The sequence below is a fragment of the Humulus lupulus genome, chromosome 7, assembly GCF_963169125.1.
Source record: "Humulus lupulus chromosome 7, drHumLupu1.1, whole genome shotgun sequence".
NCBI classification, from domain to species: Eukaryota; Viridiplantae; Streptophyta; class Magnoliopsida; order Rosales; family Cannabaceae; genus Humulus; species Humulus lupulus.
The window spans coordinates 203,283,371-203,355,459 of record NC_084799.1 but is presented as its reverse complement, the minus strand read 5'-3'; the positions used below and the strand labels follow the sequence as shown (position 1 = coordinate 203,355,459).

The 72,089-nt window shown below is 38.5% G+C and overlaps 1 protein-coding gene and 1 pseudogene across 3 annotated transcripts; one reads left to right on the top strand and one right to left on the bottom strand.

Moving 5' to 3' along the window:
* Positions 1–3,603: 3,603 nt before the first annotated feature.
* LOC133790152 (uncharacterized) lies at positions 3,604–6,435 on the bottom strand (annotated as a pseudogene).
* Positions 6,436–43,267: 36,832 nt separating this feature from the next.
* On the top strand, positions 43,268–57,453 carry LOC133789147 (uncharacterized). 3 transcript variants are annotated; one of them, XM_062226893.1, is made up of 7 exons: positions 43,268–43,351; positions 44,287–44,486; positions 44,589–44,787; positions 45,183–45,269; positions 53,983–54,351; positions 55,675–55,813; positions 56,280–57,453. In XM_062226893.1, the coding sequence occupies exons 2-7, from the start codon at positions 44,416–44,418 to the stop codon at positions 57,323–57,325; spliced, it is 1,911 nt and encodes a 636-aa protein (XP_062082877.1). In that variant the 5' UTR covers positions 43,268–43,351; positions 44,287–44,415; the 3' UTR covers positions 57,326–57,453. The 3 variants fall into 3 exon arrangements, with proteins under 3 accessions (XP_062082877.1, XP_062082878.1, XP_062082876.1); XM_062226894.1 differs by lacking the exon at positions 43,268–43,351 and adding an exon at positions 43,386–43,610; XM_062226892.1 differs by lacking the exon at positions 43,268–43,351 and having other exon boundaries at positions 43,386–44,486.
* Positions 57,454–72,089: the final 14,636 nt, after the last annotated feature.

Sequence of the window (72,089 nt, the reverse complement as noted above, 5' to 3'; positions counted from 1 at the left end):
TATACGTCCCCTGGTCTTCAGGGGACGTTTCCTTTTATATCTGGTTATAGGCATTTAAAGCCATTAATTTTATTCACAAAAAGAGTAACTACCCAAAATATGTGGGATAGTACTCCGCGACCTTCTCTATAAATAAAGAGGTCATGCACCATTGTAAAGGACCGAAATTCTGAACCTTGAGAGAAAACTCTGAAGAATTCATGCTTGAGAATTTTCAGAGATAATCTTGAGTTTAATAACAGAGACTCGTGGACTAGGCAGATTTAACTGCTGAACCACGTAAAAACCGTGTGTTTGTGTTGTCATATTTAAATTGGCCATTATCAGTTATTGTTTACGTGCTCTTCTTTCACTGCTGACGAAAAACGGCGTCAACACATTTTTATGCTTTTATTGTTTTATGTTTTAATAAAAAAAATTTGAATAAAATTCATTTTTGTTTTTTTTCTTCCTTGGGGGATTGTCTGCTCTATTGATTAAATCAAAATTAAATTAATACATACATACATATATATATATAATGTAAGAGTGTATTGACATGCATGAAAACTTTTATATGTATATGTATGAAGAGTTATTATATATGATTACACATACATATGCAGAGGGATCGTGCACTGCTGGAGAAAAAGAGTGGTACTTCTTCTGCAAAAGAGGGAGAAAATACAAGAACAGTATAAGACCAAATCGAGTGACAGGGTCTGGATTTTGGAAGGCCGCTGGGATTGACAAGCCAGTATATAATTCTAATGGACAAGCCAGTATATAATTCCAATATATATTCATAATGATATATATATCTCAATCTCTATTTTAACGAAGCTGCATACCTCGTCCGTGAGTGAAGCAGTCGCCGGAGTGGGAAGGCACTGTGTCCGTGAATCAGTCGCCGGAGTGGGCTGGGCTGGGCAGTGCTGCCGCTCGATGTCGGTCCGTTCCGTTCGTTTCGCTTGGGCAGAGGGATAAGTGAAACAGAGAGGAAGAGGAGGAGATGAGGAGATGATGAGAGAGACAGAGAGGAAGAGGTTGGCTGTTCCGTTCCGTTCGTTTGGGCAGTCGCCGGAGGGAGGAGACAGAGAGGAAGGATCGCCGCGACACCGTAGGGGCTGAGCTGAGTATATGCGATGATAGAGATAGAGAAACCGAGCCGAGAGAAGAGATGCCGTAGTAAAAAAAATATCAGATTTTATTTATTTTTAATTAATAATTATATAATATTATATTATTATATATAATAGTGCTTGGTCGGTTTCGGTTCCGTTCGGTCGGTCCAGACAATATTTCCAAACTGATCGAACAGTGGCGGTTTGCGCCGTTGGCGGTTTTTTCGGTGTTCGGTTTAATAGGTTTCGGTTTTTTCGGTGTTCAGATGGTCGGTTTATCCGATTTTTTCAATTTTTCGGATTTTATGCTCAGCCCTGGTTTAAAGTACTCAATTTTAACCAACGGTTGAATTTCACGAGTTGAGGATGTACTTATTAAAAATAAAATTTTATAAATAAAATTAATTTTAAAATTATATATTTTAGTTATTTTATACAAGGATAAAACTGTATTTAAACTTTTTTTTTTTAAATTTTGGAGTGTACTTATAAAAATTAGGGCGTCGATATAACTATTATAAAATATAGGGATATTATATTTGTACTCCAAAATTTAACTATCCCATTTTTATTAAAAAATAATACATAATGTATATTTTTTCAACTTATGTTCACATATTTTTTTCTTTTTCACACTCTAAAAAATACACATAAATAATATGTATTTTAAATATTTAAATGAAATAAAAATTAAAACACAAAAAATATAAAAACTTGTTAAAGTAGAGTTTTTTTCTAAAAAATTTATGAAACCAAGATAAAATAAAATTATTAAAATTAACAAAAAAAATGTAAAAAATAATATTGAAAACAAGTGTTAAATTTTTTTTTTTTTTTCAATTAATGGGTGCCTTTTAACTATATATATATTTTTTTATTGTAGTTTTAAAAAGAGAATTTACCAAAATTACAAATTTACGGGTAAAGGGAGTTTTTTTTTTTCTTTTATACGGTTTGAATTAATTTGTTTCAACTTTTACAGTGCACCCAGTCATATCATGGTATGCTCAAATGGAGTTCTCTCTCGGATCTTGCTTATGCCGACACCGCCAGCAAAATTCGAACAACTTTGGTCCCTCGAGAGTCAACCAGATTTAGATCAATTTGATTTCATTTTACCAAATTGCTGGTGAGAAAAACTAGGTTACCATTCTCCAAGAGATTGAGGGATGTCCCAATTTCGAGATTCGTACGATCGAACTAACGGAATCCTTGACCGCCAATCTTCCAGTCTCAGTGATTTCCAAGGTCGAAGTCGATATATTCTTAATGGGTCTGTCTCAGTTTGCAACCCAAATCAAATGTAGGTCGGCGATGAAATTAAACGATAACAAACAAATACCCAGATAGTGCCGACTCCCATCCGGAGTGAAAAACCCAAGCTGAAACGTATTGTTCTTGCTGAAGATTGTTGTATTTGCTTCCATTAAGACCTTGGTCGAGACCAGTTCCTCAATTTGCCTCGTCGTTTCAGATGGGACTCAACTCTGAACACGCTTCCGAGGCTCGGAAATCTCGGAAGACCCATCTAAGGAATAATAACTTGTTCTTCTGTGTCTCTGTAATTCTGAACTGTAATCACTTACCTAGACATGGGTTTCGTACGTTTCAAAATTTTGAGTACAAGAAAGATCAAGGAAAGAAGAAAAACAATGGTGGGTGGGAAGTGGGGCTTTGGCAACATTTTTCTTTCAAGTGTTTGGGTAGCTAGAAAATCACTTTCCCAGAAAATTAATTGATTCCATGAATATTTATCTAAGTGGTTCATTAATTGAGAAAGAGCAGAAGATATTCTATAGAGATATTCATGGGGGTCTGAGAAAGCTATCTTTTTGATGTCTTATTGCTGTTTTTGTGCTATTTGGACTTTAATTGTAGTTGTTTTCATGTTAGTTTTTTGTTGTTTAAGTTTATTTATAGTTGTTTTGTTGTTGTGATGTTGTCTATTTGTTCTTTAGTTATTTTAAGATATATTTTAATTTTTTTAAAAGTAGAGTTAATATTTTGTTGTTGTTTAAATACAAAACCTTAAAAATATAATTTCTGAAAACTCAAATTAGTATTTATTTTAAAAAAAATCAAGAACTCAAAAAAAAATATTTTTTTGAAAAAATCTCTTTTAAAAATTGTGATGTGAAACATACTGATATTCTAATAATTTTAATGTTAAATTTAGACTAACAATTAAATACATATATTTAATTAACATATTATCATAAGATATTTTTAATATCTAATTGCTAATGAGAATTTTTTAATGAATTCATTTAAAATTTTAATTAACCATTTGTGATCTATACTTTCATTTCAAATAGCATTTTAAATAACATTATGCACAAAAATATTGCATCGAATTTGCTACTTTTTAGCCAAATTTAGCATTATTTTTATCAATTATATAAAAATAGTCTAAAACACAAATATCCTGAAATTATTTAAAATAATATATAGCAGGCATCATAAGCTAGAAAACAATGCCCTGAAAATTTGTTGTGGGTTTTAGAATAAAACCACTCATAGTTTGTCTTCCGACCCTAACCCAAATCCAAAATCCATTGAAACAAAATATTTCAACTTCAAATAAATACAGCAGAATCATTCTTAATAATTATATGTTTTTGAAAGTTTTGTATGATCAAATTACATTTCTCAATCGTATTTTTACTTTTTCAATTAATGATCTACATTCTTTTTTCTTTTTTAACCTTGTAAAATGGTGTACACAATATCAAAGTACAAAATTACCTCCAAACCCCAAAAAATAAAAATAAAAATAAAAACAGCCTCTTAAACAAAATAATTACCTAAAACATATATTTACATTTCATGTACTCCTTAAATAACAATGTAAATGAAAAAAAAAAAAAAAAAACTAACTGTCTCGCACATTATTCTCTTTTCAGTTCAGAAGGAGGTAAAAAGCAATCCATGGACAATCCACAAATATTAAAGCCAATTTCTTCAATCTTCCATGTTTCCTCAATCCTTCTCTTGTGATTATGAGCTTCTCCGTACCTATAAAGCATGGCTGAGGTTTTACCACTATGCGCTATGTTAATGCCATCCTCGTATCTGTAGTCCTCTATGGACGATATCATTGTCGTTTCCCAAAATACACTGTCGTTTCCCTTAACGGGCTTCATTCGAACTAGTTTGGTGTCTTCAAACTGTATGAGGAGCCCAGTGCGTTGACTGAAGTATCCCCACATTGTATGGCGAGATATCTCAGTTTGGGCCGTGCTTTGGGCCCTGAGTATGTTTGGGGCCGTCTCGAGCCTCAGTACGAAACAATCATCGTTGTTAATGGTTTTCTCTCCCACACATACAGCATCAAGAAACAAGCTGGCTATGCACCTGGGGTCCAATCCCTAATGAGATATGATTTTGGAGTTAATTAAGGAAAAGAATGTTCGATCAATCTGTTTTTTTTTCCTACTCGGTCTTAATTAAGTACTTAAATGTGTGTGACCAAAACCAAAAACAAAAAACTTAGAATAGGGTGACTTTAAAATTATTAACTAGTATATTTATTATAGGACATGATATTGCTCACCTAATTCATGAAATACCTAACCAAGACAAAAACAATGTATGTAGTCAAGTCATCATGTTTTGTCAAAAATCATTAGGCTTATTCTCATTTCTCTCGTCATCATGTTGTTTATTCATAGAGCAACAAATTTGTTTTGATGGAAATTCATAGAGCAACAAATTGGCGATTAATCATCACAATCAGAAAAATATGGTAAACTAAACACACACACACACACACACATATATGTATATTATCATGTCACAAAAATAATTAACTCGCAATAACAAGTTTAGTATAGAATGATTAATTGGTAATAAGTGAATAATACATGGAAGAAGCGACGGAGTGGTCTAGGGGCACCTTTGTTAGCATGAGAAGGTTGAGAAGAAGACTGATTCCAAGCTCGCTTGCCATCACTGCCGGCACTGACTTTGAAGCCCGAAACGACGAATTCTAAGTACCACAAGTCAGGATTCTTTTGCCAAAGCACAAACCCACCCACCTCACCCTTCCCTTTCATCCCTACACTGTCATCACCCTCTTTCATTTCTGACCCCGTCATCTTCACCTGTCCCACTGCGTACATGCTCTTGATCGAGTTCAATGCCCCTACTCCCCCTGTTGCTGCCAAATATTGTTGCACGATATACTTTGCCCACGAAGCTTCCTGCATTAATTAATTATTTATTTGTTTATTATTTTGTTCAATATGTGATCTCAATCAATCATAAGAATTATGTGTCATGTATTTATACTTAGTCAACAATGGTAAATACATTGACATGTCAAGATACACATATATAAATATATATATGTTGACCCAAGATTTAGCCAACTGACACGGAGTCAAAATATGCTTGATGTGAATGAAAGTACAAGAAGAACGTAATGACAAAAGGGAATAAGACACAGTATTTTATAGTGGTTCGGCCCCAAGATTTGTTAATGACCTACGTCCACTTAGAATGATATTGATATAAAAACCAGAAGAGTGATCAAAGAACTTGGGTTCAATGAGTTTCACCACTTTCTGTTGAACAATACAATATTCCTAGGATAATTCTTATAACCTCTCACGATTCAAAGGCCAAAAGTCCTCTCCCTTGACTTATCTCTTGCTATTTATAGGCTGAAGGGGTATTACAAAAAATTGTTACACATATTCTTTCCTGAATAATCAGATACTCAGGAGATTGTGTGAGATAAATGCGGGATTCATAAAGATCTTCCCATTAATGTCGCCTTGTACACGGACCTATCGACCAGACTGGTCGCAGGTAAGGAAGGCTTGCACTGCTTCAAATGTGTCTTCTGGTCGATACTCAAACAGAAACGTTTCCAGGTGTCAGCCACGTATCCAGGAATCATACCACGTCACAAATGTTAATTTTATGGATAACAATATATATATACCAAAAGAATAATAATAATAATAATATCGAGGAATAAAGACATTAATTTATTGAGGCTTACAATGGAACCAGTTTTAACGGGACGAATTAGAGCGTCGCCGGATTGGAGCTGAAGAGGAATAAGAGGAGAGCCAACGAGTTTCGTTATTGGATCCAGAAGAGAGATGTGATATATTACAAGATGGAAGCTTATTAATATTCTCAATGGATTGTGCTTTCATCAAAGACCGTAGATTTTGCCACCTTAGAAGGGCGTTGCTACCCATGCTGGTGAACATTTCTTCTGGGATAGGAACCTCCAACACCGTATCCAGCCCATTTTCTTTGTCAAAATTCGGACAAACCTTCCTCATAGAAACCAATGAAGACCCTTTCTGTGTTTTTTTTTTTCCAAGTCCTTGGTATAGGTAAGGGTATAGATAATTTTGTGGCACGATTTTGACGGCATTCTTCTTTTTATAGATACTAACCTCTCTATATATATTTTAGGACCCCTAAAATACATCTTTTAATAATAATAATGTCTATGATCAATAATCAGTCACATTAATTGGATTAGTTGGAAAATATTAATAAATATTAAAAGTTAGAATAATATAAGATAAAAATAACCACAAATTAGAAAGAAAAAAAATAGTCAATTAGAAAGATAGTGTATGTCACGTCATCATCTTAAAACATAGCATTATCTTTATACATTAAGTTTAATACAAATTTTAATAATTTTAATTATTTTAAGCATATTGATAGTACACATTGAGAATTAATTATTAAAAGAATATATGTGCTACATTTAGAATTTGAACGTTTAATGCGCTGAATTTTGTACTTTACATGCAATAATATAATGAATTTAGTTAACTTTATTATAAAATGTTACTCAATTAGAGATGGTCAAGTATAATTGTTAATGGATTAATTAATTAATTAAACAAGCTAGTTATAGCCTATATATACCAGCCATATGGTGACTCATATGAAAGAAAACAACATATTGCTGTTTGGTAACCATTAAAAAAAATAATTTTTTATTTAATTAAATAAAAATTTGACAATTAAACATAAAATAGTATTTGGTAACTTTATTTTTATTTATTATTTTTTTTAAATTTTAAACAAAATTTATTAAATTTTGAAAATAGAAAACTTTAACTTTCAAATTTTTTTTAAATTGTTTTCAATTTTTAGTTTTTTTTTATTCTCTTCTTCAAATCACCACCTCATTTTATATTGCTAAGCAAAACATAAAAATAAAAGTTATCAAAAGCATTTATTATTTTTTATTTTTAAAAACAAAAAACAAAAGTAGTTATCAAACATGTTTTTATTTTTTTAAAATAAAAAACAAAAACAAAAATAATATTTCTATTTTTGTGTTTAAAAACTTCAAAAACAAAAATTTTACCAAACACAACCATAATAATCACTTTTAATAGGCCGGAAGACCTGAAAAATTATCAAGTCACATCCCAAAAAATACATCCACTAAGAACAAGTTATGATAAGTTCATGAGGTTGATAAATAAATAAATAAAGATAGCATCGTATGAGTAAAAAAGAATCCACTAATTTTATTTAACTAAAGAATCCAATCATTAAGATATCATTAACTTGTTCTGGACATATTATTATGCCATTGATATTAGGAATATTCACGATTACTGTGGTTTTTTTACATTTTATTTACAATTACACATATACCGTTTATATATATTATGATTATTTTGCCTTATTTTTCCACCATCTTTTTCGTTTTTCTAGGCATGGGCTAAAAAATGTGAGAAGCATAAATCTTCTCACTATTATTAGAAAAGATGACCGAAATAAAATATAAAAGATCATTTTAGTTTTTTTTATTATTTTCTATTACGGTTAATTTTTTATTATTAGAAAAGATGACCGAAATAAAATATAAAGATAATGCTATGTTTTAAGATGATGACGTGACATACACTATCTTTCTAATTGACTATTTTCTTTTTCTAATTTGTGGTTATTTTTATCTTATATTATTCTAACTTTTAATATTTATTAATAATTTATATATAATCAATAATTTTAATTATTTCTAATAATGAGCATTATCTTCCAACTGTATTCCGTTACATAATTTTATATTCTTATTAATTCTCAAATATTCCAATTTTCAATATTTATTAAAATTCTATATATAACTAGTAACATATATGATTACCCAATTTCACATCTCATTCATCATATAAAATTAGATATATAGGAGAGGTGTGGTCACTCCCCTCAATCAAGAAAATGACTCATTTTGTCCAATAAATTTTGACCTCTTTGGGGGATCTTGTTGAGTTGTGCGTAAGCATGTTCTCTTCTATTCTCTACTCAATATATAGCTTTATAATAGTCCTAATAATTAAAGCATTTTCATTATCAGAGACTTCACCCACCCACAACTTAAATAACCTCACAATTTATCTTTTCCAACTAATCCAATTAATGTGACTGATTATTGATCATAGACATTATTATTATTATTAAAAGATGTATTTTAGGGGTCCTAAAATATATATAGAGGTTAGTATCTATGTACGCCTGGTTTTCCCACGGGCTGATTAGAAAGCCGGGCTGCTGACTAATCGTAGTTATCTCATGAACTCCCCTGAAACCGGAGCTTCTGTCATTAGCTCGAGGAAGCCCAAAGGGCTCGCCTCCATTGTCCAAGACTGGAGCAGGCCCCCTAAAGGCTGAAGGTCGAGTCCAGCATGAAGCTCGCGGTACGAGCTGGACATGGAGCTATGACCCCTTGAGAAGTAAACACACGCAAGGTAAACGTGCATATATCAGGCATCACGTGCCTGATATCCCCCTGACTTCTCGGACACGCAGCAGGAACGTGCGTGTTCAGACACCCACGGTGGGATTGGGCCGTGCGGCCCATTACTTCCTTATCTATTGATTTGACCACACTTATGTGTCAGGTTTAGGAATTAATCATGAATGTCACAGAATTGATACGACAAGTAAGAAGGTCACGGGATGACCTCCCTACCAACTTCCAGATGCCTTCTCCTATAAATATGGAGACCCTGGGAGTTGATAGGGGTTGGAAAACTTATTTCCTGTAAGAAATACTTTGTAACCAAATACTCAGTATAGATCAATAATATTGACTAATGGAGTAGGAGGATTTTAACCTTCGAACTACTTAAAAACCGTGTCTTGAGTCACCCCTTTTCTCCTCTAAGATCATATATCTATTTCGGTTCACATTTAGCACTAATCCTTTCTCTCATTCTCTTAATTACCTGTTGGCGAAGAACCGCGTCCACAGTTTGGTGCTTTCATTGAGAGCAGTTTCGATTAGTGCTGCTGCAAACATCCAACTATGGTGACTACTCGGTCTAGGCATATGGTAACGAGAGAGAACAGCATGATGGGCAGGAGGCTCATCATACTACCATCCCTGATGAACAAGTTCCTGAAGTCCAGCAGCGGCCAGGAAAACAACCGGTGGGCCAAGATGATACTGGTAGTTCGGCGCCCCGACCGCCTAATTCGAACCCATGTTACTATACTGCGGTGGAGATGGAGAACGCTCAACTGAGGAGCCAGTTAGCAACGGCCAGCCGGCAAATCCAGGATATGCTGGCCCGGCTACCCCCTCTCACAACCGACGTTAACGTCGAAGAGAGGCAAGGCGAGGCTCCTAAGTCTCGCCGGGGTAACCGGTCCAGGCATAGCCGTTCGGATAGACTTCCAACAGCCAACTCCACCCCTTCATCACACCGTCAAGAGGCAAACTTCGAGGAAGTGCCTAGGACCGGACAACAACAATACAGCCGTTCGGTCAGGACGTCGACTCCTAGCTCCCAACCATCCTCGAGAGCGCCCAGGGGAGCTCGAGGAAATTCCCGAAGAAGATCCGGGGAAGGCTCGCGACATCAGCCCGTCCCCGACGACCGTCCTGCGCCTCGTCCAGATCGCCCAGCGCGGGACCAGCAGGTTGGCAGGGCCGAAAGGCCCCCACCAAACTTGATCCGTCCAGACGGAACTAGGATCGCCTCCCCAGTCAGGCATCCTCCATCTCCGATCAGATATCCGTCTCCTCCTCAGCCCGTCCGAGACATCCCAGCCTATGGAAGTAGGAGAAATCCGCCATCAGCTGAACCTTCCCGGCGTAGCAGGGCGCCAGGGGAAAACTCAGGTCGTCACCACCAAAGGCGGACTCCAAGCCTATCCAGCAGGAGCCACTGGACCGGCAGTCGCCGGAGTGAACTCTCTGGGGGAGACCTGCGTCAGCGGTTAAGTTCGGCACAAAGTCACCAGAGCACCCAGGGAGGTGACCTGCGAGATCGCCTCAACTCTCACAGAGAAGACCGAGCTGGAAGTGCTGGCCAGGCTCGTTTAGGGAGGGTCCTGTCCGAAATACGCAGCGGGGGGAATGTCCCAAATAACCTATCTCAAGATAGGAGGGGCAATAACCCACCAAATGTATATAATGGATCCGGAGCTGTTGAACAGCCCCAGAATAACCACGGACATCAGGACCAAACCCTCGATCGCCTGACCCAGATGGAGGAGCTGATGAGGAAACTTCTATCAGAAAAAGAAAAAGATGAATATGATTCAGGGGACGAGATGGAACTCTTCGCCCCCAACATAGCAGCGACGACATACCAGTCTGGTTTCCGTATGCCTCACCTGTCAAAGTTCAACGGGGACAGAGACCCCTCGGACCATTTAGGGATGTTCAACACCCTAATGATGGCCCATAACATTGGCCCGGAGCTGAGATGCTTGATCTTCCCCTCCACGCTGACTGGACCCGCCAGACAGTGGTTCAAGCAAAGTAAAAGACAGTCAATCAGCTTCTGGAAGGCATTCTCAGCTGACTTCAAAAGGGCATTCCGAGCCTCTCAGGCCGCCCGTGTTCAGGCCGACTCCCTGGCCAACGTGAGACAGCAGCCCGGTGAGACTCTGAAGGCCTACCTGAGCAGATTCGCAAACGTCGCTGCTCGAGCTAGAGACGCGGATGATAGCTCTAGGCTCATGGCCATGAGAACCGGAATCCTTGTCGGAGGAGACCTATGGAAGGATATACAGAGGAAGGGAGTCAGCTCGGTCAACGAATTCCTTAACAGGGCCCAAGAGTGGATAAACTTGGAAGAAGCAGAGGCCTCAGCTACAGGAACCAACCAGGTTCCCGATCAGCCTGCGGGAATAGGGGCTAAGGTTGTGGCGACGATCCCGAACGTCGCGCAGAGCAACCAGCCCGGTGGTGGCAAGAGAAAGGGCAATGGCAAAAACAGTCAGCACGGCCAAAAGAAGAATAAGTCCGTAGATAAATTTAAGCCCGTTTTCACGACATATACCGAGCTCACCCAGTCCAGAGAGAGTATCTTCTTGGCCAACTCTACTCGGGTCCCCTGGAAGAGGCCGGAGCCATTGAAGCACCACAAAGGAAAGAGAGACAATTCCAAGTTTTGTCGTTTTCATAACGATGTGGGCCACAATACCGACGATTGCAGGCACCTAAAGGATGAGATCAAGACTCTCATCCGAGCCGATCCCTTGGCTCAATACTCGCGGAACAGGGTCCCAGCGAGTCGACCTACTCCAGAGGTTCCAGCCAGTCAGCCCGGGTTCCGAGTAGATCAGGACGTCCCTCCTCCCGTGGTCGGAGGAGAGATATCCACCATATCGGGAGGTCCACACATGGCTGGCACAAGCAGAGGCGCCCAGAAGAGATACGTGAATGAACTAAAGGCTCATAACGGAGTGGAGTTCGTCTCGGAGCAGCGCCAGTCAAAGCAGCAGCGATTGGAAAGGCAACCAATCATTTTTACGGAGGAAGATGTAGGCCATGTCCAGTTCCCTCACAATGACCCCTTGGTTGTAGCAGTCCAACTCGCCAACTGGAGAGTGAGAAGGGTGCTGATAGACAACGGAAGTTCGGTGAACCTTCTATTCCGATCCACCTTAGAGAAGATGGGTCTGACTGTCGCCGATCTAAAGGCAACCTCCATGATGCTGTATGGTTTTTCAGGAGAAGGATCAGCAGCGATAGGGACGATCGAGCTGGTGATCACCCTAGGAGAAGAATCTCGAACAGTATCCAAACTACTCGAGTTCATGGTCATAGACTGCTCCGCTGCTTACAACGTCATTTTGGGCCGACCTACGCTCATAGCTTTCGAGGCCATCACTTCCATCTGACACCTCGCCATGAAGTTCCCCACCTCGACAGGAATCTGCACGATCCAAGGCGATCAGCTCGCTGCCAGGGAATGCTACAGCATTTCCATGAAGGGAAAATCTAAACTCGGGCAGCTGGCTATGGCCATTATGAGTGAAGAGGAATCCCAGGAACCCTTGGTGGCTCCTAAGATTGAAAAACCTCAAAACGCCAAAGGGGAAAATGTCGCCTTGAGTGAGGACATTGACCCCCGGGAAGGCGAAGACAGTTCCGAGCTCCAGCCTATTGAGGAGCTCGAGGAGGTGAACCTTGATCCACAAAACCCATCACGGATGGTCAAGCTCGGGAAAAATCTCTGTAGCAAGAGGAAGACGGAGCTGATTACGTTTCTGCGGGCTGACTTAGATGTATTTTCCTGGTCCCACGAGGACATGGTGGGAATTAGCCCAAGTGTCATCATGCACACGCTCCATCTGGATAAAAGTGTTCCTGCCAAGTCTCAGAAGCAAAGACGTTTAGGAACAACCCGAGCTGAAGCCCTAGAAGAAGAAGTGGCCCGACTCAAAAAATGTGGCTTTATCCGTGAAGCCAAGTTTCCAATTTGGGTCACCAACCCCGTTCTAGTTCCAAAGCCCAACGGGAAGTGGCGAACCTGCATTGACTTCTCCGATCTGAATAAAGCCTGCCCCAAGGATTGTTTTCCATTACCAAGGATCGATCAGCTGGTAGATACCACGGCGGGGCACGAGCTCATGTCCTTTATGGACGCATACTCGGGCTACAATCAGATCGCGATGAATCCGGCGGACCAAGAACACACCAGCTTCATGACCCCGACTAATGTCTATTGCTACAAGTTCATGCCCTTCGGTCTGAAGAACGCCGAAGCTACCTACCAAAGATTGGTAAACAGAATGTTCGCGGACCAGATCGGAAAAAACATGGAAGTGTACGTTGATGACATGCTAGTCAAGTCAAAGACTGCCGACAACCATGTTTTCGACCTGGAAGAATGTTTAAAAATATTACGAGAATACGGCATGAGGCTCAATCCCCAGAAATGCACTTTTGGAGTCGCGTCAGGAAAATTCCTGGGGTTCATAGTCAATACCCGAGAAATCGAGAAAAACCCCAACAAGATCAGGTCACTGCTCGAGCTTCCTTCGCCTAGGTCGTCATGGAAAGATGTCCAGGGCTTAACAGGAAGGGTTGTGGCGCTGAACCGGTTTATTTCCAAGTCAACCAATAAGTGTTTGCCCTTCTACAACCTGCTCCGAGGAAACAAGAAGTTTGAGTGGACAGTAGAGTGCGAAAGCGCATTCCTCGACTTGAAGGCGCATCTGGCTGAACCACCTGTGCTATCCAAGCCCAAGGCAGGCGAGCCTCTTTTTCTCTACCTAGCTGTCACTAAGGATGCAGCTAGCGCCGTACTGGTACGAGAAGAGGACCAAGCTCAGAAGCCAGTCTACTACATCAGCAAGAGACTTCTCGGGGCAGAATCACAATACCCACTGATGGAAAAATTGGCGTTCTGCCTGATCACGGCCTCGTGAAATCTCAGGCCGTACTTCCAATCCCACTCAGTACACGTCATGACCGATTAGCCTCTAAGGCAGGTTTTGCAAAAACCTGAAGCATCGGGACACTTGTTAAAATGGGCGGTTGAACTCAGCCAGTTCGAGATTTTCTACAATCCCCGAACTGCCATAAAAAGTCAGGCCCTCGCCGATTTCGTGGCAGAGTGCACGGGATTCCAGGAGAATCCCGCAGAGGGCTCATCTCAGCTCACCTCGCCCCAATCGTTGTGGAAAATCTTTGTAGACGGATCATCCAACGAGAACGGCTCCGGGGCCGGAATCATTCTGATATCCCCCGAGGGACATAGATTCCACTCGGCGCTGAGGTTCGGGTTCAAGGCCTCCAACAACGAGGCGGAATACGAAGCTTTGCTGGCCGGTCTAAGGATAGCCAGGGAATTAAAGACGAGCTCCGTCCAGTGCTTCAGTGACTCCCAGCTGGTGGTGAACTAGGTCCTGGGTGAGTATCAGGCACGGGGACCCAAGATGGCCGCCTAACTGGCAAAGGTAAAAGCTGAGCTGTCCGCATTTGAGCGAGGATCGATCGAACAGATACCTCGAGAGCAGAACACTAATGCAGATGCTCTTGCCAAGCTCGCCACTTCGGGAAAGACGGAAACCTTGGGATTGGTGCCGATAGAATTCTTGGAACAACCAAGTGTAGAAGGAGATCGGGCGGAGGTCGAAATGATTGACGCTGGGCCGACCTGGATGACCCCCATTCTTGAGTATCTCGTCGAGGGCACGCTGCCTGAAGGACGTAACGACACACGACGAATCTTGTATCAAGATCCGAGATATACGCTGGTCGATGGGGTGTTGTACCGACGTGGACATTCCCTACCTCTCCTCCGGTGCGTTCACCCGAATGAAGCAAAGGCCATCCTGCAGGAAGTTCACGAAGGATTCTGCGGAGACCACACTGGGGGGCAGAGCCTGGCCTTAAAAGTTCTCAGGCAAGGGTATTACTGGCTGACTCTGTCCAAAGACTCGATTTCATACGTGAAGAGGTGCGACAAGTGCCAGCGATTCGCTGCGGTTACCCGAGCTCCTCCAGTCGAGCTAAAAATGATCTCGGCCCCTTGTCCGTTTGCCGTTTGGGGAATAGACTTAGTAGGCGCCCTGCCCACTGGAAAGGGCGGGGTCCGTTACGCCGTGGTAGCCATCGACTACTTTACCAAGTGGGCTGAGGCAGAGCCGTTGGCAACGATAATGTCCAAAAAGGTGCTTGACTTCGTGGTTAAAAGCATCATCTGTCGCTTCGGCCTGCCCAAGAAGATCGTCTCCGATAACGGCACTCAGTTCGACAGCGACCTATTCACAGAGTTCTGTGAAAGACATGGGATTGTGAAAAGTTTCTCCTCAGTGGCCTATCCTCAGGCTAATGGCCAGGTCGAAGCTGTCAACAAGACTTTAAAGGCGAGCCTCAAGAAAAGATTAGATGAAGCGAAGGGGGTCTGGCCAGAACAGCTCCCCCAGGTCCTATGGGCATACCGGATCTCGCATCGGACTCCTACGGGTCATACTCCATTTTCTTTAACTTTTGGGAGTGAGGCAGTCCTCCCCGTGGAGATAAAGGTTCTTTCGCATAGAGTCCAATCTTACGACCAAGATCGAAACCACGAGCTCTTGTGGCATTCCCTCGATCTGATTGAGGAAAGGCGGGAGGATTCGCAACTTCAGCTCGCTCATTATCAGCAGAAAATCGCCCGCTACTTTAACACCAAGGTTAAAAAACGCACCTTTAGCGTAGGCGACTTGATCCTGAGAAGAGTTTTCCTCGCCGGAAAAGATCCCAAAGACGGAGTTTTGGGTCCGAACTGGGAAGGACCATACCAGGTCATCGAAGTCATCAAGGAGGGAACTTATAAGCTAGCTCGACTTGATGGAGGGGCGGTCCCGCGGACCTGGAATGCCATCCACTTGAAGAGATATTACCAATGATTTACTTGTAAGGCCTGGAAGGCCACTTCTTATGTATTAATGAAAATCAACTTTTTATGCATATTTGCAAGTGTAATGTAAAGTAACCACGAAAGACCTTTTCCCAGTTACTTGGGGGGCATATGGTACCTGAATATAACCATGTCTCCTTAACGACTTAGATGTTGATTCTTGTCGATTGTTGCTTCCTTTCCTAAAAAAAAAATAATTAACATTATCTTCTAAATATGGCCAACTGTATTCCGTTACATAATTCTATATTCTTATTAACTCTCAAATATTCCAATTTTCAATATTTATTAAAATTCTATATATAACTAGTAACATATATGATTACCCAATTTCACATCTCATTCATCATATAAAATTAGATATATAGGAGAGGTGTGGTCACTCCCCTCAATCAAGAAAATGACTCATTTTGTCCAATAAATTTTGACCTCTTTGGGGGATCTTGTTAAGTTGTGCGTAAGCATGTTCTCTTCTATTCTCTACTCAATATATAGCTTTATAATAGTCCTAATAATTAAAGCATTTTCATTATCAGAGACGTCACCCACCCACAACTTAAATAACCTCACAATTTATCTTTTCCAACTAATCCAATTAATGTGACTGATTATTGATCATAGACATTATTATTATTAAAAGATGTATTTTAGGGGTCCTAAAATATATATAGAGGTTAGTATCTATATAAAGAAGAATGCCGTCAAAATCGTGCCCACAAAATTATCTACACACAAGGAAAGCCTCTCTCTCTCTCTCTTTCTTTCTTTCTTTCTTTGTCTCTCAATTCTTCATCGACTCTCTTCTCTTCTTTTCTTTTTGGGCAAGAAATTTCCTTCAAGTTTTTTGAAAAACATGAAACAAAATACACACAACAAAAGTGAAATATAAAATGAAACATTAAAGTATGGATTGCGTCCCACAAAGCGCTTTAGTTTATAGTCTTTAGCTCGACTATAATTTATTTTTTTCTTTCAACCTACACCCAATCGGTGGTGTAAAATTTCATTAGTAGGGTGAGTTATGACTTTGATGCAAATGCCATATATAATAATTAATAACATCACACCTACAAGAAAATTATAAATATGCAATTTTGGTGGATTTTCAATAAAGTAAGAAAATTGCATATCTATATTAGACTCATTTTCAATTTGAGTAAATATACAAATTTGTTCATTTATAGGCTCTTGAGATATAATTATATCTTTTTCATTTTCCTCATGAGCCTCGAAAATTATTTCATCCAACTCTTTTGTTTCAGTTGGGGGTTGGATGCATATTACAAGTTCTTCAACAACTTCCTTCTCCTTTTCATTTTCAATTTGACTATTTGGATTATGAATGGGTTGGTTGGGATAAATTTGTTTTTCCGACTCTATAACAGTTGCAAGTTGTCCTACTATTGTCTCAATTTTTTAGATTGACTGAGATTGGACCAGTAAGATTTGGTAGGTTGATTGCATCATTGCATAAACTGTTGTAGGTATCCTCTAAAGATGGGCTCGTTTCTTGTTCAATGGGATATGATAGGTCAGATTGGGCATGACTTAGATTAGGCATGTTGAATTCATGCCCTTGATTCATTTGAGATTGGGTATGACTCCATGAAAATTTTGGATTATATGTGGGGTAAAATAGATATCAAAAGATTCATGCATCATATACATATCATTAGTTTCTCCATAATTTAAATTTGATTGCTCATAATAGTTGTACTCAGAATTCCAACTATAATTAAAATTATCCATATGGTAAAAACTAAATAACAAACTAATTTTTTTTTACAATTAAAAATAAACTAAAATTAAGAGAACAAAAAGAACAATTAAGGTAAAAAGAACAAGAAATTAAAATTAAGATAACAAAAACAATGTTAAGATATTAAACAAAATTTAGGAGGCACAAATGCCATCAACTAAAAATAAAAAGTTAGGAGGCACAAATGACATCGACTATCACAAAATAACAATAATAATAACACAAAAGCTAGGAGGCACAAGTGTCATCAACTATAAAAATAAAAATGATAGATAGGAGGCATAAGTGCCGTCAACTATAAAAATTAAAAAGATAGATAAGAGGCGCAAGTGCCGTCAACTAAAAAAAAAACAATAAATATAGAAATATAAGTATATTTTTTTATGGGTGGTAGAACCGTCCCAAATTTTCTTTTTATCTTTTTTTTTTAGATTTTATATAAATATATATTTTTTATACATAGTTTTTTTTTATTTCTTTTTTTTAAGTGCAAATATTAAAATAACTAGTAGAAGAATTCACTAAACTTGAGATAAATTTCGTTTATTTTTTCTTGCAACTCCCCGGCAACGGCGCCAAAAACTTGATGGACCCAAAATGGGTGTGTTTTAAAAATTTATACTCGCAAGCGCACGAATCGTATATGGAATATAGTGTTCGTGTAAGCACGAGATCGAACCCAAAGGAGTTCTCTAAAATAAAAAAAGAAAACTATTTTAAATCAAAAGTAATAAATTTTAACCTAGCTCCAAAGATTGATGAGTTTTAATGTTATGAACATAAAATAAAAGATAATAATAAAGAAATTAAAGACAATATATAAAAATAAATTAAAAATAGAAATCAAGATAGTAAAAGTAAAATAAAGATTATTAAGATAATAGAATCCACAAAATATAAGTTGAATAATATTTATAAGTACATTGATTCCCAAGTTTTAGTGATAGTTAAAATAAATCAAACTATCATTTTCTAAATAGATTTATAAGTTTAAGCACAAATTACTTCTAAAAAATATAAGATTTTTCTTCACTTTTCAAAATTATAATTTCAAAGTATTTAGTGTAAATCAATCTAATGAAATAACAAATAAATCAATGAACATTATTTATAAGGCAAAACATAATATATTTTTTTTAAACATGGATGTGTACAATTTAATGACACATCTTACATAAAGAATATAATGTTTTTGCACTAATGAAGAACAAAGTGTAAATATGTGCTAACAATCCAAAATACATGATATTTAAGATAAAAGAAGACATTTGAACAAGAAAAATCCATAAACTTTGTTGCACAAAATGGGAAATCAATATAATAAATAAATACTATCTAGTTACATATTGTTTCATCATCACCTTAATAATCTTCAAAAGATTAGAAACACATAACTAGAATAGCAAATACAAACTAAAAATTACAAACATAAATAGGAAAATTTGGAGGATAAACCCCCAAGTTTTTCCTCTGAAACTACATAAAAAATAACCAAAAAGAATAAGAAGATGAAGAGAATAGAGAGGTTTTGAAATGTGTAGAATTTGTGGAATGGTAACCTCCCCTAAAATGAACACCAAATTCCCTTATTTATAGCCAAAAAAATGGTATTAAAATAATCAATTTAAATTGATTAAATTAATTGAATTAATTATGATATGGCAAATATGGGTAAATTATAAGGTGTAATGATGATGTTTTGGAGTAAAATGTGTAAAAAAGTTTGGATAAAAAGTTTGTATTTTGGAAAAAAAGAGACAAGGGAACATTGATGTTGGGCTCAAGGGAAAAGGCAGCTGCATGGGGGCTGGGCAGGTGGAAGAGGCTGGGGGCGTGGGTGAATTTGGTTGGAAGATGCATGGGAAGGCTGGAGGCATGGAGAGAAGCTGGCAGGTGGCGTGCTTGGCGTGAGAGCTTAGGCCCGTGGCTGGGAGAGCTGGAGGTCCAAGTGGGTTGTTGTGAGCCACGGCTGGAGCTGCTGGAGGCTGAGCCATTGGGGACTTCTGCATTGGTGTTGGGCTTGTTGGTAGATGAGGCGTTGAAGGGCAGCTGGTAAGGGATTGGGGTGTTGGGCCTGGCTGAAGGCTGGCGGCTCAGATGGCTGGCTGCTGGTGGGTGGCAGGCGTGGGCCTGGGTGCTGGGCTTGGGCCCGAAGAAGGTGGGAAGGCTGAAGGCCTTTCATAAATGCCAAGCTTGTCATTTATTTTCCTTAAAAATGCCATTTTTCCTTTCTTTTTTTAGCTTTCTATCATTGACTTTCAAGCACAAAAATGTACCAAATTCCCTAACAAAATAAACATAAAATAAATCATAATAAAATATTTCCAACTATAAAATAAATCAAATTAATTCTTTGAAAATATTAATTTTAACTTAATTTATATTTAACATTTAATTTCAATAATACAACACCTTTTTACCTCAAATTAAACAACAATAATTCTAATAATTAACTACAACATTTTACAACAAAATAACTATGAAAACACACAAAAATATATAAAATCAAAATAAACCTAATAAATTCAAAATTACTTAAAATCTTAATAAATTAATTAAAAACTCAAGAATTAAGAAACAATTAGCACATAAAAAGTGGTCAAATAACTCTATTTTGTAGAGTTATCATAGGGTTATTACTGCTAGGCATGCTTATTATGATTTGGTAACATGTTATTAACTGCTTGTGAGCATATTTAAGTTTTCTTGTTGAGCCTCGACTCACAGGTGCTTTGTGGTGCAGGTTAAGGGAAAAAAAAAGATGGACCATCCTTGAGTTGGAGAGCTTAGGTGACGATGTATACATATGTGGCTGGTCGACCACCACGACCGAGGGTTTGAAGAGGAACTAGGGTCAAACCTTATTTTGCCGCTTAGGTCTGCAAGTTGTAAATCTTTTATTGTAATTAACATTTTAAATGTATTTTTGGATCCCATGTATACAGTAAACGTTTGTATCTTTGACCAAATTTTCAACCCTAAATCGTTAATCACGTTTAGCTACACGACTATGGCCATATGACTCATTTAACGAGATTAGCACTATTTAAAATACACAGTCTAACTGTCCCTAGGTAGTAGAGCGTTACAAAAAGGGTATTTTGGTGTAGTGCCGACACCTCCACGAGAAAGATTTCAGACTATCTTGCCATGGATTAAAGTTGTCCGGAAAATTAGTGTGTTAACCCGCCAGCTCCAACAAAAGAATTTTAAATGATTTTTATTTATTTATTGATAAAGACTTTTATTTATTTATTATAATATAAATAATTTTATTGAATTTAAATATTTTTTTAATAACAAAAACTAAACTAGTAAGAGTATATATAAAGCAAATGTATTTTTATTATTTAAGCATTTATAATTAAGGGTATTTTGGGCATTGTTGTCTGTGTTTTCACCACTGGACATGTGGCAATCATTAGATGAATAATTAAGCTCCTCGAGCGCTAATGATGTTTTGTAGAGCTCGCGTAGAGCTCCTCGGAGTGTAAAACTCCTTCGAGTACTATGATCTGGACAGACGTGGATATCTCCAAGTGAGACCATGCCCTAAGATTCGTCCTCGAGGTGCGGATATCTCTAAGTGTGGCCACGTCCCATGGTCTGACTCCAAGGCCACACCCCGAGGACCATTCAGGTGGCCCTCTCACTTTCTTCATTCACCAATCCTCAGGTATAAGATTTTGTCCTCAGGACCTGGAGTAATTGCCAGGTGTTAATCACTGCAGCTGTGACCCACCAGAAGATCGTCTGACAACTTTTGGTGAGCCTCGAGTAGTGGTGTTGAGTTCGTACACTCGATAATTGACATTTCCCACAACGCCGCCTGGCATAGGCAAATGTGCAGTCGTATTCTGACATTGTCAGATACCTGTTCCCCGTAAGGTTGGAGGGAAACTTTCTACAAATGGGCCCCGTGCAATCTGCCTAGGCCCATAGTTTTTATTAGTGCATCCCAATGTAATTAATTGACATTTACTCCCCAAATAATTGGGGAATGTTGTATTAATTGTCCATTAAGGACAATAATGACCCAAGCCCCTATAAATAAGGTGGGGATATCTCCTTGAAGAGGGTTAAGAATTTTAGCTAGTTAAGCATTGTAAACTCAGAGCAATATATACACTGCCTGAGACTCCATTAAAGCTTGCTAGCAAGCTTCAAACTCACTAATACCAAAGACTCGTTGACTATGGCTCGTTTATAGCTTGAACCGCGTAAAACATTTGTGTTATTTTCTGTCAAGTTCTTAGATTAGGTTGATAGCATAAAAAAAAAAACAATCAACAAACATTATGCAAAAATTATTGACCAAATTAGAGTATAAGGTATCTTCTTTTGACTAATTTTACAAATAGAGGGTACTCTATAAGTATTTATCATATTAGAAAGTACAAAAACTATATTTAAAAAAACATAGGTTACCAAATAATTATATTAACAATAATAAAAAATGTAAAAATAAAAATAAATTTTATTATTCAAATGTTGATTATATTTTAAGACAAAATTTAATTTAAATGTTGTTATATTTTGGGCAAATATAAAATATAATGATTCAAATGTTGTTATATACAACATATATAATTTTTTTAAATAACTTAATATGATTACTAGAAAACATATATAAAGAGTATCACAAAGGTAGATTAAATTCATTCATATATTCACAATGAATTAGTCCAAAATTAAATAAATAAACAAAATCAATATCAATACAACGTAGGTATTAAATTATTTATATATTTTTTTAATTTTATTTATTTTTAATTCCATTTATATTTTATTTCGTATTTCTTCTATATAAAAAGTGTGTAGATAACGAAAATTATTGGTTTTAACGGTTTTTTATTTTTTTATGTTAATTTTAACATAATATTTTTATATTTAACAAAATATTTTTATATTTAACGGTAGATTATAAACATAACTTAAACTTAAATAATTAAACAAATTAAAATATGATATTTTTGAGATATTTTACAATGATAATTATTTAAAAATAATAAAACGAATAACTTAAATAAAATTTAATTTAACTTAAACTTAATATTATATTAAACTTATAATATATTTTTTTTGTCACTGCTAAATTAAGAAACTAGAACCAATATAAACTTAAACAAAAATAAATTAATTAATTAATCAAAATAGAATATTTTAAAGATATTTTATGATAATTTAAATAATTAAATCATATTTATTTAAAAATAATAATTGCATACATATTATTTTTTTATCTTATAAATTTGTGTGATAATTTATTTTTTATCAAGTGATTGAAGCTCTTTTTCTTCATCAAATTCACCAAATGACATTGTGAGATACATTAGAAACTAAAAATAATTGATGTATATATACTACTGTCTACACTATGACTTTTTCTATTATTATTTTATTTCTATTATTAATTTCTTTTTAAATATTATTGAATTTTATACATATATCATGTAGTCATGTAAATATATATTTATATTAATGTTATGTGTAGATATCTGTAGAGATTATTAATATAAATATTTATGTATACTATAAATGTAATGCCCCGAATTTCCTAATAGGGTTTAGGACATTGATTAGGAGGCCGGGAGGGCCATAATTGATTTATCATGGTATTAAATGATCATATGCATGTTAATGTGAATTATATTATTATATGATGATAAATGCATACATATGGGTGTATTTATAATCATAGGGGAATTTTGGTAATTTGGCCTGTTGATGGCATATTTGTAAATTGGGTGCATATCATAACTCGTGAATGAGATTTTATTATTATGGAGTTATATTCGAGTTATTCGGCATGAGACGGTCATATTTAGTGGATTAGCGGTTTTGTCATAACGGGGTTAATTTTGGGGTAATAGAAATGTTTATTTGATGATAAATTGGGAATATTTGAGATCAGGGTGAAATTTCAGAGGTTTTGGCTATAATGTCCCCGGGGGTATTTTTGGGACCCCAAGCATTAGGTTTTATTTGAGGTTACTTAAGCTTGAAGTAGTTGTCAGATAGAACGTACGATTAGAAAACCGCTCGTTCTCTCTTTCGACAGTCCGTTTTACCGTTTGAGCATTTTTTAAGAAATCTTGAGTTCTAGGAGTTGGAATCAAGTGAGGATCGAGGCATAGAGAACCTAGGAAAGATTAGAAGCTTCTTAACTGAAGGATTTGACGGAAAACAACCCAATCGAAGGTAATCGAAGTTTAAGTTTTGAGTTTTTCCGAGTTTCTAAGCTTTGAATTGATTTTGTGAATCGTTGAGTTTTCGGTTCATTTGAACCTTGGGTTTTGAGGGTTTTGGAGTATTGGGAAGCTTGGGAACTTTGTTTTGATGATTGAGGAATGTTTAGGTATGATTTTGGAGGCTGTGGAATGTTAAAAATACGTTTGGGAGTGGCCCAGAGTTGAGGGCCGCGACCCTGTTCTTGGGGTGCTGCGGCCCTGCTTTGAAGAAGCAGGTGTAGGTGTTGTTCCTGCTGGGCGCTGCGGCCCTAGATGAGGGGCACCGCAGCCCTTGCTTCAGGGAACTCTGGGGGCCGCGGCCCAAGGTGCTAGGGCCGCAGCCCTTGCCCAGTTTTCACCCCGTTTGCTCGTTTTGACCCCAGGAACCTAGTTTTAGGCCTCGGGAGTGTCCCTACTACTTGGATTAGTTTGGATTGATCTCTCGGAGGCTAGATATTGGTTTGGAAACCTATGTTGATAATTATTAGTAATGATGTCCCGTGTTTGGTTATGATTAGGTGACCGCTAAAGGACTAAAGGTTGATCGTTCTCACGGGTTGTTCTTTTAATCTTTCTAGCTCGAATCTGAGGTAAGAAAGCTGCACCCTGTGTATATGTGACATGCATGGCTATTATCGGTGCATGTTGGATTGTTAAATATAATGCATATGATGCACGAGAAACATGTGATTAGGACATGCTTTGTATATTGGGCACGTTATTATTCAGAGCTTGAGCCTCTGTGTTTATGCATGATCCTAATTGTATTAGTACTTGTTAAGTAAGCATGCTGAGTACCTGGTATATGGATATTGGACATGTGATATGTGTTTGGTGGCATGACTTACTTGTGTATGGCACTGTCTTATTAGTCAGAATCGGCAACGGTGTTAGATCCATCTGTGAAGCTGTGATTTATTAGTCAAGTTCACAATGAGTTAAACATTGGTCGTGTTTTACTGACCTAAGAGTCAGAAATGGCATAGCGTCACGAACGCAAGACCAAATGAAGATTAGATCTAATCGATATCAGCGTTGAATGACTCATATGGGGTATTAACGCTGGACCGACCCTAAGGTCGATGAACTTATAAGCGCTTGGCTAGTCTAAGACTAGTTATTCAGAGCCAGGGCATACGGCCCCGGTGACTACTTGTCACATGGCTAGGGAACGTTGTTCCATAGTTATGACTCTAAAGTCATGAGGAAGGTTATGTTGGTGACTAATCACCATGCACCTATCCTGCTAAAGTCAGTGAGATGCTCAGTTATCTGTTAAGCCCTGGTGATCCTATTGGCACATGGCTAAAGGGTGTTGTCCCCATATTAGTGACTTTTGCGACTGTCACCTATTTGTTTGGACTGAAAGTCCTGGATGATTATTATGATCATTGGTTGATGTGTGTTGACGCCGTTTCTCGTCAAACAGTAAAAGAAGAGCACGTAAACAATGAATGACAATGGCTAAACGAAATAAAACAAATCAAACACGCGATTTTTACGTGGTTCAGCAGTTAAATCTGCCTAGTCCACGAGTCTCTGTTATTAATCTTAAGATTATCTCTGAAAATTCCTTAGCATGAATTCTCCAGAGTTTTCTCTCAAGGATCAGAATTTCGGTCCTCTACAATGGTGCATGGCTTCTCTATTTATAGAGAAGGATGCAGAATACTATCCCACATATTTTGGGTAGTTACTCTTTTGTGAATAAAATAAATGGCTTTAAATGCCTATAATCAGATATAAAAGGAAACGTCCCTGAAGACCAGGAAACGCATAACTGACCAAATAATATCCCACGATTCTTGGGGATTTACATTAATAAATGAGGATTACATCTCATATTTATAATACTTGTAGATATTCAATGTGATTATCGCGTATCTCTAAGGCTTTAGCATCCTAGGTCTCACGTCATTGTTCGAGCTAATGGCATCTCCCGAGATCACGTTCTCTTTCGAGATCATACATACATCTAGCTCGAGACCCCCGATCCGAAGTCGTCCCCGAAGATGAGTGTGTTCTCGGAGCCACCTTTCGAGATCATATATTCGAGGTCATATATCGTACTTTGCAGGCTCGATATACAATCATGGAGCATACTTCAATCCTTACGAGACCATTTGTTGCGAATCCAACTTTCGAGGTCATATTTACCATGGCTCGAAATCTGGGTATAACATCTTGCCCCCTCAAAAGTATTTGTTCGAATCCTAAGAGAAGGAAACTTTTGAACTACTTTCCTTGAGAACTGTACCGTCACACCTTTGAAAATGGACACGCGTCAGCTGAGTATTGCTCATTTTAGGTACTTGAGTACCTTGAAAACACGCCCACGATCGTCCGTCTGACAACTTTTCGGCGCCTTCTTGTCATTGATCCCCACCCGTTCGATCTAGTGAGGATTTCATTCGACGCTCCTGATTAATTCCTTTTCCCCACCTATATATACAAGGCCCCACTCTTCATCTTCTTCACTTTCATCCTCATTCGCCATAAGCAAGAAAAGAAGAAAAACAAGCCCAGAGACCCCTTTGCAAAGTTCCTGTTCCGTGCATGTTTTCTCCAATCGACGATCTCTCTGCAATCGTCATTACTGTGTAAGTATACCGTTTTTGTTTTTCATTTGAAATGTTCTTGCTGTGTGTGCTAGTTTAGGTTCTTAGCATGATACGATAGGAGGTTTTGAACCGATAGGTTTTTATGCTTTCTAGATTTTCACTCTGAATGTTCGTCTCTGGTTTATACCCAGTTTTGACGTTTGAATGTGGTTCCCATTTTCTGGGTTTTGAAATTCTTAGGCAGCGTTTCTTGTACATTAAGCTTTCAGATAAAAACATGGGCTTTGACAAATGCACGAAATCCAAAAACGATTTTCCTGGCTAACCGCCACTCTTCTTTCCCTTAAATTTCGGGATTTTCAAAAAATTATCCACACTCCTTTTCTTTTTCGTGGAATACACGCCCCTGACTCTTCAATAAGGGTCTTAGTATTTAGTCTCGTTCCTAAATCTCCGAGCTCATTCCATCGAGCTCGTGACTCTTGCATGCATGGCCCTCACCATTTTTTCTTTCTCGCTAGATGTCACAGAATCTGGAAAGACGGTGGGGGTCATTGCTGGCAGTCCCCTACGAGCCGAAATCTCCGAGCCCGGAATCGCTCTTCGCCCGGAACCAACGTCGGATAAGAGAATACGAGCTTGCACGCGAGCAAGAAGACATTCGAGCTCACTATCGCCGCCAGATAGACGAGGTCATTGAAAAGAAGAGAAGAGTTCTTCGGGAGGCCCTTTATCCGGAGCCCAATTCAGGACCTAGGCCCATTCCCCTCGACCCTGCGCTAAAGGTCATTGTTGCGTATCATCCAGGGGAACTCCAGTTTTCATTAATGGGGGAAACTTCATCCTCGCAGCCGAGGAAGGAGATGTTCGAGGCCGAGCTCTACTGGAGCACGGTTACCACAGCAGCCAAATATCTGAAATCCTGACCTTCCATGGCCTCCATTTGTCAGGCACCTTGAAGTGTCGGGCTCCGACTGGTCAAGAACGGAGCTGTTTCGCCCCTGGCGACCGCGATGCCACAGTAAAATATGCGGCGTGGAGCCAAGAACATATGAGGGCGGGAGCACTGCTGCCCTTGAAGTATTTTTTCAAAGACTTTACTGATTTCGTTGGGTTGGCACCGTTCCAACTCAACACTAATTCGTACAGGGTGCTGTCTGCCCTGAGGTCCTTGTACCACGAGCTGAGGTGGGAAGGACCTTCACCTCAAGAGATTTTATATATCTTTTTTTTGAAAAGTAACCCCTCCCGAGCTCGGGGAGGGGATGGTTTTTACTATCTCTCGAGCTATCCCAAAGAGACGAAGGTTTTTGAGGATCTCCCCAATCACTCGCCTGATTTCAAGAGGGCCTTCTTCTGGACAGACGGTCTGTCCCCGTCTCGACATTACTCGTTCAGGCGGATTCGTAAGTATTCTCGTTACTTTTATTCCTGAGCTCGAGACTTTAGCTCTTAAATCCATATTTAGATGAAATGTGTTTCGCTTTTCAGCTAATTTTAAGCGTCCCACCCCCAATGAAGCAATGGCGAGGCACAGAAAGGCCTTGCTCCAACTTCCTTATGGCAGGAGGTCTCTCTCGTATCTATTACACGAGGACAAGCTCCGAGCTTGCGGGTTGTTGGGAGAGGGCCAGTCAACCTCTGACTGGTCCAGCAAAAAATATGAACGCTGGGAGGAGGTGCCACTGCCTACAGGCGCCCTTCCTCCGAGGAAATAAAGGAGGCCATCACTCCCAGTCCGTCTAAGGAGTCCGCGGTCCGGGAATGAGGCCAATGACGAAGCCTCGAGCTCGGACTCAGATGAAGGTAAAGTCCTCCCTACCTCGAGGATGTGGTCCCCTACACTACTAGAACACAGGCCCAATAGGTTAGTCTCGTGCCCACAGGATAGATACCACTTCTACATATGGAGTTGGGTAGACGACTGTGTCCATAGGTTCGATAGTGGGCTCGGGAAATATGATACCATGTACACCACGGACGAGGTGTGGAATGGGATAGCTGTGCAGTACGGGACCGATGATTATAGGGACCTCTCGAGGTTATCCCCTACTTATAGGGAAGGCACTCCCCCCGCCTCCTCTGAAGACGGGGGAATTTCATGGTCCCCAAGCTCGAGCTCGGGGGAGAGTTCCAGTTAGGTTTCTTCTATCATCACTCTATATGTCTGATACCAAAATTACTTGATGTACATTTCTTTTACTGACTCACTGTGTTGTGACTTGTGCAGGCGAGATGGACTCCGACCTCGACGCCCTTATCGACAATGCAGGCGCCAAGAGGAGCAAACGCCCTAGAGTGGGGTCACTGAAGACCGGCCAGCCGGGCAAAGGCTCCAAGAGGTCCAAAAAGACACCTCCCCTTGCCCCGCCGGTTTCGAGCTCTATTGATGCGTCGAATATCCAGGCTAGCGCCTCCACGACAATGCCATCCTCGCAGGCCGTCGTCTCCGCAGTCGCACCGACCTCGCTGATTGGTGCCCCTGCCATTGAGTCCCAACCTCCTGTGGTGGGCGAAACGTCTTCAGCTCAGCTTTCTAGAAGGCCTTCTGCTTCTCGAGTTCAGAAGCTAACAATCTCCACCCATATGGACTCGTATGTGGTGGATAATGCTGCTGGACCTCACGGATCTACGCTGATCTCGGATGTTATGTCCCGGATCGGCCAGAGCTATGGTAGTTTCGAAGCTCCTCAGTGGCAGTGCCTAACTGGCACCCGAGACCGCACTGTCCTTTACAAGAAGAGTATCGAGCACACTGCCGCGGTAAGTATCCTTCTATATTCCTTTTGCTTACATTCATACTGACCTGAGGCTAATGGTGGCTTCTTCCTTTTTTCAGGCTCTTGCCTTCACTGCCCAGCTCAATTACGAGCTGAACAACGAGATCCATTCGAGCAGGACTCATGCTCAAGAGGCGAAGGACCTCCACCTTAGAGCGAACGACGATCTGAAGGCGGCGAATGCTAAGCTCGAGGCAATGGCTAAGGAGCGTGAAGACATGGCCAAGGAGCTCGGAAAGCTGAGAGCTGAACTCGAGGAGCAAAAGAAAGATAACACCCATCTTCGAGAGACCAATAAGAAGCTCGAAGAGGACAAGGCCGCCACCTTCGACATCATAGAGGATGCCAAAACTCACCTTCTTGCCGAGTACAAAGAAAAGAAGGAAAAGGCGGTCGACTCAGCCATGTACCGGATGTGGGCTTATAACGAAGAGCTGGACACCAGCTTTTTAGGTCCCCACGAGGCGCCGCTTCTTGAACGATGGAATGCCCGGCTCGAGAAGGAAGAGGCTGAACGGCTTGAGAAGGAGAAGGTTGAACAGCTCGAGAAGGAAAAGGCTGCTCCGGGCACTGCTTCGGAGGAAGCTCAGGAGGATAGTCATGCTATTCGTCCGAAGGGGTCCGGTGCCACTGATGCTGAGAAGGCCAAGGAGACTCCTTTTCCTTGAATCTGACCTCGGGGAGATCAGTTATCGGGGATGCGTCCCCTTATTTCTGTAACTATTTTAATATATGCCCACGGGGCTGATACAATTTCTTTTACCATTCTTTTATATGCTTTACATTTCTTGGCTCGAAATATTTTGCATATTTTTATATTGATGAACCGGTTATGTTTATTTATTCATACAAACATAGTTTGGATTTGGGCTCGAAATTCGATGCATTCATGCATAGTTTATTCGAATTATCCGCTTCCGACCTCGTTACTCATCAAGGTCGGATATTACTTTAACCATGAACTCAAAAGTACTTATATGGTATGTAATGTGAATGATCTGGTTATATCTTTTTTTGTTTAGTCACTTTTCCTCATCCTCAGTTTTTGTTCCGAGGTTAAGAGTTTGAAACTATTTTTCTCTTAGATATTCCAGCCTCGATCTTGACTTGTCCCGTGATAGGTTTAGGCTCCTACTTATCATCGATCAATTTTTTGGCTGGTTTGTTCCAGACCTGTTAAGTTTGCACATCTGGTTAACTCCAAACGTTTTAGGATTTTGGTAGTTCGGTTTTGTCCGAACTATCTAAGCTCGCGTATTTGGTTATATCCAAATACTTCATGTTTTTGATAACTCAGTTATCTAGGCTCGCGTACTTGGTTATCTCCAAATACTTTTATCTTTTTGATAAGTCGGTTATGTCCGGACTATCTAAGCTCGCGTACTTGGTTATCTCCAAATACTTCATATAAATATTTATTTTTTATTTTTTAATCTGACGGTATATATACCAATGATTCCCCCTTAATATCCTATGAGTGTGACCATAGGTTATTAAATTAAGAGAGATTGCAAAAATAAAAAGAAATTACATATGGAACAAAATAGACCTTTTATTTGATGAAATTCAAAAACAAACAAACAAACAAACAAACAAATTCATGGTTACAGGCAACACTTCCTACACTATTGATAGTAAGGTCTAAGGTGTTCGCCATTCCATGCTCGCGGTATCAGGCTCCCATCTAATCTCGTAAGTTTGTATACGCCAGGTCGGATGACTGACTCTATCTGGTATGGTCCTTCCCAGTTCGGCCCGAGGACTCCAGCTGCTGGATCTCGGGTGGCTAAGAATACGCGTCTCAAAATCAGGTCTCCCACTCCGAACTTTCGATCTCGAACCCTCTTATTGAAATATCTTGTGGTTCGATGCTGGTAAACAGCATTTCTCAGCTGAGCCTCTTCTCTTTTTTCTTCGATCAAGTCTAGGGTTTCTTCGAGCTGAGTATGATTTGAATCATGATCGTAAATTTGAGTTCGGATCGTCGGGATTTCGACCTCGATGGGCAACATTGCCTCGCAGCCGTACGCTAGAGAGAACGGGGTATGTCCTGTTGATGTCCGAGCTGTAGTCCTATATCCCCAAAGGACTTGAGGCAATTCTTCGGGCCATCGTCCCTTTGCCTCTTCCAACTTTTTCTTTAGAGAGCTCTTGAGAGTATTATTAACGGCTTCGACCTGACCATTCGCTTGAGGGTGAGCCACTGATGAAAAACTCTTTATTATGCCGTTCTTGTCGCAAAAATTGGTGAATAAGTCGCAATCGAACTGGGTTCCGTTATCGGATACAATCTTTCTCGGCACTCCGTATCGGCATACGATGTTCTTTACCACGAAATCAAGGATCTTTTTCGAAGTTATAGTTGCCAATGGTTCAGCCTTCGTCCATTTTGTGAAGTAATCAATGGCGACTACCGCATATTTCACTCCGCCTTTTCCAGTTGGGAGAGAGCCTATGAGGTCGATGCCCCATACTGCGAAAGGCCATGGGGATGTCAACATGGTCAGTTTGGATGGTGGAGCTCGGGGTATCGTGGCGAATCTCTGGCATTTGTCGCATTTCTTCACATACATAAAAAAATTTGTTCTAATGGTTGGCCAGAAATATCCTTGACGTATGATCTTCTTGGACAGGCTATGCCCCCCGGCGTGGTCTCCGCAGAACCCTTCATGAATTTCTTCAATGATCTTCTTTGCTTCGGGAGGGGTTACACACCTAAGCAGCGGCATGGAATATCCTCTTCTGTATAGCTTTCCGTCCAAAATGATGTAACGAGGAAGTTGATACATCAATTTTCGAGCCTGGTTCCAATCTTTTGGAAGAATTCCATTTTCGAGATAATCAACTATTGGACTCATCCAGGTCGGTTCTGTTTCAATCATACATACATCTTCCTCATCTGGCTCAGTAATGCTGGGTGCTGATAGGTGTTCTACGGGTACAACATTCAGTTCTTCATTTTCGGCGGAAGTGGCGAGTCGAGCTAAGGCATCTGCATTTGAGTTTTGTTCCCGGGGAACCTGTTCGATTGCGTAAAACTCGAAATACTCCAATGCGGATTTTGCCTTCTCCAGATAAGCTGCCATTCTTGTGCCACGAGCCTGGTACTCTCCCAAGATTTTATTAACCACGAGCTGGGAATCGCTGTAGCAATGTATAGCTTTGGCCTTGAGCTCTTTTGCTATTCGCAGTCCTGCGAGTAGAGCCTCGTACTCAGCTTCATTATTAGATGCTTTAAAGCCAAATCTTAAAGCAGAGTGAAATTTTCTCCCTGCAGGAGTGATCAGAATAACTCCTGCCCCCGCTCCATTTTCATTCGACGAGTCGTCGACGTAAAGTTTCCACAGCTCGTGGGTCGTGGTTCTTACCTCGTCGTCGGCTATACCAGTGCACTCCACTATGAAGTCTGCCAAGGCTTGTGCCTTAATGGTCGTTCTGGGATGGTAAGTGATCTCGAACTGTCCGAGTTCAACAGCCCATTTAAGGAGTCGACCTGACGCCTCTGGTTTAGATAGGACTTGCCTAAGTGGCTGATCTGTCAGTACATGGATGGGATGTGCCTGAAAGTAAGGGCGGAGCTTGCGAGATGAGTGGATTAAACTGAGGGCGAGTTTCTCCATCAATGGATATCTTGACTCTGCCCCCAGTAATCTCTTACTGATGTAATAGACGGGTTTCTGCACCCTCTCTTCCTCTCGAATGAGCACCGCGCTTATCGCGTGTTCGGTGGTTGAGAGGTATAGGTACAATACTTCTCCCGTTTCGGGTTTTGACAGGATGGGTGGTTCAGCGAGGTGTCTTTTGAGCTCCTGAAAGGCCAGCTCACACTCTTCTGTCCATTCAAATTTCTTACTTCCTTTTAATAAGTTGAAGAATGGAAGGCCACGATCCGTTGACTTCGAGATGAATCTGCCCAGGGTGGCCATCCTGCCAGTCAAGCTTTGGACATCTTTATGCTTCCGAGGTGAAGGCATATCAATCAGGGCCTTTATTTTGTCGGGATTAGCCTCGATTCCACGAAAGTTGATAATGAAACCCAGAAATTTTCCCGAAGATACCCCAAAAGTGCACTTATGAGGATTTAGCTTCATGTTGTATTTTCTGAGCACGCCAAAGCACTCTTCGAGGTCATCAACATGGTTCTTGTTAAGTTGAGACTTTACAAGCATGTCATCAACATAAACTTCCATGTTGTTCCCTATTTGTTCTGAAAACATCATGTTAACGAGCCGCTGATATGTAGCTCCAGCGTTCTTGAGCCCAAACGGCATAACATTATAACAATATAGCCCTTTATCTGTAATGAAGCTCGTATGTTCTTGGTCGGGGGCATGCATGGGAATCTGGTTGTATCCAGAATATGCATCCATGAATGACATCAAGCCATGCCCCGCCGTGGCATCCACTAGCTGATCAATTCTTGGCAGCGGAAAACAATCTTTTGGGCAAGCCTTGTTGAGATCCGAGTAGTCAATATAGGTTCTCCATGTCCCATTGGGCTTTGGGACCAACACTGGATTGGCTACCCAGTTAGGGTAAAAAGCATCCCTAATGAAATGGTTTACTTTTAATCTGTCAACCTCCTCCTTTAATGCTTTCTTTCTGTCCTCGTTCAGTTGCCTTCGCTTTTGTTGCTTCGGGGGAAAGCTTTTGTCTATGTTTAATGCGTGGCTCGCAACATTTGGGCTTATCCCTACCATGTCCGAGTGTGACCATGCGAAGACATCCTGGTTTTTCTTCAGAAAGCAAATTAATTGCTATTTTGCTTCATCTTGGAGGTGTTTTCCGACCTTCACCTTCTTCGAGGGATCAGCTTCGTCGAGCTGAACTTCTTCGAGCTCTTCCAATGGTTCGAGGTCAACTTTCTCCTCAATCCTTGGATCGATTTCCTCGTCAATTTCTAAAACCGTTCCATCTTTACTTTGTATGATGACGAGTGCCTGAGCGCTCGTTTGTTTCTTTCCCCTCAAAGAAATGCTATAGCACTCCCTTCCTGCCAATTGATCTCCTTTTAATGTCCCGACCCCGCTTGGGGTTGGGAACTTAAGGGCCAGGTGCCTCACAGATGACACTGCCCCCAGCCCGACCAGGGCGGGTCTCCCGAGCAGTACATTGTAGGCAGATGGTAAATCTACCACTACGAACTCCATTATCTTGGTCACCGAGACTGGAGAGTCTCCCAAGGTCACAGGGAGTTCAATGGATCCCATACAAGCAGTCCCTTCTCCTTAAAAGCCGTACAAAGTAGTTGCACATGCCTTCAGGTCGCGAAGGGAGAGTCCCATTTTCTCAAGGGTCGCCTTATAAAGAATGTTGACCGAGCTCCCATTATCTATGAGAACTCGGCGGACTCTTTTGTTGGCAAGCTGAAGAGTAATAACCAATGGATCATGATGAGGGAACTGAACATGAGATGCGTCCTCCTCAGTGAAGGTTATCGGTTGCGTTTCAACCCTTTGGCTTTTTGGTGCCCTAGGTTCGGGTTCATAAGGAGACCCGTCCCCCGTCTTCAACTCGTTAACATATCGCTTTTGAGCATTTCTGCCCCCTCCCGCGAAATGAGGCCCTCCCGAGATGGTTATTACGTCATCTCCATCTATCGGCGGGGGCCTGTCTTCTTCTCGAGATCGGGAGTTATTATTTTGTGCCGTCAAAGGCGCGGCTACTCTCTGACTCGTAGTAGTCTGTCCAATACTCTGGTTTTTGACGTACTGCCGGAAATAACCTCTCGAGATCAACCCTTCGATCTCGTCCTTTAGCTGTCGACATTCATCAGTGGTGTGCCTGGTGTCTCTATGGAACCGACAATACTTACTGGAATCCCTTTTGGACTTTTGATTTCTCATTGGGTCCGGACGCCTGAAGGGGACCTGGTTTTCATTAGCCAGGTATATGTTTTCCTGAGACTCATTGAGTTCGGTGTGTACTTTATATACGGAGAAATACCTTTCTCCTTTCTTTTTCTTTCCTCCTTCAGCCTCGGGGTTATTTCCCTCGCTCTTTTTCCTCTTGGAGGGATTCTCCGAGGTAGGCTGTGAAGCTGCTGGGTCAGCCGAGGTTGAGGTGGAGTTAACGTTTATCGTTGTAGTTTCGGTCTGCGAGGTCGCCTTCAGCGTTGACCTCGCCTCCTCTACATTGACAAATCTCTGCGCCCGTTTGTTAAATTCGGTTATTGACCTCACCGGTTTCCCTTGCATGTCATCCCAAAGGGCACTTCCGGGTAAAACACCAGCTCGGATAGCCATCAGGTGCCCACTGTCATCCACATCTCGAGCTCGGGCGACCTCTAGATTAAATCTTGTCATATAGCTTTTCAGTGTTTCGCCCGGCTGTTGTCGGACGTTAGTCAAAGTGGATGCCTCTGGTCTGACTCCCATCATAGCTCGAAATTGCTTCTTGAAGTCTCTAGACAACTGATCCCATGAAGTTATCGAGTGCCTCTTGTACTTTTCGAACCAACTCTTAGCAGGTCCGGCCAATGATGTTGGAAACAACATACACCTGAGCTCGTAACCCACGTTACTAGCTCTCATAATAGTGTTGAATGTACTCAGGTGACTGCATGGGTTGGTTTTTCCTTCAAACGCTGGGACGTTAGGAATCCGGAACCCTTGAGGAAATTGAGTGTTAGAAATATTTGGAGCAAACGGCTCGAGCTCCTCGTCAGAGTCCTCATATCGACCGTTCCCTCGTTCATTCTTTAAAATCCTAAAGGCTTTTTCGAGCTGATCGATCCTTTCTTGGACTGGGTCCTTAGGTGGTGTCTGGAATTGACAGTCATTGATCATGATTCCAGGCTCGCGTCTCCGTGAAGGATCTCTACGCCCATTCAGGTGATTCCTTAGGTCCGGATTTGTCTGATCTCCCTTCCCCCTGCTCTGATTCAGATGATTCCGCAGGTCAGGACGGATCTTGCGGCTTCCAGTATTTTTACGACCTCGGTCGCGTTTACTGACGGACCTAGTCTCTCCGGACTCGTCACTGGTGAAACTCATTGATCGGTTGTTTCGAGATGGGTTCTTCCCATGTCGCCTCGTCTCCGCAGTGCGAGACCGGGACGTCTGACTTCTCTCAGATTGTGCGCCTCTCCGCTCCTGGAAAGTCTCCATGTGTCCTTGTCTATCCCCCATACGTCCTTGATCCTGATCCCGAACAGGTTGAGCGTTTCTGCGGGGAGGTGAAGGATATCTTATGGGAGACGGAGGGAACCGTATAGGCGACGGTGGCTGCCGTCCCTACCTCGGCCTAGAGGGTCCAGAATTTGCCCGAGATGGGCCAGTCACGTTCGGCGCACTACCAGGAACCTGAGTCCGAGCCTCGGTAGGAGCTCGGTTATTCTCAGTTCCTACAGGCACTTCCACAGGTGGATTAGGCAGGACCCGAGCTCGGGTACTCCTCTGGGGCCTAGGAGGAGCAGATGGCTCTGCTGGTGCCGGAGGTTGAGTTGGCCTCCTTGTGGCAGCATCTTTTCGCGGACGTCCACGGGGCCTCCGGGGAGGAACATGCACGTCCCTTGGAGGAGGGACTTGGTTTTCGCGCGGAGGCGGGAGCTGAGCCACCTGCGCCTCTGCGACCATCCTAGTCAACTCCTCATTCCGTTTGTTGGCTTCTGCCAACAACTGTTTCAATTGTCGGTTTTCCAGTTCTACAATAGGAACGTAACGCTCAGGATTGTAGTGCATATCCTCATCCCTCGGTGGAGGCGGTGGTCCCCGGGAATCGGAGGACCCACTTCTCTCCTCAGCATCCGAGTTTTCCATTGGTTGTTTTCCAGGATGCCTTGGGTAGCTTTCATCAGGGGTGTTCTGATTGTTTGTAGCCATGAATCTCTCAGGGATGAATGCTTAAGGCTCTCAATGAAAGCACCAAACTGTTGGCGTCGTTTCTCGTCAAACAGTAAAAGAAGAGCACGTAAACAATGAATGACAATGGCTAAACGAAATAAAACAAATCAAACACGCGGTTTTTACGTGGTTCAGCAGTTAAATCTGCCTAGTCCACGAGTCTCTGTTATTAATCTTAAGATTATCTCTGAAAATTCCTTAGCATGAATTCTTCAGAGTTTTCTCTCTAGGATCAGAATTTCGGTCCTTTACAATGGTGCATGGCTTCTCTATTTATAGAGAAGGATGCAGAATACTATCCCACATATTTTGGGTAGTTACTCTTTTGTGAATAAAATAAATGGCTTTAAATGCCTATAATCAGATATAAAAGGAAACGTCCCTGAAGACCAGGAAACGCATAACTGACCAAATAATATCCCACGATTCTTGGGGATTTACATTAATAAATGAGGATTACATCTCATATTTATAATACTTGTAGATATTCAAGGTGATTATCGCGTATCTCTAAGGCTTTAGCATCCCAGGTCTCACGTCATTGTTCGAGCTAATGGCATCTCCCGAGATCACGTTCTCTTTCGAGATCATACATACATCTAGCTCGAGACCCCCGATCCGAAGTCGTCCCCGAAGATGAGTGTGTTCTCGGAGCCACCTTTCGAGATCATATATTCGAGGTCATATATCATACTTTGCAGGCTCGATATACAATCCTGGAGCATACTTCAATCCTTACGAGACCATTTGTTGCGAATCCAACTTTCGAGGTCATATTTACCATGGCTCGAAATCTGGGTATAACAATGTGTTATACTCAATGTTACAAAAACTCATTTGCCTGCTGGAATAGGGCTATATCTGCTAGGCGTGTGCCTTATGATTTGATGACATGTTATAACTATTCATGAGCATATTAAGTTTTCTTGTTGGGCTTCGGCTCACGGGTGCTATGTGGTGCAGGTAAAGGCAAAAGAAAGTTGGACCGTCCTTGAGTTGGAGAGCTTAGGTGATGAGGTGTACATATGCAGCTGCTCGTCCACCACGACCGAGGTTTGAAGGGGAACTAGGGTTAAACCCTGTTTTGCTGCATAGAACGACCTGTTGTAAATATTTTCTTGTAATAGACTCTGAAATTATATTTCTGAGATCCCAATATATATATTAAACATTCTAATGAAATGTTATATCTTATCCAAAAAAATTAATCCCTAAATCGCTAATCATACTTAGTTACACGATTTTGGCTAAATGACTCGATTAGCGAGTTTAGCACTGTTTACTAGGCACACCGTAACGGTCCCTGGAGCTAGGGCGTTACAATAAAACTATAATTCATTCTAATATATATATATATACTAGGTGCAAGTAACGTGCAATGTACGTTTTCTTAGTTTTATTATAATATTTTTTAAAAATAATACGATAATATTTTAGATCACAAACTACTTATTTAAGGTACAAAACATTCATAATATTATTCAAATCATATCTCAATGATTGGAGAATAAACTTTCTTTATATGATAAAAGATAAATATTATTATAATTTCTTATTTGTTACACAATCATATTATTTGTACACACACGACACTTATATATAATGTATTTATTATGTATTATATATTATTGTAATAATAATATTTTATAACATGTGAATTTATATTAATATAATTATTAAATATCTAGCTTTTTTATTAAATATTATTATAATAATAATATAAACGGGAGCGATTACAACGCATTCACTTTTTTTACAACACTAATGCATCATTTTTTATTTTCGGTACCTGGATAGATATAATCTGAATTTGTTTTATATGATGGTGTACATTATATCTATCTTGAACTTCCTACAAATTTTCAAGAAATTCTGAATAAATTATGGCACCGAAAACATGGTTTAAACTGTCTGTTGCATGCATGCTTGTGTTTTTTGTGTACGCGTGTAAAATTTGACAGTTTAACCATTGTTTTTGGCTTCGTAAACCAATTTGAATCTCTTGCAAATTTGCAGGATGTTATAAATAACTACAATGTATATTTTCATATAAAAAATTTGGGATTATATCTATCCAGGTGCAATATCGGTGTTGTCAAAAAGTTGACACGTTGTAATCGCTCCCATGTTTTATAATATTTGAATTTATATTAATATAATTACTAAATATTTATTGTAGCAACATTTTATAAAAATTAAGATTATATATATTATATGTTATTTATTATAATAATAATATTTTATAACATTTGAATTTATATGAATATAATTAATAAATATCTGTTGACGCCGTTTCTCGTCAAACAGTAAAAGAAAAGCACGTAAACAATGAATGACAATGGCTAAACGAAATAAAACAAATCAAACACGCGATTTTTACGTGGTTCAGCAGTTAAATCTGCCTAGTCCACGAGTATTTGTTATTAATCTTAAGATTATCTCTGAAAATTCCTTAGCGTGAATTCTCCAGAGTTTTCTCTCAAGGATCAGAATTTCGGTCCTCTACAATGGTGCATGGCTTCTCTATTTATAGAGAAGGATGCAGAATACTATCCCACATATTTTGGGTAGTTACTCTTTTGTGAATAAAATAAATGGCTTTAAATGCCTATAATCATATATAAAAGGAAACGTCCCTGAAGACTAGGAAACGCATAACTGACCAAATAATATCCCACGATTCTTGGGGATTTACATTAATAAATGAGGATTACATCTCATATTTATAACACTTGTAAATATTCAAGGTGATTATCGCGTATCTCTAAGGCTTTAGCATCTCAGGTCTCACGTCATTGTTCGAGCTAATGGCATCTCCCGAGATCACGTGTCTTTCGAGATCGTACGTACATCTAGCTCGAGACCCCCGATCCGAAGTTGTCCCCAAAGATGAGTGTGTTCTCGGAGCTACCTTTCGAGATCGAGATCGTTTCGAGCTCATATACTCGAGGTCATATATCGTACTTTGCAGGCTCGATATACAATCCTGGAGCATACTTCAATCCTTACGAGACCATTTGTTGCGAATCCAACTTTCGAGGTCATATTTACCATGGCTCGAAATCTGGGTGTAACAATATCTAGTCTAGTATTAAATATTATTATAATTATGATATTTTATAATTTTTGAATTTATAATTAATAAATATCTAATGATATTTTATAATATTTGAATTTATATTAATATAATTAATATATTTTATTTTTAATTAGTTTTAAAAGTATATTCCGTTAAATATTTCGAATATTCCGTTCAAGTTAAGAAAATAAACTATTAAAATCAAGAGTTTCAATTATCTATAATTTTTTTTATATAAAGATATAAATATATATATACTAGATACAAGCAACGTGCAATATGCATGTTTGCTTATTTTTATTTATAGAATTTATCAATTATTTTTATTAAATTTATATTAATGTCATATAAATTTTGAAATAAATATCCTATTTTAATTAAATATTTTATTTGTTTTTGTTTAAGTTTATGTTTGTTCTAGTTTTTGAATTTGGGAGTGACAACAAAAGATTATATATTATATGTTTAATGTAATATTAAATATTATACGTGGATTTTAAATTCAAGTTTCTAGTTTTTTTTAAAAATAATTTGTTGCTAATTCACAGTAGATTATATTATATGTTTAATATGATATTATTCTAGTAAGTGAGTTTAAGTTTAATTAAATTTTATTTAAGTTATAAAATGTATGATTTTATTATTTTTAAATAACTATCATTGTAAAATATCTCAAAAATATCATGTTGACGCCGTTTTTCGTCAACAGATAAAAGAAGAGCACAAAAACAATGAATGACAATGGCCAAACGAAACAAACAAATCAAACACACGGTTTTTTACGTGGTTCAGCAGTTAAATCTGCCTAGTCCACGAGTCTCTGTTATTAATCTTAAGATTATCTCTGAAAAATTCTTTAGCATGAATTCTCCAGAGTTTTCTCTCAAGGATCAGAATTTCCGTCCTTTACAATGGTGCATGGCCTCTCTATTTATAGAGAAGGCTGCAGAATACTATCCCACATATTTTGGGTAGTTACTCTTTTGTGAATAAAATAAATGGCTTTAAATGCCTATAATCATATATAAAAGGAAACATTCCTGAAGACCAGGAAACGCATAACTTACCAAATAATATCCCACGATTCTTGGGGATTTACATTAATAAATGAGGATTACATCTCATATTTATAACACTTGTAAATATTCAAGGTGATTATCGCGTATCTCTAAGGCTTTAGCATCTCAGGTCTCACGTCATTGTTCGAGCTAATGGCATCTCCCGAGATCACGTGTCTTTCGAGATCGTACGTACATCTAGCTCAAGACCCCCGATCCGAAGTCGTCCCCGAAGATGAGTGTGCTCTCGGAGCTACCTTTCGAGATCGAGATCGTTTCGAGCTCATATATTCGAGATCATATATCGTACTTTGCAGGCTCGATATACAATCCTGGAGCATACTTCAATCCTTACGAGACCATTTGTTGCGAATCCAACTTTCGAGGTCATATTTACTATGGCTCGAAATCTGGGTATAACATATCATATTTTAATTTGTTTAATTATTTATTATTTTAAAATAATTATTATTGTAAAATATCTCAAAAATATCATATTTTAATTTTTTAATTATTTATTTTATTTTATTTAATTATTTACAAACTACCATTAAATATAAAAATATTCCATTAAAGTTAACATTAAAAATAAATAAAAAACTGTTAAAATAAAAAATTTATGTTATCTACACACTTATTAATATTACTAGATACAAACAACGTACAATATGCATGTTTGCTTAGTTTTATTTATAGAATTTATTAATTATTTTTATTAAATTTATATTAATGTCATATAAATTTCAAATAAATATCATATTTTAATTAAATAATTTATTTATTTTTGTTTAAGTTTATGTCTCTTCTAGTTTTTGAATTTGGGAGTGACAACAAGAGATTATATATTATATATTTAATGTAATATTAAATATTATATGTGGATTTTAAATTTAAGTTTCTTGATAGTTTTTAAAAAAAAAAATAATTTATTGCTGATTCACAGTAGATTATATTATATGTTTAATATGATATTATTCTGATAAGTTAGTTTAAGTTTAAGTTTAATTAAATTTTATTTAAGTTATAAAACGTATGATTTTATTATTTTTAAATAATTATCATTGTAAAATATCTCAAAAATATCATATTTTAATTTGTTTAATTATTTATTATTTTAAAATAATTATCATTGTAAAAGATCTGAAAAATATTATATTTTAATTTGTTTAATTATTTATTATTTAAAAATAATTATCATTGTAAAAGATCTGAAAAATATTATATTTTAATTTGTTTAATTATTTATTATTTTTAAATAATTATCATTGTAAAAGATCTAAAAAATATCATATTTTAATTTTTTTTAATTATTTATTTTATTTTATTTAAGTTTAAGTGTTTACAAACTACCGTTAAATATAAGAATATTCCGTTAAATTTAACATTAAAAAAATAAAAAACTGTTAAAACCAAGAATTTCTGTTATTTATGCACGTTTTTTAATTTTATTTATAGAATTTATTAATTATTTTTATTAAATTTATATTAATGTCATATAAATTTCAAATAAATATTCTATTTTAATTAAATAATTTATTTATTTTTGTTTAAGTTTATGTTTTTTCTAGTTTTTGAATTTGGGAGTGATAACAAGAGATTATACATTATATGTTTAATGTAATATTAAATATTATACGCAGATTTTAAATTTAAGATTCTTGCTAGTTTTTTAAAAAAAAAGTAATTTGTTGCTAATTCACAATAAATTATATTATATGTTTAATATGATATTATTCTAATAAGTGAGTTTAAGTTTAAGTTTAAGTTTAATTAAATTTTATTTAAGTTATAAAATGTATGATTTTATTATTTTTAAATAATTATCATTATAAAATATCTCAAAAATATTATATTTTAATTTATTTGATTATTTATTATTTTATAATATGTATCATTGTAAAATATCTTAAAAATATCATATTTTAATTTTTTTAATTATTTATTATTTTTAAATAATTATCATTGTAAAATATCACATTTTAATTTTTTTAATTATTTATTTTATTTTATTTAAGTTTAAGTGTTTGCAAACTAACATTAAATATAAGCATATTTTATTAAATATAAGAATATTTTATTAAAGTTAATATTAAAATAAATAAAAAACGGTTAAAATCAAGAATTTCCTCCACACTTGTTATATTGAAGAGATATTAATTAAAAAAAAATATTCCTTTTTATTAAAATTATAAAGAATGTTTATAAATTTAAAGTTTAAAGTTATTCTTGTTTATGTACGCTCTTCATCTAACTGACAACGACACTTGCTCTCGAAATCTCTGGTTCCAATAGGTAAATTTCACACAAAACCTTCAGGCAATTTCATCGCTCTTACCAGCTTGATTTCAAATATTCAGTTTTATTGGGCTTTCCCTCTTTTTCTTTTTACATATATGTGCTTTAAACTTATTGTACTTGAATCTATGATATTATTGACCAAAACTAGAATCTACGATATTGTTTGCATTCATGATGAGATTTGCTACTATGTCGGATTGGAGCTTTTTTTTTAATGGGTTATGAATTTGATTGCTTGATTGATTATTTATTGGTACATAATGAACTGGGTATTGCTTTCTTGGTTTTCGATTATTAGATTTACGGAATTTTATATCAATGGCATCTAAATTTGTTGTTGAATCTGATTGCTAGTGTTTTGTATTCACACACGCATATATATTATAAATTTATGTGCTTTTCCTGTTTCGTGTTTGCGGATACTTGTACTTGACTACATGGTTTTGTCTCTTAACATGGTTTTGTTCTCAATTGATCATGAATGAAAGAAAAAGAAGATATTGCATTTTTCATTTGGAGTTGAAATTCTATACTTATTGCGTTACTAACAACATGTATTTGCCTCTTATTAACTCACTGGACTTGAACATATAAGCAATTGGTGCAGAAGAATAAATTTGGTAAAAAAAGAATTTGGGCATGTGAAGATGATAGCTGAATCTAACATCAGAAGTACCAAGTGTTATTATTGGTGTTTTATTTTGTGGGGAAGTGACAAATGCTTAAGATTGTGAGATGAAGATTTGTTGTTATTATATATTTTCCTAAGTTTGCTTGGCACATGATTGTAATTTTTTGTTTGTTTGTTAAATTTCAATGGGTGACTGTAAGATAAGCAAATATCTCTTTCTCCCATTCTCCCTTTCTTCCGTTACCACTCACTTCTTTCAAATCCCAAAACTGATAAAACAATCTTTCTCCCTTTTTAGGGTTTAGGGTTTTTGGCGGTTTCCTTTTTCTTTTCATTTTTCAAGTGAACCATTCTTGGTGGGGAAAGCGAAGAATATTGCTGTTTTTGGTCTCTTATATAATGCAATTCCTCCATAAGTAAATTAATCATGGTTGAGAGCTCGAAGAAGCAGACGAAGGGTTTGATCAGCGAAGAAGAGATTGCCACTCTCTTACATAGGTTTTTATTTGTAATTTCTAATTTTAAATTATAATTTTTTTTGTTAAGATTTAGGTTTTGATTGAGTTTTTGGTTTTTTCTTTTTAAATAAAAAATTGGCAGGTATTCGGCAACAACGGTGTTGACATTACTTCATGAAGTATCAAACTGTTCAGGTTTTAAGATTGATTGGAATGCGTTGGCGGAGAAGACATCGACTGGGATTTCTAATGCCAATGAGTATCAGATGCTGTGGCGCCATTTAGCTTATCGCCAATCTTTGCTTGAAACTTTTGAAGATGGAGCAGGAGCTCAACCTATGGTCAGTAATTACCCCATTCTTTTAAATGCTTTTGAATTCTGATTATTCTATTATCCGATATGAGTGCTGTGATTTAGATTATTGGAAACATTTACCATATTCGTACTGTTATGGAACAAGTGGTAGTAATTCTCTCTGCCTTAGTGAATCTCTCTCTAATGTTCCTCGACTTCAATAAAGTGGTAGGTTTTATTTATATATATATAAAAGATTTTAGATGAATTAAATGGGGTGTGTTTAGTTATGTTATTGAATAATAACTAATATCAATTGAATTCTCTAGTTTTTTGAAAATTGGGTGGCCTGCCTGGAGGGTATTTGTACATTCTGCTCATGTACTTAGTAGAATTTTGTACATTTTCTCTATAATCAGTGGTTTTAAATTTGGATTGCAGGATGATGATAGTGACTTGGAATATGAGTTGGAAGCTTTCCCTACTATTAGCGGTGAACCTCTAGCTGAGGCTGCAGCATGCGTGAAGGTATATCAATTAATTAGGTATCTTGTGTTACTTGAGTTGTTCATGGTTCACTGGAAGCTTGGAACTTCTTACGTGGATTGTTGACCGCATACTGTTGTGGTGGCATTGTGGAAAATCCTTACACGGATTATTTGCTAGTCAAATGTTGCTGCCAGTTTGTTGTTGGAACTTGGAATCCATTGAATCATTATTTTATGTATTCTTGCTATCTTTTATAAATTTTTTGCTTGCAGTAAACCCATTACTATCAAATCGTAAAGATTATAGGTTTAAGCTTGTTATGCCTTAAATATGCCTAGCATGCCTAACACATTCATGCACAAGAATAGGCCACAAGTAATTGGAATATGATGCTACGTTGGTACTTTCTAATTGTCTGAGTTATATTTTTAATTAGTTGGGGTAGTTATTTTGTCTAGTCCTAAGAGGAGAGAGACCTAGTATATATAATAGTTAATCTCTATGAGTTAGGCATGTGATTATTGTGTTTGGATTGGGGAAGAGGGCTTGAAATGTCTAGGTCAAGAATTGTAATTTTGATATAGAGAAAAATAATGGGGAAGGAGAACATGACTTCCTTCTTCACAATGGTGGACGGAAAGGGGGTTTGGCATGATGTGACTGTAGTGGGTTCGCTCAATTTGGCTGCAGCCATGGTGGCACGCCTCAAAAACACTTTTTTTAAACCATGCAAGAAATAGAGAGCATACTTACAATGGTTGGGAAAGCCAGAGATTAGAATTTGGGTAAGGACCACGACTTGGGCACTTGTGATTCAGTAAGGAAGAAGCATCGACAGCCATTGGCATTGGAGGGATCTATGGGTCTGTTGAGCTTCGACAATTACTACGTGTTTCGATTGTCCTACCTTGAGCTGGTTAGAGGTTATGAGTTGGATGGTCAAGGTTCTTGGTAAGGCATAATGTTAGGCCTCAAATATGCCTAACACATTCAGGCTAAAAGAATAGGCCACAAGTAATTAGAATCTGTTGCCGAGTTGTACTTTCCTAATTGGTTGAGTTGTATATTAATTAGTTGGGGCAGTTATTTTGTTTAGTCCTAGTCGGAGAGAGTCCTAGTATATATAGTAGTTAATCTCTTTGAGTTAGGCATTTGATTATTGTGTTGGGATTGTGGAAGAGGAATAACTCCTTGTGGAGATATCCAAGTGTCTTGGAACTTTGTAACTCTGTTTTTGATATCAATGAGAACCCTAATAGCAAAATTATTTCAAGGATTGATTATCCATATTTAGTGTGTATCAAAGCTTTTATTGGAAAATTTTAGAGTTGTTCTATACACTAGAGGTTTCTAAAGTGACCTGTTTTATTAAGAGATTGAAATATCATTCTGTAGTGTCATTTTTCATTGTTTTCCTGTTTCATTTTTTTTAATCCACATCCTTGTATTTTCTTTAAAATTAATACAAGGCAGGTTTTTCTTTTTTAAAAAAAATTAAAATGACATGCTTTGGTAAAATAAATTCCTGAAAGCTCATGCAACATGTGTCTGGAAAAAAGAAAACCTTTAGTTTTCTGGTTAATATGGAGTTATGACCTTAATTATAGACAAGCCACATACGCCAGTGCTTTCAATTGCTGTTGTCTGTCTTGTAAGCAGGGTTTACTGCTGACTTCACCCATTGAGATGGTTTTGATCCAAACTAGAATAGGAAAAACCTCTAGGCAGTAACTTTTTTGACACCAGAAATGTTTACAAAGTGTTTGAGCTATTTGGGAGGCCCAAAATCTCTCCACAGTATAGAACTTGTCTATACTTTTAAGAGTTTTGCTCTGAAAATCTTTTACAATATAATAATCTCTCTGCACACAGTCCTAGTATTCATAGTGTTCAGCTACTACGTACCCTTATCTAATTTCCAAGAAACCTCCTAAGATTAATGAAAGAAACTAAAATAAATGTACAGCTGGACTACTTAAGTGACTCCTCCTAGGGTAGGTAAAGCATATTTAACAGGTTTTCTTGGATGATTACAATATAGTAATTTGTAGTTTGTTGATAATGGTTAAACTGAGGACGGACATGTTTCAAACTTCCATCTAATTTGATTAACTTTTTTTTTTTTGAAAAATAGACAGAGGTCAAAGACTGACCTCAACTCAAAATAATAAAAACTCTCACTTGTGGCGGAGGAAAACCGTGGTTACAAAAAACAACAAAACAACCCCAAAAAAAAAACACAACTAACCCCACACCACTAAACTTAAATCCAGAAATTGGCCCAATCTCTAATAAGATCAGAAAAGAGAACCCCCTCAAAAAATTTGTTTCTATACACCCAAGTAGCCACCCAGAATTTAATCTTATCCCAAATAGTGTCTACAGAATTAGATATATCTTCAAATAGTCTATTATTTCTCTCTAGCCATAAGGCCCAAAATGTTGCCAACACGGTAGTTTGCCAAAGACGTGAAACTCGCTTGCCGCCCCCTAACTTAGAGAGAAACAAATGAGTACAGTTAGAGGGCATACACCAAAGAATACCAAACTCAACTAAGACTTTTCCCCACACTTCTCTTGAGAACTGACACTCCAAGAATAAATGGCTAATGGACTCCCCTGCCTGCTTACAACAAACGCACCAAGCAGGGGACAAACAGTGATAGGGTCTTCTTTTTTGCAGGTTGTCTTGAACATTAAGTTTATCATTGAAAACCAGCCAGCCAAACACTTTAACTCTTGAAGGAGAGACACTTTTCCACAACGACTTCCCCCACTCCCGAACTGAACCCAACTGATCATAGCTTAACCTCCAAAAGGCCGATTTGCAAGAGAAAACTTCATTTCCATCAGGTAACCAAGCCCTTCGATCTTCTAAAACTACCGGTAACGCCACCATTTCTAACAAAAGAAGTAACTGAGAGAGGCTGGTGACCTCCCTATCGAACAGGTTCCTTCTAAAACGCAAATCCCAAACCTGACTTTGGAGGCTCGAACCCCTACCTAAAACCACCATATCCCTAATCAAAACATTTCTGGCCAATGAAATCAAAAATAAATCTGGGAACTGATCCTTTAAGGGCACACCGTTAATCCAAATATCTTCCCAAAAGCGGATTCGATCCCCCTTCCCCACCCTGAAACTAACAAACTGAAGATATTCCTCATAAAGGGAGGAAATATCTTTCCACGGGCCCCGAACAGACAACCTCCTCCCTCTACCAGTGTCCCAAAAACCGCCATCCCCACCATACCTACTCAGCACCACTCTATGCCACAAGGTGTTCCTTTCCAACGGAAAGCGCCACAACCACTTCATAAGAAAAGCCTTATTCCTTGCAGCTAAATTTCCAATCCCAAGACCCCCGTGATCCCGAGATTTACAAACTTCTTTCCACGAGACCAGATGATCTGACTTTGATTGATCGGCCCCTTCCCAAAGAAAGTCCCGCATCAACTTTTCCAACACATCCACTACCCCTTTAGGGATACGAAATAACGACAAATAATACACCGGAATAGAAGAAAGAACCGATTGGATAAGTGTCAATCTGCCTCCCCTAGAAAGGAAGGCACACTTCCACCTATCCAACCTCTTAGCACAACTAGACACCACGGGCTCCCAAAAACCTTTATTGCGGGGAGAATCCCCCAAAGGAAGACCCAAATACTTCATAGGCCACTGACCCGCCTCACACCCAATCTCCCTAGCACGAAGCTTCACTATCTCCTCCTCCAAGTTAATCCCCAATAACTGGCACTTCTGCAAGTTAATAGAAAGGCCAGAAACTTCGCTAAAAACTTTCAGAATATCCAACAGGGCCGACAAGGAGTCATTATCGTCCACAAAAAAAATCGTGTCGTCTGCGAACTGAAGATGGCTGACTTCCACCAAATCTTTCCCTACTTTGAAACCTCGCAAGGCGCAGATGCTCTTGGCCTTATCTACCATCCTGCCCAAAACATCAGCTACCAAAGTAAACAAGAAAGGTGAGAGGGAGTCACCTTGCCGAAGACCTCTAGAACCCTTGAATTTCCCCCTCGGTCTCCCATTTAAAAACACGGAGAAAGAAGTAGTAGACAAACACCCCAGAATCCACTTTCTCCAAACTACACCAAAACCTTTCTTATCCAGAACGAATTCCAGGAAATCCCAGTCGACACAATCATAGGCCTTAGCAAAATCAATTTTGAAAACCCAACCCTTCTTGCCTTTACTTCGATACTCCTCCACTGCCTCATTAGCCACCAACACTGTATCCAAGATTTGCCTACCCTCTACAAAAGCACCTTGAGTCTCAGCTATTGTATCAGAGAGAACCCCTCTCAGGCGACCGGCTAGGACCTTAGAAATAATCTTGTAGAGGCTAGTGACCAAACTAATTGGTCTGAAGTCTCGAACACGACAACTATCCAGCTTTTTCGGAATTAGGCAAATGTAAGTTTCGTTGGTCCTCCGATGAATAACCCCATCCTTGAAGAAACCGTCGAACACTGCTTGGAGATCACTCTTAACCGTGTCCCAGTTATCCTGATAAAAAGCTAAAGAGAAACCATCGGGACCCGGAGCCTTAGACCCATCACAATCGAAAACTGAACGACGAATCTCCTCTTCCGAGAACGGTCTCTCAAGGAGAGAGGACAAAAAAGAGGGAATAGGCTCCCAAGAAATTCCTTCGACACCAATCCACCTCCTAGGGACCGAAGAATACAACGAGGAGTAAAAATCAACAATTGTCTTTTCTATATCAGCATCTTTGTCAAGGATAGTCCCATCTTCCTGCTCAATTCTAGAGATGAAATTTCTAGCTTTACGAGCGCTTAGGATACTATGAAAGAGCTTGGAATTTGAATCTCCTTGTTTGGCCCATTGACATTTCGACTTAAACCAAACTCCTCTCTCCTCTTCAAATACAACTTGGTTCCATTCTTCCTTAATCTTCCTTCGCTCCGAAAGAAGTTGATCATTCCACTGTCCACCTTCCTCCAACCTATCCAACTCGAACATCCTTCTTTCCAAAGAATGTTTAAGCAAACATCTAGAACTAAAAACCTCCTTACTCCACCCCTTAACTTTGTCTTTAACCAATGAAAGCTTTTCCATGAACCCATAACCCGGCCACCCCATCATCTTAGACGAATTCCACCACTTCTGACAAAACACCTTGAAATCCTTATGCTCTAGCCAGGAATTATCAAACCTGAAAGGGCTGGGACCCCAGGAAGGAGGGTTTGAATCCAACACGATAGGACAATGATCTGAGACAATGCGAACCAAAACTTCTTGACGAATGAAAGGATAAAACTCAGTCCACGAGGGCGAAAATAAAAATCTATCGAGCTTGCTGCAAATAGGCCTCTGTCTGAAGTTAGACCAAGTGTAACGGCCATTTTGGAGCTTAGGATCCACCAAGTTCATCTCTCCAATCAAAGCATCAAAATTCTTCATACTTCTAGTGATGGACATGCTATTCAGTTTTTCATCTACTCTCCTAACCACATTAAAATCTCCCCCTAAACACCAATGACTGCCACAAATGACCTGTAAACCAGCCAACTCATCCCAAAAACTCTCCCTTCTACCATAAATCACGGGCCCATAAACTCCGGTAAACCACCAAGGGTACTTACCCTCAGCTTCAATACGAATGGAAACGGTGAACTCCCCAACCAAAGAATCCGAAACAGAAACACTACGAGTATCCCAAACAATTAATGTCCCACCTGACCTACCCAAAGGCTCCTGATAAACCCAAGCTTTAAATCTGGACCTCCAAATACTCCCTATGAACCTCCTGTCTATTTTAACCCTTTTAACCTCTTGAAGCACAATAAGGTCAGGATTGACCTTGCAAATAGATTCTTTTATTGCCCTCCGCTTCTCTTTATTACCACTTCCCCTAACATTCCAAGATAAAATCTTCATGAGAACTTACGACCCCCAAACCTTCTCCTATTCTCATAGTTCACATTAAACTCTAGTTTCTTGAGTTCACGAGCACTCTTCTTAGGCAAAGATGAAGGGCTTCCTATCTCTTCCTCCCCAAGATAACTAGGCAGTAAAGATATTCCAAAAGACTCCATTACCGGAACAAGCCTTGAAAAATCTTGAGGGCTGTCCGCCTTTTCCACCGTACCTGCCTCTAAACCCACGCCCTCTTCCTCACAATCAGGAGCCCGAAAAAACTCAGAACTAATCCCTTCCTCTTCTTCGCACCACAACCTTCTAGCATGGACTACTATATCTTCCATATCCTCCTTGTCAACATCAGAATCCAAGTCTAAATCCTCCTCCTCTGAACTACACATATCCGAAGGACCATCTTCCACTGGAATAAAGAAACCATCCTCCGCCAACTCTTGTTCTGACCCCATCGTTGTCTCTAACTGTTCTTCTACAATAGAATTAATCACTGGGAAAGCACCTTTTGGCTTACGATGATACACTTTGAGGATTTTAGAAGAGAACTCAGAGCTAGAGTCTACCTTATCTGAAAGATGAATAGAAACAGCCCCTCTGCGCCGTGCCTTAACTGGCATCTTAGTCCAAAGAGTAACTATTCCCTTGCCAAAGGCCTTACATGGTTTGGGGCTTCTTAATTTTCGAATGGGCCTGTTCCTATTAGTCTTAAAATCCCTCCATAGCTGGCAGCCCACACCCAAGACATTTGGATTGAAGAGAGTCCTAACATTTGAAAAAATTATTTTAAAAGAGAAGGCCCTGTTTTCCAAAGACAAGGCCCAGCCCAAATGACCCACCGAAAATGCCATTTTAAATACTCTTTTTGTACACGTGGGAAGAGACAAAATGAAGCTTAGACACGTGCCCTCACCTTTATTTTCTGAGATGGATAGGTCTGAATAAAGTCTTTTGAAAATTGACTTTAAGGAAAAGCAAGAATTCAGCAAAACCCCCCCCCCCCCCTGTTTCTCGCGATCTGTCTCCTGGAAAACCGGATTCGGATTAAATGCCCCTATCGACTTGGAAACGCTCTTGCTGAACTCCGGCGCCCCCTCAACCTCTGCATCTCGGGACCCCGGCACCACCGCAACAGGTCCTCCCTCCTTCTGAATCTCTGTCGGCGCCGACTGAAAGTCTGAAACAGCCAACAGATCCTGGGTTGATTTTCTAACCCAAACTTTCCTCCTGGATCTTTGATTCTCCTTTGATTTTCCTTGATTTTCCTCAAACCGCACTCCTTTGTCGACACCCACACTGTTACCCCCCAAACTTCATACGGCAGGGACAACTTCCAGGTTGAACAACTTAAGAACTATGTTGCTTCCTTCGTACGGCAGGGAGATAGTACCCGGAATGAAGCCATTGGAATCTCCAAACAATCTCAGCCGTGCAAAAGAGATATCACTCATCTCTAAAGAGCCTTTGTCCACTGCCATTAAACCACCACAAAGAGTCCCAATCACCTTGAAAACGTGGATATTCCAGATATTGAGAGGGATGCCTTCAATCCCAATCCAATTTTGGAAACAGCTGACTTTCCTGTTTGCCACCTGATTTTTCCAATTCCATTGTTGAAAAAAAACTTGCATATCTGCAATAGTGATCTCCCTTCTACGTAACAGTTCCTGTTGTAACCCTTCATGAGGGCACCAAATAATCATTCTATCATCAGACACAAAAGTTGAATCCACCTTGACTCCTAAAACTTCCTGTAAACCGTCAAAAATTTTCTCCCACTGATGCTGGCTTTTGCTGCGAAACACCATTACTGGATGACCCTTCTTGCCCGAAAAGAAATGACTGACTCGATTTCTAGGCTTAACATCAATCTCCTGCTCTTCCTTCCTTGCTACCACGGAGGCCCACGACTTCTTAGATAGGCTCACTGTTTGATGAAGCTCCTTCTGAATGAATCCTGCTTGTCTCCCAACCGAACCCAGAAGACAATTGTTCAGTTCTCTCCAGCAAGAATCCCAACCTTCACCTGGGATAATGACGCATCTGACAGCACTATGAATAAAGGTTGAAACTTTGAGAAAAACTCCTCTGATATTTCTGAAACATTCAATTGTCACCCTCCGGATGTTGTCCCTGAAAACGCTTCTGAAATCTCTTCTAACAGCATCCTTCGAGTCCAATAACCGCCTTATCTCATCCACCAACCACCTAGCGCCTTCTAAGGACAGCCTAATCTCGAATCCAGATAACCTAGTTCTTTCACACAATCGGACTGCCTCACCGTCATTGGTCAAAGTGACCATGAATACCTTGTGCTCTGTTCTGAAACTCCAATAACGATTAGGTTTGTAACTGGAATTATCGAGACCGGAAACATTTTTACGTCCAATTCCAGTGGGGAAATGGATATTTTGCTTCACAAAACCAGTGGGGTTATGTGAAAAATTCGAACTTCCTCTCATAACTTCACAAAGCGAAACATAATCTCTTTTTCTTTTCAACTCCTACACAGCAAGAATTTCTGATTTTGCTACTCATGGCCTATTTTGATGTTACCCTTGTGCATTAGTATTATCTTTGAGCTAATGAACAACTCAGTCATGTGTGCTATTGGTGAGGAACTATGTGCAAGGCCTAATTTGATTAACTTATGATCATGGCTAGAAGCATTATCTCTAGTTGATGTAAAAATATCTCCACTCCTGTGTTAAAGTTTACAAATTTATTTTTTCTGTGGTATGTTGCTTGATCTGTATATTAAATTTTCAATGTTGCAAACTTGTATTTGTTTAAGTTAGCCCCCTTATCAATATAAATTGTTGTTTGTTCTAGGTGTTGATTGCATCTGTATCATCAAGTGACTCCATCCCTTGTGGCTCAACAGTTGAGGCACCTTTGACCATAAATATACCAAATGGTCAGTCTTCTAGAGCTTTAGAACAATCAAGTTGTTCCATGCAAGGGACAAATATTACAGTTCCAGTGTCAGTCCAGAAGCAACCTGTTCCTTCAGCAACAATTGCTGACCAAGATATGAATGGATTAGCTGGTGGCAACTTGCAGAGGAGGAAGAGAAAACCATGGTCCGAGGCTGAAGATTTGGAACTTATTGCTGCTGTGCAGAAATGTGGTGAAGGGAATTGGGCAAATATCTTAAGAGGAGACTTCAAGGGCGACCGAACCGCCTCACAGCTTTCTCAGGTCATTCTAGCTCTCTTGACTATTTTCACGTCCTCTAAAAGCTAAGGGGTTTAATGTGCCATTTGGGTGTGTCAGATTATTGAAAGTTGAGTTTAATTTGTATAGTGGTGTAACCTGATTGATATCTATACCCCCACCTCACCTCACCTCTAATGTTGAGCTCTAAAGATTGAATGAGTGAGTTAGAGAGTGAGAGGGTGGGAGTGTGGGCATGAGTGTGAGTGTAAGAGTAAAAGAAAGACATTGTCTATAATAATCCAATATGAGATATGAGTGAGTTTAACAGATCACGATATAGATACATAAGGTCATTATCTTTTCTTTAATAATCCAAAATGAGATACAGAGGGTTAGTTGCTTGGAAGGTATCTTTTTTTAAAAAGTATGAGGTTTCCAAATTTCATTTACATTTCTTGTTTTGGTCATTTCATTTGGTGTTTTCAAAAGTTAATTATAAAGAAATCACTAGCATTTTTTAAAGTTTTTGTGTGTTACGCCGTTACCTTGTTCTTCTTTTTACATTTGGTAGTACATTTTGGTGTATTAGGTTATTTCTATACACATAGTTTTAAGTTTTCTTAAATTTATGTTCTTCTATCTTTGGTGATCATGTCTATCACTAGCAATTGTTGATTTTATTTTTCAACAAGCCGGATATGAATGGGTCAAACATATGCATTGATAACTTTTTCTAGTGTGAAAATTATGTTTTCCCGGTTTCAAATCCCGGCAACGGAAGTTTACCTAGTATTGTGTCAATTATGTCCTGAATTAAAAAAAAACAAAATCTAGAATCTGTTTTCAACTTTTGGGATGAATCATCATTTTTTTTTGGGTTAGTGTATGGTTCATTTTTTATGTTTGGTAGGAGGGAGGGAAGATAGAAAGGATGGGGAATTTGAAGTAGGGAGAGGAGAGTAAATCCTGTCAATTGTCCGGTATGAAGTGTGGAGATATGGATGGAAGGATACTGAGTATTTATATAAAAAAAAATTCATATTTTTCTTTAATCATTGTAATTTGTGATGTTATAAGAGAAGGGTGAGGTCAAATCCTTCCATTAGTGTGAACGGATAGAAATTAGTGGGCCCAAGGAGTTTTAAACACTTCCACTATTTTTCTTTCTCTCAACAACCCTTGTCAAACAAGATGATTGTAACCTCTCCTGTCCCCCTACCTCCACCCCTTCCACCCCGCTTTTTTCTCCTGCCAAACATAAAGCAGTTGTCTTCTCTGCTTCCTATTATTTTGGTTCATCTTTGGCGGATGTTTATTTTCATGTATCTCGTTCTACTAACTGTTGACATATCTTGATATGTGCAGAGGTGGGCCATTATTAGAAAGAGACACGGGAACTTGAATCTGGGAGGCCAATCAAACGGGACCCAACTTTCTGAGGCACAGCTGGCAGCTCGTCATGCAGTATCCCTAGCCCTGAATATGCCAGTTAAAAGCCTAACAGGTATAGAACTAGCCCTGATGATTTCCTCTTAATATATTTAGCAGTGTAGTGGAAGTGCCTCATCTAGTTTGTTTTCTTCAAATATTGTTGTTATTTCGTTGTCCATTGTCCACTTTCCTCTAGTCACCACTATTACAAGATCTAAAAATTTTCTGGATGCATAACCTCTGTAGGGCTTTGAGTTGCTTTTACATGTGGCTGCTTGAAGATATCAGTCAATATTTTCTTTGCACCCTCTGATTTTGATATATATTTGTTGAAGCTGCTGTCTTATGAATTTGGAATTGATAAGCTGTGTTGTTATTCTCCATTGGAGAAATTACGGTTCGAATGTCTTTTGAATTTATTCGTGGAGATCGTGCTAATGAAATTATGAAATGATTTTGCAACATGGTTAAGTTTCCATACAGTTTGTTTTTAATAGTTCTTTGTGGAAAATTAATTTGGCTTTGTAAATTATGAACAGCTGGAGCTACGACTACTAATAACTCAGCTGTTAAAAATTCCATCAATAGCTCAGTCGGGACAAATGGAACTAAAAGTTCTCTTATTACCGGTGCTTCTGAAACTTTGACGGGTGTCTGCGGCTTTTTACAATCACAAAAGCAGGCTCAAGAAAACTTCACATCAAAACCATCTCCAGCGGGGTCACTGGGTCCCACAGCAAAACCTCGATTACCCCTTAAAAAGCCTGTACTGAAATCTTCTCCAAGTTCAGATGCAATGGTAAGAGCCACTGCTGTAGCTGCTGGGGCACGCATTGCTTCTCCATCAGATGCTGCTTCATTGCTCAAGGCTGCTCATGCAAAGAATGCTGTGCATATTATGCCCTCAGGCAGTGGTTCTATCAAGGCCACCAGTGGCATGTCCACCCTCTCTGATGCTCATCCTAATGTACACTATATCCGTACTGGCCTAGCATCTGCACCAATTTCCACATACTCTGCTGCTACACCTAGTGCTCCATCCATTGGTTCAGTTAAAGCCATTCCACCTGCAGTTCAACATACTCCAACTATTAATGCCCAATCAGATGTATCTTCTAAGCAGAAAAATGATGTGAGCTATACTCCTCCGGTCTGCGAAGTTCCCTCAAAACAAGCGGTTAAGACAGAAGAAATAGCAATGTCTGAGTTGGGGCCTGCCACGAAAGAGCAAATGCAAGGTGATCGAGCTTGTATCTCTTCGAATTCTCTGGGTGAAGCAGTCAAAGAAAATAAAGTGACATCACCAGATTCCAAGGTTGGGGTAAATGGTACATCTAGGAGTTTGGTTAGTCCAGTGAACGTGACATCATCTTTGAGTGATCAAGTTATCGCAGACATTCAACCGAAAAATAGGGAAAGTGAGAAGGATACTGAAATGATGAGTTCAGTAGCTGGAGCAGGTGAGAATGAAGATGGTGAGAATCAAAACATGGATAAGATGGAGGAAGATCCATCGGTAGCGAAGGCAAATGCGTGCAGTGAGAAATTGGAGATTGTATGCAAAGAAGCTGGCACCAAGAGTTGAAGGGGGAGTAAATTGCTCAAATTATTGATTCTTTTTAATTGAATATATTAGGAGTTGTATATTGTAGATAAGATGTTAAAGAATCTTTTGTGGGAGTTGAAGGATGGAAAGAAGTATTCGATTGTGTATATCTTATTGTTTGCCTTAAATTTTCCATTCATAAATTGGTGTTCATAATATTTAAAGCACACACACCAAACATGAAAATTCTAATAAAAGGAAAAATGGGAAGAGATAAAATTGTTCCATCATAAGATATGGCAATATTGTGTATTGTGAAATTGAAAATAGAGCAAGGTACTGAATGAATGTTATATGAACTGAAGAATAATCCCCCTATTAATCAAGGGAAAGAACACATGACCTTTCTGCATTAGAATCTACTACTAACAAAGAATAAATAGAAATAAAATGATAGAAGTGATTTAGATTGGAGGTGGTCTGGCTGTTGCTAGATCACTATATTGTTTTTGAAGTGCAGGACTCACACACGTGAAGATTGATGCCTTTTGCCTCTTCAACTTTACACCAAACAAGAAAGACCTCAAAGGAATCCTTGGCCTATTAGCTGGATGTTTAGTGGTGCTGCAGTGGTCATTCTCTGGAGTAGAAATCCCAAGCTCTTCATTGAGTTTCACCAGAGTCTTCTCCACTTTAACCTTTAACTCTGTCACACAATTAAGGCCCAAGTTCAGTTTGTCTGTAACCTTGTTGTTCTCTTGCTTCATATTGAGAACTTCTCCCTGAAGCTATGCAGCCTGGTTTCTGTTGAGCTTGGTCTTTTCAACTTCAGAACCAACACAGGAGACCCTCGATATCTCATCCTGGATGTTGCACAGGATGAAAACATGCCCTGCAATTCGTCACTCCATTATTTAGGGCTAAAAGTCTTGGATGATTATTATGATCATCATTTGATATTATATGTATTGAGTTTTTTTGCCGGGCTTTGGCTCATGGGTGCTATGTGGTGCAGGTAAAGGGAAAGAAAAACTCACCCAGCCTTGAGTGGAGAGCTTAGGTGGTAATGTGTACATATGCGACTGCTTGACTACCACGACCAATGATTTTCTCAGAAGGACTAGGGGCTAGCCCTATTTTTGCCGCTTAGGTCGGCGGGTTATAATTTTATACTACAATGACCGTTTTGGATTGTAAATGTTTTTTGGGGCCCATGAATAGTTTTATGTTTTAAATAAAATATATCATTTCATTTTGATTGGTTTTCCACCTTAACCTATTAATAATACCTAGAAGCACGTTTATAACCAAATAACTAGATTAACGAGTTAAGCACGGTTCAAAGTTCACAGTAACTGTCTTGGAGAAACCAGGGCATTACAAGAAGTGTATAGGGAAGACTAATAGTTAGCCAATAATAATATATTAAAAGAATTATAAATATTTTTTAAAATATTTAAACATATCTAAATAATTAAATACTTTTTAATATATATTATATGTAATTTGATTGGATCGAGTATTTAATTGGTTTTTAACGATCCAATCCAATTAAAAGCCAATCATTCAAATACAATCCAATACAATACAATTGGATTGAATTGGATTTGTTCGGTGTAATTGGATTGGTTTGGATGTTGCCCACCCCTAGTCCTCGTCCTTGGAGTCGAAGTTGTTGCCCTGCCTTTGGGCCATTTTGAGCATTATTTTCTTTAAACTCTCCAACTCTGCCCAAAGAGGATCATTGTTGGAACTTTGTGCTGGACATGGCTCACGATCAGGCATTGCTCCTTTTCTACGAGTGTTCAGGTTGTCTTGGAGGTCCAGTTGTGGGTATCTCTCGTGGAGGTCCACGGGCATGGTCATGTTCTTGCGAGCATTGATATTGTCTCGCAAGTCAGGATGCGCGTGCCCACGACAACCTTCCTCGGGGAATCCTACCTCTGTTTTCCCATCAGACTCAACATAGTCATTGTTCACTAAGATGCCGATATGACGTCCTTAGTCCATTGAGCTTCCCTCATGTTTGCTCCTAGCCCTGGGTCTCTCCGAGGCTACTGGGGCACAAAGGGCTCTCTCTCGTGGCCTCGTGTATTCTGATATGACGCGTCACGATGGAATGTCCTAGGCTTTGTGGAAAAAGCGGGCCTAAGGGTCTTCTTGGGCCCCGAGGACCACATTTGGATCACTTACTCTCCTGGGAGGAATGTCAAGAGGCTCGACGGGCTCTCTTTCACTTGTGGGGAGCCTTAACTCTTTCTTCCCTTCCGTGTACTCGATGGACAGGTGGCAAACTAGCTAGTTGTGTAGGTTGTGCAGGTGGTATTTCGGCCTGGGGTTCCACTTGTAGCCCCTGGGCTTCCAACGTGGCCCTCATGCCATTAACCACTTCTTGTAGGGCGACGATGTTATTTTTATAAGCCTCCATCTCTCTCTGTTGGGAGGCCACCTGATTCCTAAGAACCACCACTCTAGGTGGTTGTTCGGGTGGCTACCTTGCTCTTCTCCCACTACTGTTAAGAATGCCCACTGGAGGTCTTCGTTTGTAATCTCCACCGTCTTTGTCATATCCATCATTGTCTACCACCTCCAGAATGCCCACTGGAGGGTGGCTACCTTGCTCTCCTCCCACTACGATTAAGAGGTCTTCGTTTGTAACTGACCGATTTTGTGTGTTCGCCATTGTTGAACCATTGATAACGCTGGACTTTACGTGGTTCAAGTTATTAATTAACCTAGGCCACGAGTCCCTTGTATTGAAGATGAAGAACTTGCAAGCTCAAGTTCTCTTGGGTTTCAAGCAGCGTGTTCGCTCACTCTAAAAAGTGGGATCATTTTACAAGTAATTTCCTAGCCCTATTTAAAGGCAACTAGGAGGATTAAGCTCATTAATTAGAGTTGATTACAATAATTCCTCTCTTAATGAGGTTTGTTATTACATAAATACATGTATTTTACATTTACTAGGCCAGTGGGCCGCATTGTGTCTCGAATGAGCCCATTACAAGGATGATCAGCCCACTGCTTTATTGGAAAAGCGTCACTAACAGTGTCAGGGCAGTAGCTGCATGTTCCCCTATGTCAAGCGGCGTCGTAAGACAACCATTTTGCCGCTTGTACGGAATCGAAAACACGATCTCTGTGGCCACATGGGTGGTCCAGAGCGCCTTTCTAAGTGACACCTGGCCTTAATTCTCTTCATCTGGAGGAGGTTTCCTAACACTCGAACGAGTTGGTCTCGATCGGAGGGGCCTTCAAGATATTGCCCTTCGACTAGGTTCTCGGGAGATAATGTATCTAGCCAATATACATCCCCCATGATGAATGTAACTGCGAGACTTGGCTCGAGCTCTCGAGGAGCAGCACTTAATGTCATTATCCATGTCGTGTCGTAATTTTTGGCACGTGTCCTAATAATGAAAATATGAAAATACGAATAACAAGTAGCATCAATATTGATTTTGATCATGTTTTCTTGTGAAAATTACATGTTATATGAGATTTTTAATAGATTGTGCAAAAATATGGCTTTTTTTTTTTAAATTTCACTTTTATGGGTTTAGTTTCCCATATTTTTGTATAAAAGTTTGTTTATGCCATAGTTTTACTCTTAATCAAGTTTTATTAATTTGGAAGTGTATGTTTGTAATTTGATTATTTTTTTTAGCTTATTTAATTTTTTTATATGAATTTTATATAACTATTTTTATATTAAAATTTTTTATGGTTGTTTTTCAAATTTTTTGTTAATTTTTTTTTGTAATATGAATTGTGTTTATTTTTTTTATTTATTATAAACATTTATTTTCCATTTTTTTAGGTTGTACATTTTTTTTCAAAGCCTGGGTAAGCTAACTAGTTACTTATTTGATTTTTCAAAGTTATGTAAAAAAAAATTCTTACAGCTAGGTTAAATAACATTTATCCAGAGGGGTAACCAGTTACTTGTTTGATTTTTCACAGTTATGTAAAAAAATAGTCTTAAAAGTTAAATAACATGTATCATGAGGGGTAACCAGTTACCATAAAGAACCCAGAAATATACACACACATCAGAATATGAAGGTAATCAGTTACCTCCTGAAATATACATACAAAGAACGTGAAGGTAACCAGTTGCCACAGATCTGAAGATAGAAAAAAAAAAAAACAGATCTGACCACGAATCAACCTCCTCCCTTGCCTCCAACCACCACCAGAAACCCCCATCCCCGTCGTTTTGCGCAGCTCCGAGCACCACGTATCACACTCAGCCAGGCGCCACCCTTCTCCCTCGCCTCCAACCACCACCAGCACATCCCTCACCTCAGCCTATCCCCGTCGTTTTGGATTTAGGGGCTCACGAATGGAATCGCGTAGAGATGTGCCGATTGAGGCTATGTTCATCGATGGTGCAGCTGGGTGTTCTTGGCTGGGTTTCACGGAGGTGCACATCTAAGGTGAATCGCAGGTGGTGAGGGTGGGTGATCGGAGATGATGGTGGAGATGGTGAGGCAGGCGAGTGGAGGACAGGGAGGTGGCAGCTAGGGCAAAATGAAAGAGAAGAGGTGGCTTGGCTGAATGAGTTTTTGCTATGTTAATTACCATAGTACCCCTCTTTTTGGTGATGTTTTTTTGTTTAATTTTGATTTCTAATATGTGATTAGTTTTCCCATAAATTAAGTTTTTGTTAATTAAATTTTCCCATACAAATTAAGGAAAGTTTAATTTCTATATTTTTGCACATTGATGGCTAAAAAGTCATATTTTTTAAAAATTTCCTATTTTCTTTTTGTAAAGTTTAATATTTCCTTGTAAAGTTTTGGATAAATTATTTTATATTTTTTATTCAATTAAAATTTTAGATATTTTTCATACGTATTTTCTAATTTTATATTTTTTTTATTATTTTAAAATTAAATTGTAGATTATCTTTTAATGTGTTTAAAAGTGTAGACACAACAGCATTTAACTTTGCACAATATGAATGATTAAAGATATTTTTGTAAAAATATAATTAGATATTAATAATAATTTTTAGTACAACTCATAGATTTTTCTGTAAATACTCTAATAGAAAGTAATCATGTCGAATTATTTTAAGAGGAAATTATATTTTATATGAGATTTTTAATAGATTGTGCAAAAATATGGTTTTTTAAAAAAAAAAAAAAAAATTAATCTATGGCTTTTTTTTTTTAAGAATTTTCACTTTTATGAGTTTATTTTCCCATTTTTTTTTTATAAACGTTGGTTTATGTCATAGTTTTACCCTTAATCAAGTTTTATTAATTTGGAAATGTATGTTTGTAATTTGATTATTATTTTTTAGCTTATTTATTTTTTATATAACTAATTTTATATTAAAATTTTCTTTGGTTGTTTTGCATTTTTATTTTTTTGTAATATGAATTGTGTTTATTATTATTTTTTATTTACTGTAAAAAAAAATTTCCTATTTTTTTAGATTGTACGTTTCTTTTTTTAAATTCTGGGTAAGGTAACTAGTTACTTGATTGATCTTTGACAGTTATGTAAAAAAAAATTATTGAGCTAGGTTAAATAACATGTACCAGGAGGGGTAACCAATTACCCTGAGAAGAATAATCTTCTTCCATAAGAGGGGTAACCAGTTACCATAAGAGGGGTGATGGGTTACTCATGTTAAATATGAAAATAAACATCAAATTTGAGGGAAAAAAGGAAGAGCACTTCATTAAAAAAGGAAGAAGAAGAAGAAGTAACTATGATTTTAGTAACATAGGTAACCAGTTAATATAAAGAACCCAGAAATAAACACGCACATCAGAACATGAAGGTAATCAATTACTCCGAGAAATATACACACAAAGTATGGGAAGGTAACCAATTACCCTTGGAAATATACACATAAAGGTAATCAGTTACCCCCAGAAATATACACACAAAGAACCAATTACCACATACCTGAAGATAGAAAAAAAAATCAGATCCACCCCCTTTCTCTCTCTCCTATCTTCTTCTCTTCCCTCACCGAGAACCCTAGATTCTGCCTGTCTTTCCGCCGCCTGGGTTCGTGTCTAGGCTACCTCCCTGCATCACCTCCGACCACAAACCACCTTCCTCCCTCGCCTCCGACCACCGATAGAACCCCTTATCTGCTACATGCGAGCCCCGTCGTTTTTGGATTTGGGTGCGCATCGACACCACAGCTAGAGCTGGAGGTGATTCGTCGTGGAGATGGTGGTGTTGCGTCTGGGCCCGCGCTCAGATTGGGCTCTCGAAAGGAGCTGGGGTCTCGGATAGGTGGGGCTTAGGTGGAGCTGGGGTCTCGAACGGTTGGAGCTGGGTTGGGTGTATTGGGCTGGGTTTCACGGAGGTTCGCGCCTAAGGTTAATCGCAGGTGGTGAGGGTGGGTGGTCGGAGATGATGGTGGAGAAGGCGAGTGGAAGACAAGGGAGGTGGTGGCTAGGGCAAAAGGAAAGAGAAGAGAGATTGGAGAGAGAGAGAACCGTGCGACTGGGTTTGGAGAGATAAAGGGTTTGTGTGGCTGGGGTTTGAGAGAGAGAATAGTGGAATGCTAATTTACAATAGTACCCATATTTGGCTAATGCGCTTTGGTTTTAAATTCAGCTTCCATATTTTAGTTAGCTAGTAATTGTGTTTCACATACTTTAATAAATTTTCCCATACAAATTAAGAAAAGTATAATCTCATATTTTTGCACAATGGTGACATAAAATCCATATTTTCGAAAAAATTCTCTTATTTTAATGTAAAATACTAAAATAATTAAGTATTTCAACTCATAAGTAAATATCCTACTAAAAATTCAACATTTAACCTTTGCTGAACATTTACATTTAAACAAATTTCTCTTCGGGCCGGTTAGTTAGATTGATTTCGATCTTCTTCTCCCACAAATTTAACTAGTAAATTATAATTAATATAACTTAATCACAATTTTTTTTATATAAAATAGCATATATTGTGTATAAATATACTCGCTCAAAATAGATTACATTGTACCTTTAGATTTTCTTAATAGTGACATCAATTTCTTTCTTTAATCACAAATTTACAATCCATAGTTATCATACTCCACTACACAGTCCTAAGAATCAATCAATTTCATGTGTATCCAAATCCATCTACTTGTACATGACTTTGTTGATCTCAAAAAAATTATTCTATGGTCAACAGTGTGGGCTAGTTCTAATCAATAAAGATCACCATCTTATTACACTTACACCCTTATTTCTTTTTTCTTTGGGACCATATGAGCAGAGATGTCATAGTTCTACCTAAAGAGGGAGACAATAATAAAGAGAATACTACAAATTTTCTGACCTAATTATTTCCTACCAACTTGACAAGTTGATCAACTATATATTATTACACATGAATCAAGTCTCTGCGTACAAGGAATATAGATCTAAAGAAGAATAGTCCAATAGTAAACACCCATGCATATTGATTAGTAGGGTCTACCCTAATCGAGTGTGACCCAAGTTTTTCGATGGTATAATCACACAGCTAGCTACCCAAAATTATAAATGTATACCATATATATATATGTGGTGATATATATGGTATACTAATAAAGTGTGACATAATTGTCGTTTTTGAATTGGTTTTTGGTATATTAGATTTGGATCCACCTAAATAAAATAAAGTGCATCCTATTAATAAGAAACCACTTGAGAGGCTTCAATATAAGATGTGACATTAACTAATCCTCAAAACTAAGGTACTATATGCCAACTAATATTTGATGTAAGATTTGATTTATGTCCAAGCAAATCAGATTTGGTTTATGTCCATACATTATTTTTAAATTTTAAAAAAAATAAGTTGAAAAAATAATTAAGATGTAATAAATTTTATAATTTGAAATTTATTCATAGGATTGTATCATTTTAATTTTTTTTTCATGTTTCCTTATATACTGATTTTAACATCTCTAATAAAAGTACTCCCTTTAACTTTTTATTATAAATTATTCCAAATTACTTCTTTCATTTAAAAAAATTATTCCAAGTTTGAGTCTTGCCGAGCCTATTCTTGCAATATTCCCACAACTATTGTTGTCTCCCTCAGAACATTCTCAAGCCTATTATCAAACTCTTTTGTTGCGACCATGAAAAGGGTTTTTTTTATTTTATATTTATAGATTTTTAAATAACGTTTTTGAAAAAGCTGGATTAATAATTTATTTCTTTTAAATATGGAAATCTGAATAAAAAGTTACCAAATATGGAAATTACAAAGGATATATATATATATATCTATTGAATCTCCATAATGGGCAGCAAATATGAGCGTAAAAATCGCTCAAGTTATGATGAAAAAAAAAACCAACCAGCTACCAAAAATTTTCTACAAATTTGCTACCGATCAACCGTTTTCTACAATTCTCCTTCATTGCATTAAAGACGAAACCACCATTTTTTTCTTCAGATTACAAGTTTTTGCCGGAGACGAAACACCATTCTTCAAGATCACCATCTAACTTCATCTTTTTTTTTTATTGGGTAATTGGGAGAAAGGTAATTTCTCTTAAAAAAATTAATTACGAAATGAACCGAATTTCATGTTTTTTGCTGGTTGTTCTTAAATTCAAAACTATCGGCATTTCATGTTTTTTGCTGGTTGTTCTTATTTTTCTGCAAAAGTAACCTGACATTTGAATACCTATGTTTTTTTTTAGTTTGATTATGTAACCTGGTACATGGTAGAAATAATTTTATAGAGTTTGATGAATTTTTTTTGGTTTTGTGAATAGTTGCTTGAAACAGAAAAAAAAAGTAATCTGGTATTTGTATCCTTGCATTTTTCTTGAGTTGGATTGTGTAACCTAGTACATGGCAGAAATAATTTGATAGAGTTTGATGAATTTGCTTTGGTTTTGTGAATAGTTGCCTAAAACAGAAAAAAAAACCGGGTATTTGTATCCCTGCATTTTTCTTGAGTTGGGATTGTGTAACCAAGTACCTGGTTGAACTAATTTGATAATTTGCTTAGGTTTTGTGAATAGTTGCTTGAAACACAAAAAAAAAAGTAACCTGGTATTTGTATCTCAGCATTTTCCTTGAGTTGGATTGTGTAACATGGTACTTGGCAGAATTAATTTGATATAGTTTTATGAATTTCCTTTGGTTTCGTGAAGAGTTGCTTGAAACAGAAAAAAAAAGTAATCTGGTATTTGTATCCCTACATTTTTCTTGAGTTTGATTATGTAACTAGGTACTTGGATGAATTAATTTGATAATGTGCTTAGGTTTTGTGAATAGTTGCCTGAAACTAAAAAAAAAAAGTAACCTAGTATTTGTATCCCATCGTTTTTCTTGAGTTGGATTGTGTAACTTGGTACCTGGCAGAATTAATTTGATAGAGTTTGATGAATTTGCATTGGTTTTGTGAATAGTTGCTTGAAACAGAAAAAAAAAAAAAAGTAACCTGGTATTTATAACCCTGCGTTTTTCTTGAGTTGGATTGCGTAACCTGGTACCTAGTTGAATTAATTTGATAGGGTTTCATGAATTTGCTTAGGTTTTTTGAATAGTTGCCTGAAACAGAAAAAAAAAGTAACATGTTATTTGTATCACAACGTTTTTCTTGAGTTGGATTGTGTAACCTAGTACTTGGCAGAATTAATTTGATAGAGTTTGATGGATTTTCTTTGGTTTTGTGAATAGTTGCTTGAAATTTTGGACATCCATGTGCTACCTCCAAAAGCCAGAATTCCTCTCGGAAGGCTAAGAAAGAAAAAGATAAGATCACGTGGAGAGCCAAAAATGATTATGAAGTGCAGAAATTGTAATGCCCTGGTTACCCCAGAACCGTTACAGTGAACCAGAAATTTGACCCGCTACCCGAGTCCTTTGGTTAAAAACATGCTCTAAGTGTTATTAATAGGCTAAGGTGGAAAATTCAATAAAAAGGAAATGATATATTTTATTAAATACATAAAATTGTTCATGGGCCCACAAAATCTTTTACAAGTTATTTACAACCCAAAAAGGTCATTACTGTTTCAAAATTACAAACCCGCCGACCTAAGCGGCAAAAATAGGGTAAACCCCCTAGTTCCTCTGAGAACTCCTTGGCCGTGGTGGTCAAGCGGCCGCATATGTACACAACACCACCTAAGCTCTCCACTCAAGGCTGGGTGAGCTTTTCTTTCCCTTTACCTGCACCACATAGCACCCATGAGCTAAAGCCCAGCAAGAAAACACAGTATTGCATATAAACATTGTCAACTGATTATCATTATAATCACACAGAGCTTATAGCTCTTACACAGATGAGTGAATATCACTTGAGGTTCTAGAAAACCATACTGAGTGACTACAAGCAAGTCACTAACTTAACCAGAAGAGTGACTGCTGGGTAAGCCACTAGCCTTAAACAGATGAGAGACTGATGGGTAAGTCTCTAACTTAACAAATGAGTGACTGATGGGTAAGTCACACAAGCGCTTATAGTATCCATCGAACTTGAGGTTGCTCCGGCATTAATGCTCTTTGAGTCATTCAATGTAGATATCAATTAGATCTAATCTTTATTGGCTTGCGTTGAACACGCTAAGGTCGTTCCTGACTTATAAGTCAGCACTGTGTGACCAGTGCCCAGTACCACTGCCGAACTTGACTAATGAGTCACAGCTTCACAGTTGATACTAACACCTTTGCCAAATCTGACTAATTAGCCAGTACCACGCACAAGTGAGAAAGATTTGCTAAGCATTCGATAATCAATTCATGTCCACATTTACACAATCAACATGCCTCAAGATTAACCATGCATGTCACATATGGGGTGCAGTTTTCTTACCTCTGATTTGAGCTAGAATGAATAGAAGAACGACCCTTGAGAACGGTCTAGCTTTTAGTCCTTTAGCGGTCACCTAATCATAACCAAATACGGGACATTATCAATAAAAATGATCAACATAGGTTTCCAAACCAGTATCTAGCCTCTGGGACATCAATCCAAACTAATCCAAGTAGTAAGAACAATCCCGAGGCCTAAAACTATGTTCCCAGGGTCAAAACACACAAACGGGCTGATATCTGACCAAGGGCTGCGGCCCTAACACCTTGGGCCGCGGCCCCCAGTGTCACGAGCTGACATTTTGACAGCGGAAATGCCCGTGCGGCACCTTGACTCCTTTGAGCCAAGGTCAGCCTTCCAGCCATTCGAATAACAATGGGCACATTTTTCGCGCGACCGTGTGCCTCTGCACACTTCCGTCTCTTGAACAACTCTCGCTGAGTCATGCTCTCAAGCATCTATGAGTGCAGTCATGCATCAAGGCTATCTAGCCAAGACACTCACATTGCCCATAGATTCTCACTATGGCAAGGCAAATCCCAACACCGATGCTCACCCAGACATTCGCAAGTCAAGGTAGCATGTGTGGCCAAGAGCCAACACCAAGCTAACGTGCCAACACCTCTCATCATGCCCCATTCGATACTATCCGATTAGCTCACGTCACAGACCAAGGACTCCCATACGTCCATGGTCCAATCCTCAAGGCACCATACCATCATGCATGTTGGTAGGCCCTCGAGACTGGCTGCCAGACTAGTAGCATACACTGGACCTCTGTCCTACTCAAGCATAGTGCACCCTCCAATGCTTGCATGCTAACAAGTCCCACGAATGACTTCCTATGCCATCTCGTGTCGAGATTCGTGGCCATGGCGCACCACGACATCTCTCGAAGGTTTGGGCCACGTTCCATGCAAGCGGCATCCCGGCAAGCCAAGGGAACCGTACCCTCAAACCTCTGGCAGCACACTTCGACGCACTACCGGGGCGGTCTGGTAATGTCCATGAGTACTCCTACTCATGGAGACATATGAGTCCCCTCGTGGTCCTCATATGCCCGCCCTACTATTCCTCCCAACTAGTAGTAGCTCACTTGATGCACCTGCGCCAGGGGGTGGTGGAGAGCTGACACCAGGTGCTCCCCCTACAAAGAGCCTTCTGAGCTTTTAGCCTTCTACCAGGAACATATATGATTTTCGCTTGGGAGACATATTTGGCTTCCAGCTCGCCAATTCTCTGAATCTCCCAAATCCGATCATACCATTGCGTTCATTGACCCTTCAATATGGAACCTACCAAGTCCCGTCCATTTCCGGGAAATATTGAAGATATTTACGAAAATGCCACTGCCGTACAAACTAGGCATCAGCATGCTCACCAGCCTGCACCCTCGCGTGCGCATCTGACCGAGCGCCATCCTAGCTTGTAACATGCCATCAAGGACGACATGTTACACTCTCCCACACTTCAATTGTCGATGCCCTCATCGACAGACCGCTGGCCAATCTTCCTGCCTCGACTCCTAAGCTCACTCCATGCTTCTTCCGAATCTTGAGTCTGCACTAGTCCCTCTACCACTGTAGAACCACCAACTTGGTGATGATCTCCCACGTCCACCCTTGGACTCGATCACGGACCCCATGCCACCTTCTCTATTCAGAATGCTCCCATGAAGTAGTGCCGCTGCACTCGAATACTCCTTGCATACATGAACTCCTCCGAGCCCATCACGATGTCCCTCCAGTCAACCAAGTAGCCCTTGGAACACTGACCCCAAAGCCAACACATCTTTTGATTGTTGCTTTCCCGCCAATTTTCCAATGCCTACTCTTATTGACAAGGACGAAATTAAGGTGCACCCCTCAGGGTGAGGTTCGCAAACCAACCGTTCCCAACGGCACCTACGAAACATCCTTCCATTGAAGGCATGTCTCTCTCTAACGTGGCACTCATGCCAACTATAGCCTTATGCAGTATCTAGTACATCCTTGCACATAGATGTAAACCATGTCAAGATCCTACTTTTCATCAAAAACTACATCTTCCTTTGCTTCTTCTTCAACCTTGTAGGCTTCTCCTCATTAGTTTGGTAACCCTCGTATTGCTTCTTCATGGCATGCTTGTATAGGCAAACAACAAGGTCATCACGATAAAGTGCATGTATAGGAAATCTAAAATCCATATCCATAAATATTAGTAAGAAAAAGAAACTCATAGAAGTTAAATTTTTTTGCTAAATATGCAACAAAGGGTCATGCCTTTGAAGGAAAGCAAGGACCCTGGAGCTGCTATAAATAGGCAAGCCAATATAAGGCAATGCCCTTGAGTCTGCTTCAGTTATTTGTATTCTTTCTAGCTTTGTGTATTACTTTTGTTGTTATTAGCATATACATTATTGGCCATTTTGGAATATATAATCTTTGAAGGTTCTAAAGATTACATTTATGTTTCTAAATAAGGGGCCAATGCCATTGGCAACTCCATAACAGCTCTAATTTTCAAACCTTCTTCAATTTTCAAATTCTACATAATGACAACCTCAATTCCACTTTCTACGATTAATTTGTTCATAAATGGCAAAGGTTTTGAATATTATTAACCTCAAATATGACTTGGAATAAAATACATAACAAATTTTGCTATTATTTATTTTCTTTAGTCTTCACGTCAACAAAACACCAAGTAATCTAATTCAAATTTTAAGCATTAATTCAATTCATAGCCAAACAAGAATCCATCGTAAAAAATCAGTTCAGTAGTTGAAGGATTTTATTCAATTTATGTTCCACATTGTACACTTGCACTAATTATCATACTGAATGTAGAATCATATACATAAAATTCAAAAATATTTACACATTGCATTATCTATTAACTAGTGCCAAATATCAACTCTTCACTGGGGTAAAGTCAAAAAAATTAAACAATGGAGGTATACAATACCTGAAATCGGATAGAGCAATAAGAAAATAATGAGAAGCCGATGGAGAAGCCCATAAACTCATGGATTGTTTGCCGAAAATGGAGGTCCACACCCTTTTTTTCTACCTGAAATCGAACATAAATGAAAGCAAAAATATCAGATGCTAGACATGCAGATAAAAAGAAAATGAGGAAACCATTAATGGAGGTCCACAACACCTGAAATTCACAGCAACAACAACAAGACAGACAAACAAACTAGCAACGACAAGAAGAAGAGGAAGAAGCCAGTAATGGAGGTAGATTTTTCCCTAAAATCAGACAAAGCAAGAGGAGAAAGCTGATGGGGAAACCCAGGAATCAATGGAGAAACCCACTCCCTGATTTCAGACGAAGCGAATGGGAAGACAGAGAAAGAGAAACGTTAAGAAGAAAGAGAAAAAAATTGTTATTTTGTTTAAAAATTAATCAAATATAATTAAAAAAAAATGAAATGAAAAAATATCCCTCGAGCGATTCTCCACATATTCAGTATTAATTAAACAAAATTCATAATTGTAATAAAATCTCATTTTTCCAATACATATGAAAAGAAACCTACAATTTCCATGTTCTGTATAATTTCCACCCATGAAAAATCACTGCCTAACCCATAGGCATTGGATAAATTTACATCCAATTTGTTATGATTTTTGCTATGATGTTTGTTGCATTTCCCGTTCATTTGTTGCTTCTCCACTTCAAAAAAAAAAAAAAAAGCATTTTTTTGGAGGGACATTCTTTGATGCAAATCCATTAAGTTTTCCTTCATACTTCATGGAGGATTTAAAATCCCTAAACAACTTTAAGATTGAGTTCAGAATGATTACGACTTGCTTCTTATTGGAGTTTTTTTTCTTTTCTTTTCTTTTTGAGAGAGAGTTTATGATACATGGCTCGAGAGTCAGCTCATATTGAACCAAATGGTTTTTAGCCAATGGGTCATGTATCCAAAAAAAATAATTACACGTAACTTTTTGGACACATGTGTATTCATGTACTGCTCCTCATTTTTTCAAGATGTTTGATAAACATCTTGAAAAAA

Excerpts from the sequence above, each read along its gene's own strand:
- LOC133789147 (XM_062226893.1), top strand. The coding sequence starts at position 44,416 with ATGGTTGAGAGCTCGAAGAAGCAGACGAAGGGTTTGATCAGCGAAGAA. Across the intron at positions 44,487-44,588 it reads ATTGCCACTCTCTTACATAG|GTATTCGGCAACAACGGTGT; the intron begins GTTTTTATTTGT and ends AAAAATTGGCAG. Across the intron at positions 44,788-45,182 it reads GAGCAGGAGCTCAACCTATG|GATGATGATAGTGACTTGGA; the intron begins GTCAGTAATTAC and ends TTTGGATTGCAG.